The sequence below is a fragment of the Enhydra lutris genome, unplaced genomic scaffold (assembly GCF_002288905.1).
Source record: "Enhydra lutris kenyoni isolate GAN:26980312 unplaced genomic scaffold, ASM228890v2 scaffoldscaffold21, whole genome shotgun sequence".
Classification (NCBI taxonomy): domain Eukaryota; kingdom Metazoa; phylum Chordata; class Mammalia; order Carnivora; family Mustelidae; genus Enhydra; species Enhydra lutris.
In genome coordinates this window covers 36,777,667-36,849,755 of record NW_019154105.1, presented here as the reverse complement: position 1 = coordinate 36,849,755, position 72,089 = coordinate 36,777,667, and the positions used below count along the sequence as shown (strand labels likewise).

The following is a 72,089-nucleotide window of genomic DNA, read 5'->3' as shown; positions in this document are numbered from 1 at the left end:
CCACCAAGCTGGGTATTATCAATCATTACCGATCTGATCAATAGAAGCTGTTATCTCCTAGGGTGCCTGGGTGATGGTTGGTTAAGTGTCAGGCTCTTATTCTCAGCCCAGATGTTGATCTGTGTCATGAGATCAAGCCCCGCATTGGGCTACACGCTGGGCATGAAGCCTACTTTAAAAAAAAAAAAAGAAAAAGAGAAGGGGTGTTATATTGTCATTGGCGCCATTGATTGTTAATGAGTTTGACCATCTTTCAAAAAATTTATTGACTAAATATATTTATTTTTGTCTGTGGATTGCCATTTTACAAACTCTGCAGATCAGAACTTCTTAGTCTGGGGTCCCAGGGCTCCTGATACATGATATGGCATTTTCTGCGTGTATTGGATGCATGCTACTCTCAGGATAAGGCCCAAGGAACATTAGGAACCACTGATCTTAAACTGTAGTTTGACAGGAGAATGCGGAAAGAAAGAAGCAGGGCTAGAAGGAAGGATGGGAAAGCAGTGAGGTTCCACGATTGGTTATATGCATGTATACACAAACACACATGCCACTTTTATTATCTTCCCGTGGTCTGTATGGCCCTTCTAGATAGCATTCCTTTGTTTGCATCCCCAGAAGACCCACCAGCCCCCAGGGGCCACTAGATCACCACGGATTGGGCCAATTCTTAATAATATCCGTATACATATCACAGAGGATGCTGACAACTCAAAGTGCATCTTTATTTATAGTTTGGTTCACACAAACTTAAGAAAACCTTATACATACAGGGCACCTGGGTAGTTCAGTTGTTTGAACATCTGATTCTTGATTTCAGTTCAGATCATGATCTTGGGGGTCGTGAGATCGAGCCTAGCAATGGGCTCCACACTGAGTGGGGTGTCTGCTTGAGATTCTCTCCTTCTCCCTCTGCCCCTTACGCCCCATTCCCTTCCTCTGTCTCTAAATGAATAAAAATAAAATCTTTTAAAAAATCCCTTATACATACAAGCCGTTACCAATTTATTTGAAAGTACAAAAAAAGCTATTAACTTCAATTTTATGCCTTAATTATTTCTCTAACCTACCCACAGCTTTTCATCCCTAGGACCATCACATCTCGTGTTGAGCTCTGCACCACCCTCCTACCTGATACCCCCATAGCCCTGGAATACTCCCTAATCTCATGCCTGCACTTCAGCCTGAGCTATCTTTTCATTTCAACCTCCCCCAGCTGACACCCCTCTCGCTGTTCCACTTTGCTCCTGGCTAAAGGGCCAACCCCTTAAGGCCCGCGTGCACCTGGAGCTGCTTGGTCTGCCCCGCCCACCCATTCGGCTAAGCCCCTCCTCCCCACTGGCTTGGCCGCACCAGACACTCAGCTCTGCCACGGCTTAAAAATCACTTCTCTGACCTCCCAGCCCAAGTCATGCGCTACGGTTTCAAGCTTTCAGAGCTTCCTGTGCTTCTTTTTTTTTTTTTTTTTTTCTCCTTAGCGGTTATCCCAAATTTGCAATTACACAGCTCATTAATGTCTCTTCCACTCTAGCAGATGAGCAACACGAAGACAGGAAAGAGCATCTGTTCTGTTCTCTGAAATCCAAGTGCTCGAAACGGCTGGCGGGGAGCAGGTGATTAATAAACGCCAGTGATGGGAGGAAGGGAAAGGATGCTATTAAAAACGGTGGTCCCTTATAGGACTTTATTTTCCCCCACACTTTCCTTCAGATGCGAGTACATGCAAATTATGTCCTGGAAACAGAAATTCGCTCTTCCAGGTCTTTCGCGTTATTTATCAGGAAGCTACTGTGAATGGACCAACCCTTTTCCAGGAGCTGGGAGGACACACAGTGAGCGAAATAAACGAATCCTCTCCTTCAGCTTACCTTATAGGAGGACCAAACAGGTAGTAAACATACCAGAGAAGTAAATGACCTAGCATATTTAGAACGTGTAAAGTGCTGTATGAAAACTCAAGCAGAGTCAGCTGGAGAGGACAGTCAAGTTGGGGAGACCAAAACAGAGGGGGATGTGAGCACTCTCGCGAAGTTTAAAATAAATTTGAGAAACGCCAAAGAAACAGATGGGGCGCCCCATCAGCCCCGTGCCCCAGTGCCCCTCCCGCCTGTGAAGAGAGCTCCGTGGAGCAGCCTGGAGGTTGGCTTGAGGTAGCGACCCCATGCCTCCATGTCTATCCTCAAGAACTTCCTACATTTCAGTGTTAGTCTTCCCCTCAGAACCCTCCCTTCCACCTCCGCAGAGCTGATGGATCCTTCTTCCAGGTTCCTATGCCCATTTGATCATCTCTGTGCTGTACCACTTATCTCTCTATCCTGAAACGCTCAATCTTCAGAGGCCTCTGCCCAGCAGAATACAGCAGTTCCTCAAGGGCAGGGACCCCTGTCCCTACATCTGATCCTTTCCAGCCCCTGGTAATATGGGAAGTGCTCAAAGTATTCCATGAATGAGAGGAGAAAAGAATTGATAAGGAATGAATGAAGAGAAACAGAGTAAGTGTACCCATAGGAATTAGAACCCCTTCAGTTCTCCTGAACTTCGTCAAATTCGTGAATGCTTCCCTTTAGCACTTGGGATCCCGGGAATATTTTAAAGGACAAGACATTCTTTAGAAGAAGTCAAAATATCTGGGTAGGTAGTCAGAAGGGCTAAAATTAACAAGTCAGGAAATGACAGATGCTGGGGAGGATGCAGAGAAAGGGGAGCCCTCCTACACTGTTGGTGGGAATGCAAGCTGGTGCAACCACTCTGGAAAACAGCATGGAGGGTCCTCAAAAAGTTGAAAATAGAGCTACCCTTACAACCCAGCAATTTACCCTAAAGATACAAACATAGTGATCCATAGGGGCACATGCACCCGAATGTTTATAGCAGCAATGTCTACAATAGCCAAACCATGGAAAGAACCTAGATGTCCATCAACAGATGAATGGATAAAGAAGATGTGGTATACATATATACAATGGAATACTATGCAGCCATCAAAAGAAATGAAATTTTGCCATTTGCGACGATGTGAATGGAACTAGAGGGTATTATGCTTAGTGAAATAAGTCAATCAGAGAAAGACAACAATCATATGATCTCCCTGATATGAGGAAGTGGAAATGCAACGTGGGGGTTTGGGGGTAGGATAAAAATAAATGAAATAAGATGGGATCAGGAGGGAGACAAACCATAAGAGACTCTTAATGTCACAAAACAAACTGAGGGGGACCCAGGGGTGAGGGGTAGGGAGAGGGTGGTGGGGTTATGGACATTGGGGAGGGTATGGGCTATGGTGAGTGCTGTGAAGTGTGTAAACCTGGCAATTCACAGATCTGTACCCTTGGGGCTAATAATTGATTATATGTTTATAAAAAGATTGAAAAATTAAAAATAAATAAATAAACTCATGCAGAACCTCCAGGCTTCTGAGAAAAGCAAGGAAAAAAAAATATATATATATGGGTAGGGATTCATTAGTGGGATACAAAATCGATTTAATAGGTCCTGAAAAGCATCTTTATAATTAACTAGAATGCATGAAAAAACAATAAAATTGAGAAACTATAAAATAAATAAATAAATAATAGAATACAGATAAAATAACAGAATGCACCAAAATAAATAAGGTTAAGTGGTTTTGCGACATGTGACTCGGTTCTCCCAGAATAGCCCCAGTTTATTCCTGGTGGATCAGCATAGTTATTACTTTTGTAAGTAATAATTTTCCTAATTTTTACAATAAATTAGGTGATCACTTTCATTATACATATGTATATTAGGGTTCTATTGATTTGTGATCACTGTGGACATGGATCAAAAACAGTTTCAAAATGGCTTTTCTGGAGAGGTTCAAAGTTCTGAAACTCTAAAGAAGCATCGCAAAGGAGAGAAGGCTAAGAAGAAGCAGAGGGAAGGAAAGAATACAGAAGCTCACCTGGGTACCTTCCTCATCCTCACACTATCCAGCTCAGGAGGCAGAACAATTCCGTTTCACAAAACAGAGAACTAAGGTTCCAGGGCTCAAAGACCCTGCCCAAGTTCATATGTCATCAAGTCTTAGTGCCAACGTTGAATTCTAGGTCAACCCATGGATGGGGGGGTGGGGCACGGTGGGCAGGTAAAAAGCATTTTGTTCTACACATAGGAAAGGGAAAATTGGTTTTGGTTTGTTTGTTGGGTTTTTTATTTTTTTCCCCACTTCTTGGAGACCACATTTGTAGCCGCATAAAAATTTAGGAAGGGGATAAAGGAGTACATATTCCATGCTAGTATTATAAGTTTTATAATTTAATACACATACTTTTATTTCAGAAGTATTTGCATTTGGAACTACTTAATATTTTGACTCAGATAGAAGTTCTTAATTATGGACTGAAAAAGTGGATAAATGTTTAGGAGTGATGAAATAAGCCTTGCTAGGCAAAAGCACAGAAGATGAGCAGTTCACTGTAGAGTGGTACATTATTAGCAAAGAGTGCAGGATCTGGAGATGGACAATATGGGTCCAAATCCCAATAGCTATGGGACTGTGGATAGGTTTTGAGGTTTCTCTCTGCTTTAATTTACTCATTTATAAAATGCACACAACAATAGTATCAAGCTCATAGGGTTCTTATAAATTAAACAAGAGAATTCATATACGGCTCTGAACCTGCTCCCTGGAGTGTGGTAAATGTTCAGAAATGCCAGCTGTTAAAAAGATGAAAGTCAAGACTATGGAAGTTAATGATGCTCCCTTTTTACTTTTTACTTCCCATTGGCATACACCCCCCTTCAGAGGTCTTTCTCTAGATTTTCGACATTTCTGAAATAACCCCCCACCACTATGTATTGTTTCTCTTAGAGATTGTTGGACTCAATTTGTTAGTATTTTGCTAAGGATTCCTGTGCCTATGTTCCTGGGCCATATTGGTTTCATGTTGTTTCATTTTTTCTCTCTTGTAACTCACTCTCAGATTTTCATATTAAGGTGATGCTGGCCTCATGAAATGAGTTTGAAAGTATTCCATTCTCCCATTTCCTGAAACAGTTTATGAAATGTTGGCATGTTTCTTAAATATTTGATAGAATTCACAAGTGAAACCTTCTGGTCCTAAAGTTTTCTTTGTGGAAAATTTTTAAATTTACACATTTAATTTCTTTATGCAATACATGGCTTCTTTGGGTTTTCTACTTCTTCTGCAGTCATATTTGGCAAATTGTGTCTTCTAAGGAATTTGCCCATTGATCTAAGTTGTTGCATTTATTGACAACAAACTTTTCATAATATTCATTTATTATCCTTGTAATATTAGTAGCATCTGTAGTATGTAACTGATATTGATCATTTGTGTCTTCTCCTTTTTTTCCTTAATGTATCAGGCGAGGGGTTTATAAGTTTTGTTGAAATTCTCCAACTAGCCTTTGGTCTCGGTGATTTTCTCTATTATTTTTGTTTTATATGTCATTGACTTCTGCTTTTATCTTTGATATTTTCTCCCTTCTATTTTTTTTTTAAGTTTAATTTGTTCTTCTTTTACCTTTTTTAAAAATTTTTTAAATTTAAATTCAATTAGGCATCATATATTCTTTTCTTGCTTTTTTAGATAGATTCTTATTGATTTTAGACCTTTCTTGTTTTCTAATATTAACATATAATGCTGTACATTTCCTTTGAGACACTGTTTCAACTACATCTCATAAATTTTGATGTGTTTTCCTTTTCATTCAGTTAAAAATATTTTTTAAATTCCCTTGTGATTTCTTCTCTGGCCCATGTGTTGTTTAGAAGTATGCTATTTGATTCCTAAATATTGGGAGGTTTCCCAAATAGCTGTTATTGATTTCTAATTTAAATTCACTGTGGTCAGAGGACAGACCCTATGATTTAAATATTTTTAAATTTGTTAAAACTTGTTCCATGACTAACATATGGTCTCTCTTGATTAATGTTCCAGGTGAACTTTTTAAAAAAACGCATAATTCTGCTGTTGTGGGTAGAGTATTCTATGAATGTCAATTAGGTACAGTTGATTGATGTTATCATTCAAGTCTTCAATATCCTTGCTGATTTTGCCTTCTTTCTTTATTGACTATAAGTGGAAAGTGTTGAATACTCCAACTGTCACTGCGGATTTTTAAATTTCCTTTCAGTTCAGGTTTGGTTTTTTTTGTTTTTGTTTTTTTATTTTCATATATACTTTTATCTAGTCTTCACAAAATACCCATGAAATATTGGTGTGACTATTTTTATTTTACAAGGGAGTAAACTTTTATTCACAGATTAAATGATTTTCCCAAATCCACCCAACTGATTCACTTCAGAGAATTTAAGTGCTTCCCAGAACCCTGACTTATTTTACAGGTTTTGCTTCATGTATTTTCAAGCTCTATTACATTTATTATCACCCCCCAATAAACTGCATACTTTCCCATTATTCCTAGTATATTCTTTTTATACTGCATGCTTTATCTGATACTAATATAGCCACTCCAGCTTTCTTATAATTTATGTTTGTACAGTATATCTTTTTCCTTCCTCTTAGTTTTAACCTATCCTGTCCATATATTTGAAGTGGTTTGTTCCTACACAGCATATAATAGCATCTTAATTTTTTATCTAGTCTGTCAATCTCTGACTTTTAATTGGAGTCTTCAGACCATTTACATTTAGTATAATTATCAATATGGTTAAGTTTAAGTCTACCATTTACTATCAGTTTTCATTTTGTCTCATCTTTTCTTGTTACTTTTTCTTTTCCTACTTCTTTTATGTTAATTGGTACTGCTTAATATTCCACTTTATCTCCACTGTTGAGGAGATATATTTTATTATTTTATTTCAGTGATTGCTCTACACTTTACAATATGCATCTTAACTCATAATTTACATTCAAATAGTATTATGCCAGTTCATATATAACATAAAATCCTTAATACTCTAGACTTCCACTGCTCTCATTCTGTCCTTCAATCTATTGTCATACATAATGTTTCTATGCATTTGATAAATCTCAAAAATACATTGTTATTATTTTTGCTTTATGTGGTTATTAGCTTTTGAAGAAATTTTAAAATGAGGAAACAAATCTTTTCTATTGTTCACTATTTACCATTTCTGGTATTCTAAGTTTCCATCTGTTGTCATTTTGCTTTTGCCTAAATAATTTTGTTTAAGTTTTCTCTTAGTATATATATGCTGGCAACAAAGTTCCTCAAATTTTGTTTGTCTGATAATGTTTTTACTTATGTATTTATTTATTTGAGAGTGAGAGTGTGTGTGTTTGTGTATGAACAAGGGGAAGGGCAGAGGGAGATAGGAGAGAGAATCTCAAGCAGACTCCTTGCTGAGTTTAGAGCTGGATGTGAGGCTTGATCTCATGACTCTGAGATCATGACCTCAGCTGAAACCAAGAGTCAGACACTCAACCAATGAGCCACCCAGGCACCCTTATTTCACTTTTGTTTTTGAAGGCTATTTCCATCAGTATTGAATTCCAAGTTGAGTTTTTTCTTTCAGCACTCTAACGGTGTTATTTGATTGTCTTCTGGCTTGCTAAATTTCTGAGGTGAAGTCTATAATCATTTTTATGTCTATTTCTCTGTACTTAATGTGTTTTTTTTTTTCTCTGACTGCCTTTAAGATTTTCTTTTCAACACTGGTTTTCAGATATTTGATTATTGTGTGACTTGGTTTTTTTTTCATGAGTTTTTAAGCTGCTTGGATTTATGAAATATAATTTCCACTGAATTTTGAAGTGTTTAGGGTATTATTTCTTCAAATATTTTTCTGTCCTCTCTTCTTTCCTTTCCCAATTATGGTAGATCATTTGATATTTTCTCACCAATCACTAAGCCTCTTTTCATCTATTTTCTTTAAGTCTTTTTTCTCTCTGTGGTTTATCTTGGATCAATTTAATTGCTACATTTACAGGTTGACTAATCTTTTCTTCTGCAGTGCCTAATATGATGTTAATCTTATCCACTGAAATCTTCAATCCAGATATTACACTTTTTTAAATCTCTAGAAGTCATAATTGGTTCTTTTTTATGTTCTTCATTTTTCTTCTGATAATTTTTTCCTTTAAATACTTATACATAATAATAAAATCTGTCTTAACATCATGTCTGCTAATTCCATTATTTTGTCATTGCTAGGTCTGTTTCCCTTAACTGATTGTTTTTCTTGTTGTAGTTTTTTTTCTTGCTTTAAGCATGTCCAGTGATTTTTTTGTTTAATGCTGACATTGTTATTGTTACATAATTAAGTATCTGTATTGTGTTGTCTTCCTTGTAAGAGCATTGGGCAGTGAAGTTAATTGTTCCATCAGTTTGATTCCTTTGAGACCTGTCTTTAAGCTTTACTAGAGAGGGGTGAGAGCTGTGCTATCCAATGTGCTATCAAGTGCTATGGTAGTCACTAACTGTATGTGGCTATTAAAATGTGACTAATCTGAATTAAGATGTGCTTTAGGTATAGAATACACAACAAATTTTGAAGATTTATTTTGAGAAAAAACACAAACTTCTTCATTAATAATTTTTATATTGACTACATGTTGAATTGATAATAGTTTGGATTTATAGAATTAAGTAAAATATGTTATTAAGTTTACCTATTTGTTTCTCCTTTGTAATGTGGTTACCAGACATTTAAAACCACATATGTGGCTTGCATTATATTTCTATTGAACAGTGCTGCTCTAGAGCAGAGGTCAGCAAACCACAGCTCACAGGTTGGCCACTTGTTTTTTGCTAATAAAGTTTTACTGGAACACAGCCACACCCATTCACTTATGTATTTTCTATGGTTGCTTTCACACTACAAGGGCAGATTTGAGTAGTTGTGATGAAGACCTTATGACCCACAACCCAAAAATGATTGTGTTCTCTAAATTTAAGAAAAGTTTCCAACCCCTGTTCTAGAGTATCTCACTCAAAGGATAGTTCAGAACTATTCCTAACATATGATAATGTTAGGGTATCCTCTGAATGTTCCAAGGATGAACAAGGATTCTCTCCTTTGGCTAACCAAACTTTCTCCCAGTTTGTGTGTGCCCTGAGATTAATTCAGCTTACAACTCACCAGTCTTTTCTATCCAAACTTGTGGAGTGTCATTCTATACACTTGTGTCTTGGTACTCAGCAAAGATTCAAAAGATTCCTGTACATATTTCTGGAGCAATTTTTCTGCATAGCCTCCTCTTTCCCAGAACTCTGCCCCACTACTTCTAGCCATCTCAGCCTCCTTAAACTCTGGCCTTCATTTTATCAACTCAGCAAGACTATCGGGATCCATTTGGGTCCCTGTTCCTGACTCTACAGTCTAGAAAGTTCTTCTAGGCAGAAAGCCAGGGGAATTACTGAGTTCACTTGTTTCTCTTCTTTCAGTAATCATAATCCTATGCAGACTATTGCTCAATGTCTGAAAAACATTGTTTCATATTTTATCCAGCTTTCTAATTATTTATGGTGGGCATTTAAGTCTGGTCTTTGTTACTCCATCATGCTTGGAAAGAGAAATCCCCTCTACTTGCCTTTGGTTAGGTGGAACTTTTTAGATAGTGTACTCTGAGTTTTCAGACTTTCCAAAGGAAGTTTGTTGGATTTGTCTGACTTGTGTGGAGATAGAGAAGTAAGCGTATGTTTGCCTAAATACTTGATGAAATGCAGTATTATTGCTGACTTGGGTTTTTTATGTCCAGGTTATGACAGAAAGGACAGAAATGACTTTATAGGAGAAGGTAAAAGCAGGCTAATCTTGATCTATGCATTTCTGAATTCATTTGTGCTTTTATTTCTTTTTAATTTTTTAAAGATTTTATTTATTTATTTGACAGACAGAAATCATAAGTAGGCAGAGAGAGAGAGAGAGAGGGGAAGCAGGCCTCCCACTGAGCAGAGAGCCCGATGTGGGGCTTGATCCCAGGACCCTGAGATCACAACCTGAGCCTAAGGCAGAAGCTTAACTCACTGAGCCACCCAGGTGCCCCTCATTTGTACTTTTATATCAGAGTTACATCGAGCATATTAGCAGGCCCATAAAGGATGTGCCTTGCCTCTTTTAAAAGCATATGAAAAGCTTAAGAAGTTATTACTATTAGCTCCAGATTTTATATTAACTTACACAGATAGATCTGCCCATCTCTAGGAGTTTATAGTTAAAAGAAAGAAATGGTCCCAAATAGAAACAGATGATAGATACAGGTAGAAAGGTAAAGAAAGAGAGATTCCAAAATGTTTGTTTTTTATATTAGTGGTAATTCTGTGTTAAGGGACGAAAATACTAAGTAGTTAACAAACAAACAAACAAAACTTCATTAATTTTCTTGCACCTGATTATAAAAATTTCAGAAAAATGTGAGGAAAGAATGCATTTGTTGAAAACAGGAATAGAAATGATAGTTTAGCCCAAGGGAAGGGAAGTGACTGGTCTGGGAAAGGCATAAGACTGAATATGTAAGTCAAAAATAGATTCAAGAATCAGAAGGTTAGGGACGCCTGGGTGGTTCAGTCAGTTAAGCATCCGACTGTTGATTTCAGCTCAGGTCATCATCTCAGCATTATGAGATCAAGCCCCAGGTTGGGCTGGCTCTCAGCGGAAAGTCTGCTTGAGATTCTGTCTCCCTATCCCTCTACCCCTACCCCACTCGAAAAGATAAAGCTTAAAAAAAAAAAAAAAAAAGAATCAGAAAGTTAAAGCAGTCAAAGGGGAAAAAAGAAGAGTGTGAAGATGAAAAAGAAAAAGATTCAGGGTGCAGTAGTGCCGGGCTCATAGCTGATGCTCGATGATGAAGGGATAGAATAGGTGGATGGATAGAATAGAAAAGAATAAATGCGATGGCTGAGGGCAGGATTTGATCTTGCTTTTGAGAAAGAGGGAATCTAATGAAGACAGAGGGAAATGAAGTGATGGGTTTTGTAGGATGGCAATTTGTAACTACTTCAAGGGCAAAAAAGTTTTCTTCTACCTAAGTCATGCTCAAAACCTCAGATCCAAGGTCACTTCCTTAAAGAGGTCTTCTCTGATCGCTAATCTGAATTAACTCACCTGTTGCTTTCTTCTCATGGCACCCTATTTTTCTCTTCATAATGCCAATCAATTTATTTTTTTTCAAGATTTTATTTATTTATTTGACAGAGATCACAAGTAGGCAGAGAGGCAGGCAGAGAGAGAGGAAGGGAAGTAGGCTCCCTGCTGAGCAGAGAGCCTGACGCGGGGCTCTATCCCAGGACCCGGGGATCATGACCTGAGTGGAAGGCAGAGGCTTTAACACACTGAGCCACCCAGGCACCCCTGTCAATCAATTTATGAGCAAGTGTTTTGCGGTATTTGTTTAATGTCTGTTCTTCCACTAGACCATAGATTCCACGAGGGAGAGAACTATGTTCTGCCTTTGTTGCTAACCCTCTGTGTCTTCCAAACCCAGCATGAAACCTGGCACATAGTAAGCTCTCAATATTTATTGATGTATTGATTGATTAAATGCACAAATAAATGCATGAATCCATGAGTAAATGAGGTTGGACCATGTGGACATGCAGACCAGTGAGGTCTCTGCAGCCTCGGGAGGACAGAAGCCTCATTCATCCAAGGAGTGCATATAGTACAGTATAAAATGCCTGGGTATTGGGGGGCGCCTGGGTGGCTCAGTGGGTTAAGCCGCTGCCTTCGGCTCAGGTCATGATCTCAGGGTCCTGGGATCAAGTCCCGCATCAGGCTCTCTGCTCAGCAGGGAGCCTGCTTCTCTCTCTCTCTCTCTCTCTCTCTCTCTGCCTGCCTCTCTGTCTACTTGTGATCTCTCTCTGTCGAATAAATAAATAAAAATCTTTTAAAAAAAATGCCTGGGTATTGGACTCAGAAAGTGTAAATTTAATACCTGCCTCTGCTATTTACTCACTGAGTAAACTAGGGCAAGATAATTTACCCAAACTTCTGTTTTCTGATCTCTTAAATGAGGATGATATACCTCACGTGGTTGTTAGGAAGACTGAATGAAGAAAATTTCAGAACTTTTCAAAGGCTTTCTCCTGAGACCCAACCACCCCCCACCGCCCCCCACCCCACCCCCTGCCCAGCCCCAGCCCTCGGAAGGAGAAGGGCAGGTTCACATCTCTCTTGAGCTAAAGGCACAACTCCAAACAAAAGCCACTCCTTTTAAATGAGTTTCTTCTTGAAAGTTCATGCAAATGTTGCATTTTGGACTCTAATATATACCTATATTGTTTCAATATTTATTTGTTTTAAAGATTTTATTTATTTATTTGTCAGAGAGAGAGCAGGAGCAGGGAGAGCTACAGGCAGAACAGGCAGAGCAGGCAGAGGGAGAAGCAGGCTCCCCGCTGAGCAAGGAGCCGCATGTGGGGCTCGATCCCAGGACCCTGGGATCACGACCTGAGCCGAAGGCAGACACTTAACTGAATGAACCATCCAGGCATCCCTGTTTTAATATTTAAATTACATTTTAAACTATCCACTGGTTATCTTAAGTTAAAAAAAAAAAAGTACTTTTTCCCTGTAAAATAACTGCATAAAAATTGGTGCTCATAAAAAATGCGTATTATCCTTTGGTTTTCCATATTTATGAACCATGAGGATTTCTGTGAAATTGTCTGTCGTACGACAGTACATCCTCCATAAGTTTGCTGAATCTGAATCTGTCCACCAGAGGAGCATCACGATGGAAACAGGCAAACCAGATAAAATGAGGATTCCTCTCATAGGAGTAGTGCCAAGGCAAGCTTCCTAGTCTGGAGATGAATGAAAAGGTATGGGTCAGAAGTGACCTGGAGCTTTACTTGAATCTAACTAATCCAAAGGAAGTGATCATTGCTATAAAAAATGTAGCATTTATTTAATAGATAGTTATATATTTACTCTAAGTAACTGTGGTTATTTGTAATAATGTGTTACTATACATACTACTCATAAAATAATATATGGGATTATTTATAGAGAAAAAATATACTTAATTATCAAATATTACTTTTATCTTTTTTTTTCTGAGACCCTAATGTTAAAAAATAAAAAGAAAAAGAACTTCCCTCTTTACATTAACATTCAGAAATTGCTTCTGACTCTGAATCAGCCACAAATATATAGCCTCCACATTCAGCCACGGCTCAATTTTCCTTTCCATGGCCTTGACCAATGAAAACATTAAGCACAGTGCCGCTCAAGCAAACACCCCTAAGAACTAACGTGGTCCGCCCTCAGTTTCCTCATTGTAAAATCTGGGGAACAATACTTACCTCCGGGGCTGGTTACAGCATTAAATGCGATGAGGGACATGAGCGTGCCTGGAACTGTGCCTAGCACACAGAGACCAAGACCACCCACGTTCTAGAGTTGATTCACTGCTCTGACATCAATGCCCACTTGTTATGGGCTGAACTGTGTCCTTCCCAAAATGCGTATGTTCAAGTCCTTACACCCAGCGCCTCAGAATGTGACCGTATTTGCAGCTAGGGTCTTTCCAAAGTAATTAAGTTAAAATGAGGGTGGGCCCTAACCCAGTGTGACTGGTGCCATTATAAGAAGAGGAAATTTGGATACAAACAAGTATAGAGAGAAGACAATGTAAGACACAAGGAGACATGGCCACAAACCAGGGAGATAGACCTAGGATAGATCCTTCCCTCATGGTCCTAACAAGGAACCAGTCTGGCTGACCGCTTGATCTCAGGTTTCTAGTCTCTGTATCTGTGAGGAAATAAGTTCTGTTGTTTAAGACAGTTTGTGGCAGTCCCAGCAAACTAAGATACCACTAGAATACAAGCTCCATGAGGACAGAGATGTTTCTTTTTGTTCTATGGTGTACCCCCAAGTACCCCTAATAAGTAATTGTTGAAATATTACATAAATGTTCAGTCTTGTACTTGGCACGAGAGTCAGCAAATATTTTACAACTGAATAAATTATGTTATTTTCCAAATACCAAATCAGGATATAATCTGAGGAAAACAAAGTTACGTAAATGTATTTACATAAGCGTTGCAAAACTTTAAATATTGAATCACACTTAGCAGATACCTTAATTGAACAGGGCAAAATGTCCTGATACTCAAGCTGGTCTTGGAAAATCCAACTTTTCAACTGTTTGACGTCTCCACTCCTTGGCCTAAATTTAAGCACTGTCCCGTCTAGCTCTCACTGGTCTTTCAAACCTGTTCCCCAAGTCCACAAGCCTCCCCCACCTTGTTGGAACCACAGTGGCCTGGGCCTCTTCTGGCTACCTCATGTTTCTAGGCTCAGCGTCTCTCACAGGAAGCTTTTCCAGACCCTCTGAAGCCACAGTGATACCACACTCATTTTGGACTACCATTCAGAAAATATATCACTTACTTCCTCATGCCAGTAGTTATCTTGGTGTGAAGATATGTGTCTGGTTTCCATTTTGGACTAAGGTCTCTGAGGACAGGAACCTTGAAAAATACTCAATTCCACCCCTATCTAAGTAGGGGTCAGCAAATATTGTAAATAGATTTTGAATTAAATCACTGGAAAACAGCGTATCAGTGTTCACACCTAACCACAGCCCTGACAGTACGAGGTGCCAGAGAAAGCATTGGAAAATCCAACTCTCTTTTATCTACTTGGGCACAAATCCTCCCACAAGTGGGAAATAGGGAATAGTAATGACATTGTTAGTCTGATGTCACGGCCCCAAAAAGTATAGCACGACCATTGCCGACCAATCTAATAAACATCCACCATGCCCTATATTTGAATAATGCTGGTTTAATTAACATTGAGAGTTTCCTTTCCAAGGAATTCTTACTCTCTTTTCTCTGGGTATGTTTTTGATCAAATAGCCTCTTACCTCAGATAACCAAATCAGCAGCAGGATGCGGGAATTCGTTTGGTCTCTGCCTCTGTGGGCTTCAGCAAACAGCTAGAGCATGTTTGTACAATCACAGGTAAAAGAAATACTGTACAGAATTAATTACTTTTTGTGTTGTTGTTGTTTTTCACAGTCAGTGATTTTTCTGATTCCCTTGATAACAATACGTGAGCCACTATAAGGAAGTCTTTTTTCTTGATTTAAGGCAAAACCTTTAGGAAAAATGTAATATTCCTCAAGTTGCTTTTTGACCACTTGATCTCATCTTCATAGGACCTTTGCAAATCCTATTATGTTTCTTTTCATTTAATTGGATCCAAGCAACAATGATAAATGAAGATAATTGGAGAAGGAGGGCCTTAACCTCACGCATAAGCATGGATGTCGCCATCTTTGATTATTTTCATGGCCATTCCTTGTTTAATCCCTAGTCTAATTTTCTCTCCATTTTTATGTGTTATAAAGAGGACATTTTGAATGGAATTTTAACTACAATATTTTAAATATAACATTTAATTATAATATTTTTCCTAAAAAGTTAGGCTCTAATAAATACTGTCTTGAATAAAGCTTACATTTTCAGGAACAACTCAGAGATACTAAAGCAAGTAATATGTAATAAGGTATAAAACATAAAAATACAAATTGATACTATATAAATCAGAGTAGCGACATCCTTATATAGATACTTAAGTTCTAATGAGAAAACAAGTTATTTAAATTGTAAAGTCATTTAGCTCTTGGGATAATACAAAACTGTCTGTTAAGTATAAAGAATTGTAACAGGAGCTATAAAAAGATAAAACCCTTACCCTAATTAGCTTACAAACAACTTATTGGAGGTCAAGCTAACTAAAAATATAAATTGCACAGAGAAGCTGAAGGGGGGGTAGATAATTCTAGAGTATAAAAACAATTTTTAAAACTCTTTTGGAATATTTCTTTCTTAGATTCAAAAGGAAAATCTGAGTTAGACTCATTTAAAAAAATAATACAAGAAACATTTTCTTTAAAATAAGCTGAACAAATATTGCTTTCCTTTCCTAGTTTTTAAAGACTATGGAATAGAAAGACTGTTATCCAGACTTGAAATAACATAATCAACAGTGTTATTAGGGCAGGCATCAGACATAGCAATCACTGTGTCTGAATTAGACAATACATCTTCATCAGGTCATCAGTACCAAATGGTCTAAGATTAAATTAGCTGGGTTTTTTGTTTGTTTGCTTGTTTGTTTTTAAAGCTCTAAGTGTACTTTTGCTTGAAGTACAGAAGAAAGTAAAGGAAACTACATTAGGAAACGTGACAGATGTTGTCATCCAAATGGCACTATTCATTTCTTAGAACCATCATCTAATCAGAATCACAAAGTCCTGAGGACTAGACTTTTGGCAAAGTACTTTCAAAGGCAACAGAACAGGGAACACCTTGAGAAATTTGGGGGGTGGCAAGAAGGGGAAGCAAACTAAGATTCTACCAAAATCATCTCTCCTGGGACATGGTAATAAACCCTCACGGAGACCTTTCCTGTCTCCTCCTGAATCTTCTTGGGATCTTAAGATGCCCTTGTCTTTTCAGCACTAAGTGAAAGAAAGCGAATTGTATTTGAGAAATTCGCCAAATAAGCAAACATGGAAAGGAGAGAAAATGTGTGTATCTGGAGGAAATCTTAACCTTTCAGACATTTACAAATTATTAGGAGAAAGGGTATTAAAAATACATCATGGTCCATTTCTGCTCTTTTGAGTCTCTATTTTTCTTATCTTCAGTGGAGAAAAAGAAACTGATTAGATAAATTACTGTGTAGCAAAAGTTGTATTCAATGAGTTTAAAAGCGTTTTCCTCCTTTTTTTAGAAAATGAATTTTCTCTCCTGTGAAGATACCACTACTAGGCAGAACCATATATTCAGGGGGGTACTGGTGACTTTTTCATGCTGGTATTCTAAAAAAACAAAACAAAACAAAACAAAACAAAAACTTTTTTAGTGTTTCTCTAAACCTGCAAGACTTAAGAGAGGCCGGATTCCATAGCGTTTAATAGCTAATAGAGCCATTTGCAATAATACTGAGTAAAATCGAAATGTAAGTGCAAATAGTTCATATAAAATTATGGACAGGCCAAAATATTCTTTAAAATTTAATAAGCTAAAAATTATCCCAATGTGAGTATAAACACAATATACATTGTAGATTTTTTTGTTCCTATCAAAACAGAGTAATTTTAAATAGGCAAAACTCACCAAAAAAGACCCTGTCCATCCATTCAAAGTTTCCCATATTTTCTCTTAGGCTCTCTACTCTTCCAAATTTTCTGGAAGTACAGCGTCTTCAAGACAAGGTGGGGAAGACACACATTGGAATGTCCATGGCACACATTTTAAAATTATTCACAGGAGAAGCAATCATAAGTCAGTGAACACAAAATGAATCTACGGCAGGCCTCCTGTGGTATGGAGAACACTGACAAGACAGAAATTTAAAATTTACTACCTGAGGGAAGCAAAACATGGCTAAAAGCTGAGCGGGGGTGGGGGTGGGGCGGGGGACAGAGTCAGGGAGACAAACAGGATGCTGGGAGGTGAGAAATAAGGGTGGGGAGTAGTGGGCGATCTCAAGAGGAACTGACAAGGTCTGTTGCTTATAGTTACCCAGAAAACTTTAAGAACAGTAACAAACAGATGTAACTTAGGAAGAAATCCGAGAGAAGCTAGAACCCCAATAGCCGAGGCGCGGTCCTCGCCCCTGGATCGATGATGGTGCTTTGGGAAGCTGAACTGAGCCTTGCACACAGTCAGGCCCCGCGCAGCCCGCGGACTCTTGTGTTTCCCGCTGAATCGACAGATCCCGGCGACAGACCCAGGGACAGGGTGAGTGGACCTTGTGCTCCAGGAAGTACGCTTCTACCTTTTGAGAAATAGGAACTTGGGCTCTACTCAGTCCAACGTGCTGGGCTTTCTATTTTTGTTTTTGTTTTTAATATTTACTCCTTGGAGTGGTTTTTAAAATAAATACAGATTATTCTGAGGATGAATTCCAGTTCCAAGAACCCGCACAGGTCTGGCGATTCCAGCAGCCATGAACAAGTTAGAGTCACTAAAAGGAGATGTTCACCCTCTCCCACAGCCCTCCCCTGCGAGGGCCCTTCCCTTCTCACTCCACCCTGCTTCAAAATTCACAAGCACACAAACACACCTTTGGGTCCAGGGTGCTTTCAAGGACCCCACCCACAAAATTGTGCTTTGAGGGCCCACATTTAATCATACACAACGTGCACATTTCTTTCTCGACTTTTTTTATTTTTATTTTTTTAAAGATTTTATGTATTCATTTGACAGAGAGAGCGAGGGAGCACAAGCAGGCAGAGTAGCAGAGGGAGAGGGAGAAGCAGGCTCCCCACTGAGCAGGGAGCCCAATTCGGGGCTCCATCCCAGGACCCTGGAATCATGATTGTCGGGATCATGACCCCAGCCGAAGGCAGTCACCTAACCAACAGGGCCACCCAGGCATCCCTCTGGGCTCTTTTTAAAAGCATACCTTCTTCCTCTTCCTCTTCCTCCTCCCCTTCTTCTTCTTCTTCTTCTTCTTCTTCTTCTTCTTCTTCTTCCTCTTCCTCCTCCTCCCCTTCTTCTTCTTCTTCTTCTTCTTCTTCTTCTTCTTCTATCACAAAAGTAGTATATGCTCATTAAAGAAAAAAAAACCCGAAAAGTATTCAAAGGCAAAGAAAAAAAATCACCCTACTCCTATAACTTCCATAGGACCATTATTACGACTTTAATATTGTCTTCAGGTAGCAAATCTTTTTGAATGACGAAGGTGATAAAGAACTCTCTATCATTCATAGGATCCTACCATCTGTTGACTGTTTCCCAGAACATATCAGCAAAGCTTCTAAAGTATTTGTAAGTCGGGTCTCACTGGCTGGCTGGCCTGAAAGGCTAAGGAACGAAAGGCCAAAAGTCTTCTTCCCCCGGCAAGTACCAGTGAAACATGTGTGCTTTGCCATGGAGGTAAGCACTTCAGTCTTCAGGGTTTGGGGTATCGGTTTACAGCACACTTGGAATAAGCAGAAAAAGGAAGGTGGCCAGGCCGCTTCCCTAGAACAGAATTCACACACCCTCTCTGTGCTAGCTTAGTCACTCCTGAACCCACCACAGACCTATGGGAAAGGTTCCACCCATACTTAGCTCAACTAACTTAAACCCAGGACTTCAGTGTCGATAATTTTTCCATGAGAGGGGAGGGCAGCAAACATAAGGAATCAGGCTCATTCTGAAATCAGCTGAAAAATGGCAAGTGGTTTCTCTTACTTTGTGGGTTCCCCCATTCATTACGCACTGTGCTCCCAGCATAGGAGAAATCTAGGTAGTCCCCAAATTCGAAATAAGTCACATTCTACATCTTTATATGCGTAGGTCATTGATTTGGAAATTACCATTCATTTCCCTTTCAAATAGTATAGTGATGTATTCCCTTTGAAATGATATAATAAATTGTATTTGAGATCCCTGACAAGTCCTCTCCTCCCTGCAAAGGGGGATTCGAACTCTCAATGAAGCAGAAATAGTACATTTGCAATAAAAAGTACAAAACTATTGACATATTTTATTAGCAAAATAACCAATAAACAACCCCATATGAATGATTATTTTTAACTCAAATAATCATGATGCAGGGAAAGCAAATTTAATCATAGATAAAGGAGGCTGTGTCTTAACTGTTCTCTCCTGGTTGCTGTTGGTCACCAGGTCCTTGAAGTCTTTTTCTCATGAAAGCAAGATGTGGCCTGATAGCCTGGGTTTTGCTCTTGACCCCAAGTCCAGCCACAGTTCTGAGTAATTTTTAGGCTCCATGAACTTGCTCAGTACCCCTGTCATTTTTTCCCTTGGTCTCACCACCTCTTCTAGTCTCCCACATTCAGAGGTACACCCTGAGCCTTGTCATCTCTGGTGCTGTGCTATCTTTAAATGTTAAGGCCACATGTCCCCACTCTCCGACTGCTCATCTCCTAACCTTTCAGGTCATTCACTACATTATTCCCAATATGCCCTCTCCCCGATGTGTTTGAAATGTCCAGTTCGCTGATCCTTTGGCCATCTCTCCAGTGTCCCCTTCTGTTTTAGCTCTTCAACTTAGATTCCAGGATCCAACATTTCAACTGTTTTGTACCACTGTCCTTCAGTTGCATTGCCTTGCCAGACATAATCCACGACAGTTCCAATTGTACTAGAAAGGTTGAGTTCCATCTGTCCTAGAAATGTTGAGAGCTCCTGGAGGGGGTCAGGTAGGGGAAGGGGAAAGATCATACATTCAGTTTCATGTTTATTATAACTCTTGGTCACCTAACTCTACCTCAATACTTCCTGGCAAACCAAAATTGAGTGAATGGATGGGTTGATGGATAATATTGGTGGAATCTGGGAGAAACCAAAGAGAATCTCTGGGCCCTTTCTAATGCTTTTGAGATAGATGACCCTTAGTCTAGCATTTCTAATTTTATTTCAAAAACATATGGCTTTGCAAATCTAAGAACAAAGTTGGAGGCATCAGGATCCCTGATTTCAAACTATTGAAAGTTTGAACATTGCACAAAACATTGCACAAAGTTATGGCAATCACAGTATCATGGTTCTGGCATAAAAACAGACACATAGAGCAATAGGACAGAATGGAAAACCCAGAAATAAACCCATACATATACGGCCAACTAATATTTGACAAAGGAGCCAAGAATACTCAGTGGAGAAAGGATAGTCTCTTTAATAAAAACAATATTGGGAGATGCCTGGGTGGCCCAGTGGGTTAAGCCTCTACCTTTGTCTCAGATCACAGTCTCAGGGTCCTGGGATCGAGCCCCAAGTCAGGCTCTCTGCTCAGCAGAGAGCCCTCTCTCTCTGCCTGCCTGTCTGCCTACTTGTGATCTCTCTCTCTGTCAAATATAAATAAAATCTTAAAAAAAAAAAAACCAACGATATTAGGAAAACTGGATATTCACATGCAAAAGAATGAAATTGGACCCCATATCTTAATACCATTTACAAAAATAACTCAAAATGGATTCAAAACTTAAACATAATACCAGAAACTGTTAAATGACTAGAAGAAAACATGGGAGAAAACCTCCTTGACCTTGGTCTTGGCAACAGTTTTTTGGATATGACACCAAAAGCACAAACAACGAAAGCAAAAATCAACGAATGGGACTACATCAAACTAGAAAGCTTCTTCCCAGCAAAAGAAACAATCAGCAAAATGGAAGGGCAATCTACACTATGGGAGAAGAAATTTGCAAATTATCTACCAATGAGGGGTTGATATCCAAAATGTATTAGGAACTCATACAACTCAGTAACAAAACCCAACAAACTATCTGATTAAAAAATGGATAAAGGACTTGACTCGAATAAACATTTTTCCAAAGAAGACATCCAAATGGCCAAGAGGTATGCGAAAAGTGCTCAACATCACTCATCATCAGAGAAATGCAAATCAAAACCACAATATTATATCCCCCCACACCTGTTAAAATGGCTGTTATAAAAAAGACGAGAGACAAGTATTGGTGAGGGTGTAAAGAAAAGGGAGGCCTTCAGCATTGTTGAGGGGAATGTAAATTGGTATAACTACTGTGGAAAACAGAATGGCAGTTCCATCAAAATTCATAGTAGGACCATAGGATCCAGCAATCCCACTTCTGGGTAGATATCCGAAGGAAATGAAATCACTATCTCAAAGAGATAGCTGCATTCTCACGTTCATTGCAGCATAATTTATGATAGCCAATATATTGAAACAAGTACTGATGGATGAATGGATTAAAAAAATGTCTCTCTCTCATTCTCACTCTCGCACAGTATATACACACACACACACACACACACACAGATACACACACACGCACACACACACACACACACACACACACACCCACACACATTAAAAAAGAAGGAAATCCTACCTTTTGCACAGATGGACCTTGAGGGCATTATGCTAAGTGAAATAAGTCAGACAGAGAAAGACAAATACTGTATGATCTCACTTACACGTGGAATCGAAAAAAGCTAAAACTCATAGAAACAGGCGGTAGAACAGTGGTTTCCAGGGGTTAGGGGGGGAATGGGGAGATGTCAGTCAAAGGGCACAAATTTCCAGCTAGCAAATGAAAAGGATCTAGGGATCTAATGTACAGCATGGTAAATATAATGAACAATATCGTGTTATGTCCTTGAGAGTTGTTAAGAGGGTAAGTTTATGTATGTCATCACCACACACACATACATGAGGGGATGGAAATGTTAACTAACCTTATTGTGGCAATCATTTGCAATATATAGGTGTCTCTAACCACCATGTCATACACCTTAAACTTACCTATGCTATAGGCCAATAATATCTCAATAAAGCTAGCAGGAAAAAAAAAAAAGAAAAAACTATATGGCTTTGTTATCCTTTAAGGTAGATATTATCTGTGTTGTTCGTAATTTCTTAAACACATGACACTTTTCTACCTTTGTAATATGCATTGTCAAATGAAAAAGAGAAACTTTCGGGGTGCCTGGGTGGCTCAGTGGGTTAAAGCTTTTGCCTTCGGCTCAGGTCATGATCCCAGGGTCCTGGGATCGAGCCCCACATTGGGCTCTCTGCTTGGCAGGGAGCCTGCTTTCTCCTCTCTCTCTCTCTGCCTGCCTTCTCTGCCTACTTGTGATCTCTGTCTGTCAAATAAATAAATAAAATCTTTAAAAAAAAAAAAAAAGAGAGAGAAACTTTCCTGTGGGAAGGAATGGAAAAGCTCTAAAGTAGAGTGGGAGAAGAAGGAATCTTAGGAATATGTCATTGCATAGCAGAAAGAGATCTCCTGAAATGGAGCTAACTATGATATGAGCCACAGAACAGAAAATGGTGGTGTGCAGTAGTTTGGGTCCACACAGCTCTGAATCAGTTTCAACATACTGTTACTCTTTAGTTGTCAGCCATTAATCAACAATTACTTTTGGAACACCTTCTATTTACCAGACCCTGACGACTAATGATGAATAAAGAGCTCTCCGTATGGAAATCTGAAACCTTGGTTTCCTCTCATGTTTACAAGATGGCTGCCACAGCTTCAAGAATCACATTCTCACATAACTCCCAAAGCAGGTCTGGGGGTTTATCCTTGCAAGAGTTTCCTTCACTCAGCATGAAAAACAAGCCCCAGCACACTTCCCTACCTGTCCTACTGGCCAGAACTATGTCATCTACCTACTACTCTCTGGCCAGTCACTGGCAAAAGAGACCAAGACTGCCGTAACTGATTGGGAGCAGAAAGGCTGGGGCCAGGGATGGGTATCCTTCCCCCAGTATGTGCTGCCCCAAACCTAAACTAGACAGACCTACTGTCCTCAAAGAACAAGAGTAAAGCAGCTAGAACAAGGACCAAGACTGAGATATATCGTTTATGGGGATGGTCTTGAACAACCGAGCAAGTGCGGGCACTGTGCTAATGTTAAGGATAAAAAGAAGACCCAGGTGCCACTTTGACCATGTCAGTCTACTGCTCGAAGACATTCAGGGAGAGAGAAGTCCCTCCTTTTCACTATCTCAAAGGTATATACAGCTCATGGCTACTGCCACCTTAACCCTCACCAATTCTTCTCTCATTTGTTTAGTCTTTGAATGACTTCTTCCCAATTCATAGCTGACACTTGTTCATTTTACAAATATACATTGAGCACCTGGGCCACAAGGATACAATTTTGCTAAAAAGACAATGTCCGTGTCCTCACAGAGTTTCTTATTTCAGAGTCATGGAAAGAGAGTTAAATAACCAGTTATAAGAAAGAGTTACAAGAGGTGGAGCGTGAGTGCTATCAGAGCACCAAGAAGGAGCACCTCCACTCATTCAAAGGTGGGGTGAGGGATGGTGGTAAGACAAGAACCATTTTGTTGAAAACGTCATGTAAGTCAATAATTAAAGGATGGAAACAATGTGCAGAAATGAGAGTGGAAGTCAGGAGTTGGGGGAGAAAGCAAGGAGGCTAGTCCACCTAGTAAAATCAGCATGTGCAAAGGGCCAGAGGTGGGGAGAGTGAGTCGGAGGGGAAAAAGTTGAGCGTTGCTGGAGGGCAGAGTAGGGTGGGGGGTAATAGAAGGAGATGGGTCTATAAAGATAGATGGAGGCCAGGTCAGCACAGGTAGTAAACTCTTGGACTTTATCCGATGGGAATGTAATGAAGACATTGACACATTCGGGTTTGCATTTTAGAAAAAGTATTCTCATTGTTCCCTTGCTCCAATCCCTTTCCCACACTTGAGCCCGCCCCCCCCCCCACTACAAACAAGATGACCAACAAGACACTGTGGCAGTGGGCTGGACCAGAAGAGTGGTCAAAGAATGGGTAGGGATTGAAGAGGTCTAAGATTCAGTGAATGACAGTGCTCTGACTAGCCAGGGCAAGGGAGGAGACAAAGACGACTCCAGGCATTTCTGGTGTGGTAGATACCTGGATGGATGGTGGTGTCCTCCCCTGGATCCTTCATTTTGGTACAAGCTGTGTTTCAGCTGTTCCCACAGGGCACTGAACACAGTGTGTTCATTAATTAAACTTTTTTAGGACTTTTCTCCTCCTTCCCCCACCTTCCATATCAAAGCCACTCCCTGCTTATCTTGGATCACACTTTTCTCAGACCTATTTCAAGTTTCTCCTTTGGGTCCACACCCACATGAACAATGTAAAGAACACGGGTTTCTGTGCTTTAGGTTTTCACCTCTAGTGTCCTCTGAGCAAAGCCTATGGTTTTGGAGCCCCCATTATGGAGCCAGACCCGGAAATGCAATACGATTTCATCAGTCATCACTAATACGGTCTTTCAGCTAATACACATCTAAGCCATCCAATGAAACATTTGAAGTCAGTGATCAATGAATTGCAATTAGTAATTGACACAAATCCAACTTATTTTCCTGCATCTGTCCTTTTCTCGTTAACAGAAACTTCTCATCCCTTTTACATTTAAAGCTTAATCTTATGGAACAGAGAGATGGCACAGGAACCAGTGTCAGAGCTGGCTGTTCTCCACGTGGTCTTTTATGTTATGGGCATTTTTTTTATAACGTGTAATTTCACTACTTGAGGTTACCCGGTACTAATTTTATAATACTGCGTAGCTACATGATGGGGCTCGGTATATACTGTATATCTCGGTTTTAAGTAGTACCATGCCTGGATGAGGCATCAAAGTGAGAATGGTGAACTTAAAGGGCCTTTAAAACATCTTGAAGCAATAACAAGCCATACACTGAAGCAGGGCGTTTTTAAACATTACGCAGGACTAAAACAATTGAACCAATTTGTCCTTTGTTCTTTTTATTACATTCTCTATTACATTAATACTGTTTAAAAGAAATTCAAAAAAGCATTAAACTCGGGGGCTATGCTATACCAAGTTCTCCCAGGGGCCTGGCTAGGACCGCAAGCGCGTTTCCGCCGCCCCGCACCGAGCACGCTCGCGCTCGGTCCCGGGGAAGCGACAAAAAAAAAAAAAAAAAAAAAAAAAAAAAAAAAAAAAAGAGGTCGCCGGGCCGAGCGCTCTGCTGGCCCGAAGTCCTCCCTCCGGGCAGGAGGAGCCCGACCGAAGTTTGCCAACTTTTCAGGCAGGCCCGGCTGAGCAAATGCCGCTGCTACCAGTTGCCTTTTCGCTCCAGTGGCAGGCCCGGCCCGTGGGAAGTTTGCCTCCGGGGGTCCCAGGACCTTCAAAGAAGCCCGGAGCGGGGGAGGGGACGGCGGGGAAGCGCCCCCCACGCCCAACCCGGGCCGCCCCTCCGCGGGGAGGGCGACGAGGGGACCCAGCGTCCCGGGCACAAAGGAAGATCGCTCTTAACACTGCTTCGAATGACCTTGGAAACTCGGGAGCGTTTTAGGGTTTAAGTCCTCCCCACTGCCCTCCCCTTTCCCGCCGCTCTTCTGCCCCGAATCCGCCCCGGTCCTCCCGCTCTTTCACCGCCTCTGCCTTTTCCTGCTTTTTCTTTAAGAGAGTTGCACGCACTCGGCCCAGGAGGGGCCGCGCTGGCCGCGGGGCCCAGCCCTTCCCGCCGCGCCCGGGGCCGCCCTTCCCGCGGGAGCCGGCTGATTGATGGCCCGGCCGCCCGGGTCCCCCGCCTCGGCCGGCCCGCGCGCCGGGCTGTGTGTTTTGGAAGCGGCGCAGCGGGCTGCAGCCCTGTGACGCCCGGAGCGGGCAGCGCCGCCCTTCCTTCCCCCCGGGCTGGGGCGGCGGCGCGGCGGCGGGTCCCAAGCGGGCGGGGGACTGGAGGGGACCGGGGGTACAGGGAGGGGGCGCGGGCGGGGACCCCGGAGCTGGGGCGGGTGCGCGGGGCCGGGACGGGCAGGGCGGGGGGTGGGGGGGCGGAGGGCGAAGGGCGGAGGCTCCGGGGCGGGGGCCGCGCGGCGCACGCCCAGCCCCTCGGCCGCCCAGCGCCTTGCCGGACAGGTTGGGCCGGCGGGGCGGCGCCCGGCTCCGGGGAATAATGAGTGTCTGTCAGGCCGTCCCCGGGTGACTGGGCGGGGCGGGGCGGAGGCGGCGCGGGAGGCGGGGGTGGCGGGGGAAGGGCGCAGGGCGGGGTGCGTGTTTGCGCGAGTGACTCGGCCGACCCCTCCGGCGGCTGCCTCCACCCAAGTGGGTGGGGACCCGCCCAGCCCGGGCGGCCGCGGCGGCTCCCTCTCCCCTCCCTGACCCTCCCACCCCGGGTCCCAGCCTCTACTTACCCCGCCAGCCCCGGGAGGCTCGCAGAGCGAGCGGCGCCGGCGTCATGTGACTGCCCGGAGTTGGTGCCAGGAGCCAGAGGGGAGCCAGGAGCGGAGCCGCGCGGAGCCGGGGCCCGAGCCGGAGCGCAGCGCGAGCGCCCGCCGCACGCGCGCCCGTCCCCGTTCCTGTCCCCGTGCCCTGCGCCGCCACCGCCACCGCCGCCCCGGCTGGCGCGCTGACATTACTGCATTCGCGGGGTTCAAGGCGGCTCGGAGCCGGGCCTTTATTTCTCGTCTGCAGCGCTCAGCACCGCGCCTCGAAAAGTAAGTCCCTTTCCCTCACCTTCCCTCGCCCCGACTCCTGCTGTCGCCCTTTTTGACTCGTCCAGTCTCATTTCTTTTTATCCCGGAGGGGGGTCGCGCAGTTAATGGGCCGGGGGGTGCAGCGCGGGGGTGGGGGCGCCTATGGGCTTGGGAAAGTGCAACAGCTCTTGGAAGCCGGGGGTGGGGGCGGAAGGGGAGGCGACGGGGAGGGGGGAACCCCGGGTTCGGCGGTTGAAAGTGTGGGATTCGGGGAAGCCACCGTGCGGATCCCGCGGTGCGGGGGACCGAGACCCGCGGCACCCGCCGCGGCCCGGGAGAGGCCGCGGGCGGGGGCTCACCTGTGTGGTCCCACGGCTGCCGCCCGCCCTCCCGCCCGCTCGCGATTCCCTCCAGAGCCCCAGAAATCTCAGTGCTCTCCGCGTGTGGCAACGTTGTTTGGAGAAAGGTAGCGAGGAGGCCGCGCACTCCTGCTCCTCCCCCTCCGGGTCCCCCACCCCCCGCTCCCGCGCCCTCCCCTCTCCGCCCCCCGCCGCCCCCCTCTTCGGACGGGGCGCGCGACCGCTCGCCCGCCGGAGCAAACTTGGAGCAGCCTCCCGGGCCCTCTGGGAAGAAACTTGGGGCCGTTGGGACTGAAGGCAGCATCCCATCCTCGCTCCTGGAGCCCAGGAGCTGCCAGGGCGTCTGGATCCTCAGGGGCAGGAGAAAAGAGCTGGCCGGGTTTGGAGAGTCCTCCTCAGGGCACACCGAGAACCTGCCGCAGTGCCTGGAGCAAGAATTGCAGCGAGGCTGGAGGCGGAGATCGCCTTCGGCAAGTGTCTGCAGCGTTAGGGACTCGAGCCGTTTGGGGACTTAAGAGACTGACCCCTGGACCTGGACCCTTGGGACTTAATGCATTTCAGAGTGGCTTTCTTGGAGATGGCAGATAATACTTGGAATTGTCATATCCACTTTGGCAGATACCAGGGAGAATCTTCCTCGTTACATTTCACAGCTGTATACAGTGATAATAGATGGAGAATCTGTGTGAGCTGGACTTATTTTTAAGAAGTCAGGTGAAACGGAAACTGGACATTGCTCACCCTGTATTGCACTAAAATAAACATTTTGCACTGAATTTTTTATTAGCTCAATGCATTTTTCCACTAATACCACCCAGGATACTTTAAATATATCAGTTATATTCTCACAAGAGTCTGGTATTTGAGGAGAAGTATGTAGTGGTATTCTGACTTCATTTACATTTAGTGTATAATTATTAGCAAAATGGAGTAGAATAGACAGTTGTTCATTATAGGTTTTTCCACTGAGCAATTTTGCACCTTTTTTTTTATAGTGCTTTCTGTATGAATTTGAGCAGCATTTTTATAAGAAATCCATCTGGATGATAATCTGCCACTGGAGGAAAGACTTGCTTTTAGGGGAAAACCAATCTGATAATATTAACATCTCCAAAATGTTGAGAGTTAGTGTTAGAAAGAACGGACAGATGAGTTTCTTCTGGCTCCAAGCATGGAATATGTTGACCTTAACTCATTAACAGAGACCTGAAATGAGATGTTTGGTGAATTTCAACTCTCTAGGGAAACTGTCTCCAGTTTTCCAGTCAGTGGGGTTTGCATCCGAAGTATTAGAAGAAAAAGAGCTCAATGTACTATTTAAGTTCAATAAAGATACACTTCAAGGAACACTTGGCTTTCATGAAGGGGAATGCAGGTATAAAAATCTTATAGCAACAAAGAAAAGTAACTGCTAAGACCACAAAATCTTGTCAGATATAAAACATGCTATTGTTTTTTTCACTGCAAAGTTTCTAAATTAAAACCCAATTTTCTGGTTGCTATGGGCACAGTAATGCCTTTTTTTTTTTTTTTTTTTTTTACCTGTAGTTTTGTCTACACACATTTTGTTCAATCTCTGATCGTGGAAACCCGAGTTGAACAATCCTGACCAACTAACCAAAAAAAGAGACCTAATGGGGGGGAAGACTATGAATGGTTTTTACTACCTTAAATATACTTAAGGGAAAATAGATGTTTTCAGATATCTTGTAAAAATTGATATTCTGGTCTCCAGATTGTATGACACTCTTGGGTTAAATGAAATGTCAGGAACAGAGTGACATTCTCCAAAGGTGAATTTCTTTAGATGTGTGGACAGGGAGAACAGATGTGCAGCTGGGTGCGGATAGGTTTCTAACTATGCAGTTGAAAAAGATGGTGAAATTGTGGGGGCGACTCTAGGTGACCCACACTCTGTGTCTAGGAATATAGTTTTGTATAGTGAAGGGACACACGGAACTGGTCCAGTTGTCGGTTATATGGACTAACCCAGTGTCCTCTGAATTCTTACCAAAGCTTTCTCTGCCTTCTCAGGATGCTGAGGCTGAGCAGTGATCATTACCCTAACCCCCAATCTGATCGAGGCTAGAGACCAGCCATTGGGATGGGGGAGAAAGAGACAAAAGAAATGGGAAAGGAGGCTGGTGTTAATTAGGAAGGGTCTCTGCTGCCTGCATGTGATAAAATTACATGTTCACTTACGGTGTTTACTGTATGTGGAAGCTCCTATTTGTAAATAGGGCAGGTCCCCAGTATAAAGCTGGTGTTATTATTCACACCCATGGAACAAACACCTCCACCCCCCTGTTGTCTTAAAAAACTCCAGCTGCTCATGAATATAGGGTCAGGGAGGGCCGGCTCAATGTTTCTCTGCTCGCTCTCCAGCACAGCCAGCAGAGCTGTTTCCTGTTCTTTGTTTCAAGGCTGGGGTTTGCGTCATACATTCCAAGTGGCATATGTGTGCTCTTTCCTGTTTCAGGCTGTTTTCTGGTTGATCAGTAGCCGGGACCAGGCCGTGGTCCCTGCCCCTAAACTCCCGATCTCCACCCAGGGAGTTATCCTGTCTCTACACACTTGTGATTGCCTAAGAGGCCTGTGTTATGTCATAACGAGGAGTCAGTTAACCTTTTTACATATACCCTTTGCTCCAGTGTGTTTCTGTGAGTGAATAAATACTTGCACCTTCTTAAATTCATCATCGCCAAAGTGTGACTCTGAGAAATGCGCGTGAGGTTGGCCAGAAGGCTAAACGGAGGTTGCATATTGATGGTTTTCCATTCTTGTGTCGAGGTGGGCAGGGTGTTTGTTTGGAGATAGGCATTTGGCCCTGAAGCTGTCATTTTTGGAGGATTTTGGAGGATTGCCACCTTACAGTCACCCAGACCTAGCATTATCTGCAGGCTGTGGCCCACCCTTGGCCACACCCTTGTTCCCCAGTCGCAGTGGAGCTCCAGACAGGAGGCCCCACTGAATGGAGGGAGAGTTGAAGCATTCCTGGCCCACTGGGCTGATTGGAAAATCTCGCCTAGGTTTTTAAGGAAGAGATCTTTATTTAGGAAAAGTATAGAAGCTAGAAACATAAGCTACATTTGAGGGAATCAGCCCCAGGGTCATCTATTTTAAAGACAAAGATGGGAGTGCTAGGATAATTTTCCTAAGGACCACGCTGTATTCTGCATCTGATTTCTGACCTGTTCTAAGAATAAAAAGCCCCAAGAAAAGGAGAACTGGAAATAAGAAATTCATTTTAATGACAGTCTGGAAAATTTTAATCTTATATTCTGAAAACAGAAGGAGACTTCTCTTGTTTTTATTGTCTTACAACACCAACTTTTTCATAATCCCCATTTTTGCGGGGAGGGTATATTCTCTCAGTTGTGGGCTAACATTTCTAGGTTAACTATTTGGTTCTTCAGAAACTAAGTTTTTAAAGAAATAAGTTGGACAAGAAACTTCTGGCAAGTTTCTTTTTAAACTTATTTTTGGATTTTTGTTAAAATCCAAAGGAATTATCTACAGTGTTCTCTAATGGAATTAATTCAGAGTTGCCACGGCAGCAAATCAGACCCTCTCCTCCCCAAAATTGATGATAATAGTACTTTGGTTTTTAACTTCACATTCCACCACATTCTTTATGGGTAAAGGGAAGTACATAGTATGATATTAAGAAAATTACTAGAATCAAATAGAAGGTTACTGATAACCTTTGCAAAAAGATGGGCCTCTTGGAAGTTTCAATAGGATTTGTTCTTTCTCCTTTGGGAGAAGCAAACTTGAAATACTAAGCTGACTTACAGCGCAGGGGACCTTTAAACTAAAATTTGTAAGTAACCCAAATTTGAAGCAACTTTCTCAGTTTTAGTTCCAAAGCTGTTAACAATCCTACTAGCTTTTGTAGACAGAATCTTTGTTTAGCTTATTCCAAGTTACCTTTCCTCCCCATTTGGGGGGAGAGGGAGGTAGGCTAATACATGTCAGGGTCTTATGTATTTTATCAGGAAAAAAGAAAAACTTCAAACCTTTAAAAGCTAAGCTGAACAATTTGGAAAAATTATACCAGTCTGATAATTACTAAAATTATAAAAGGAAAAAAAATGGGAATAATTGTTTCATCTCTTGACTATGTAAATTATTATTCCTAACTTAATCCCATTTTATTTCTCCCCTCCCCCTTTACATACTTGTCTTAATATTTCCAAGTCAACCTTTCTGCTACAGTGAACAGCTTTCTTAGGTGGTATTTCTTACTTTTTTTCATACCAGTTGTGTTTAAGAAAAAAAACTAAATAAATATAAGCAATCTTATCCTTGAAAGACTAGGAATTACATTATTCTGGAAATTGGGTTTCTTTCTGTAATGCTTCGCAGTCATTGGTTCTAACTTCAAAAAAAAAAAAAACCTAGATTCATAAAGCACTTGATACTCTGGTTTGGTAATGTGTAATGTTCTAGTCTGAATTCATCTCGGAGAGAGTTACAAGAGGATTGTGGTGGTTTTTGGTATTCTCATTTTCAAGCCTCATCTGTCCCTTTCTTGGACCCTGGTTCTCATCCGAAGCAGTAAGCCAGAGTTTGAGACAGGAAACCAGACAGCAGTCTGCCCTGATAAGGGAGAGCATTGTCTAAAGGAGGCAGCCCTGTGTTTCCCCCCATTAGCTCTCCTTCCTTGAAATTTGGTAGTAATGAGAAAGAGACACAGTGCTGTAGACACAGTTCTGCACCAGAACTAGGACTGTTTTCTCCCAAAGCAAAAATACCCTTTTAATTGGATCTGTACTTTTTCTAGAATGTCACCGTAGTTCAATGAAACATTAAAAAAAAATTAAAATTAGTATATTTTGTATGCCTAGTCAGGGTTTTTAGTAGTCAAGTTCATTTTCTAGCAGAACAGGTTCGTGGAGCTTTTTGAAACTCCTTCCATTGTGTTGGCCGGCTGAATACATTATCATTGCCTCCATCCAGTTATTAAGGGGAGCTGGAGACCAAACGTGGCAAGTTAAGCGGCCCTTATTCGCATGCATTCTGATCAAAGCTGGGTCTAGCCCCTACCCTGACTCTTAGGAAGGGGGTGCTTCCTGAGGCAGTCAGTCCCCTGACCAGAGGATACTGAAGAGAGCCCAGCTTAGCCTGGAACCTGCTTGAGGTGGTTGGCGGTGACTGGAAGGCCTGGCGATCTCCAGGGATGGCCTGGGGCTAGTCTCAGTCCGGATCAGTGGAGTTTTGCCAAAGCTAGACATAAGAGACCAAGTGGACATTGAGGTCAGCGCATTCTACCCTGGAGAGCGACCTGTGAATGAACTGTGGGTTTTTTCTCCTCTGGCCTGTACACCTTCTGTCTGCTAACTACCGTGCTCGAGTTCAATCACTGAAATCCACTCCTTTATCTCTTCTTGCGCTTTTATACCCTGATACCTTCCAAAGCCTTGTGCCCCAAAACTACTTTCCTTAGCAAGTTCAAGTTCCTGTTCCGCTCCGTCCTCCGAACAAGGAGTTTTTCTCTCCCGAGCCTCCCAAAGCGTTCACACTTCCTTTGTGTTTTGGGTTTTAGAAGATGGTTCTCAGGCTAGCTTCACCGGCCTCTGGGCAGGGTTTCCTTGTGTGACACCTGCTGCACAATCCTTGTGAGGCCCTTGCCCTGCTTTTTATCCTCACGTGTAAGAAGGGTAGTTTGACGTCCAATCATTTATTCATCTCCCAAGTATTTATTGAGCACCTACTCATTAGAGCTAATCTCAAATCATGTGCAGTCATTATTACTAGTTAGGCCCCGGGATGGAGTAGGTCCCGGGTGATCAACCTGAAAAGGCATTTGGAAATCTTAATGACCCTCCGGAACCTCCCCAGGGCACTGCCTAACACGGACCAGCAGGCATGGTACCCGTCCTATCCCCTCTGTACCCGGGGACTGATCCCAGTTTGAGAGGACTTGGCCACAGCACCGAGCAGAGCGCGAGCCCTGGGTCCGCGGGGAGACACGTTTCTGTTCTTGGCCGCAGCTCCAACCAGCCCTGTGAATTTGGGCAAGTCATTTCACCTCTGTTCCTCCATTTCCTCATTTCTAAAATGGGGATGAGGACCTGACCCTTCCACCTTCGTACAGTTACTAGGAGGATTTCCGTATTGACTTGGTTAGAGCTGCCAGGCTTTTTCTGAGCAGTTTTATGGACCAGTCACAGGTACATTGGCTGGGAAGAATAATAGCCTAATTTGGGGCCTTCAGAATGTGTCTTTTGATCTCGCGTCCAAGCCTGCACACCCAGAGACAGGGTAGGCAGCGGGGGCCAGTTGGGAGGAGGTGAAGTTGCCGCCACTGTAAATACTGTGTCCCTGCCTTCCGCGTCCCCTGTGGACAGATGTGTTTGCAGAAGCGTCCGCCCACTATGGCCACTTGTGGTGTAATGTTGTCCTCTGGCTGGGAAGGGAGTAGAGGAGGGCGCCGGGTCCACCAGTTTCGAAGTCCTCCTACTTCAGGTTCAAAAACCCGGCTGTCCAGCTGAGCAGCTAGCTGTGTGATCTTGGGCAGATTGCTTTACCTCTCTGTTCCGTAGTTCTCCTAAGTAATAGGAAAGTAGTGTCCACGCACCTGATAGGCATTCAGGTCCACGTGAAGAACGGCACCTGGGTCATGAAGGTGGTGACAATCAGCAGAAAACCTGTGACATCACTTAGACCCTTGCTTTCCTGGGTCAGTACCCGTGTCCTTAAAACAAGAATACCTACCGTTGCACACTCTTTTCTCATGCAAAACTTCCTCCTCTTTCGCTCTTTTATTCTGCCCCCCCCTCCTCCTCCTAGGTTTTAAAACAGGGTGAGAGCTTGACACTAGATTTGTTCAGAAGATCTCTGGGTAGCAAATACAAAATTCTTGGAGGATGATACTCACAAGGTCTCTGGAGGACCCTTAACAGGCAAGGTTAAGGTTAGGAGCAGTAACTTTTTTTTAAGGAAGTTTAGTTTAACAAGTTTCAGGTTAGGCCTCCTCATCCAAATTACTTGTTTAGGGAAGATTTCAAGTGTCTTCAGAGGTAGAAGGAAAAGGAGAGACTCCGGCGGTCCTAGGATGGGCTGCGAGCTCTTGGAGCCCCTCCTGCGTGCCAGAAAACATCATCTAGTAAGCAGGGCTGTCCTTGGGGGAGCTAGGAGGGGGCCTGCTCCGCTCCCCTAAGGAAACAGAAGGCGCTTGCGTCCTACTGGTGCTCCCAGTCCGGTTGGTGGTCTCGAGACAAACCCTCTCCAGGGCCCTGCCCATCTAGGAGAGACAAACCCTCTCCAGGGCCCTGCCCGTCTAGGTGAGAACGGTGGCCTGGGATCAGCCCAGGCACAATCAGCAGGCTGCACAGGGCAGAGAGGGCCTTGAGCTGGTCTTTGAAGAATTAGGAGGATTTAGATAAGCCGGAAGGGGATGGGGCATTCCACGCTGGTTGCCCAGCATCAGGGCCAAAATTGAACAAAGGCATGGGGGTGGGGGGAATGGGGCAGCCAGCGCAAAGGGCCCTGTGAGCTGGGGGGGAGCGGGGCGGGGGGGGGGGGGGGGGGGGGGGGGGGGGGGGGGGGGGGGGTATCACCCGGTTGGAAACGGGGTGCAGAGCATGGGCAGTTGAACACGTTCTGCAAGCCCTGGGGATCCCTGTGGAGGAAGGCTTGTGAGCTTGAGCAAGACAGAGGAGAAGAGGGCTTGGAGCCATGTCAGTGGCCAGGAGTTCAGGATGAATTGGAGGGACCAAGGGGGCTGAGGGCAGAACCCAGTCACACAGTCGGACGGGGGGCACTGAGGGCCTGGCCCCCAGTGACAGTAGCAGGAATGGAAAGAAAAGTTGGGGAGGAAGACTTGAGAGATGACCTCTAGGTTTCCATGGTGAAGGACCAAAAGTAAGGCAAGTGGGGACTGAGAGGGGGGCAGGCTTTACGAGGTAGGTGCAGGGAAGGAGAAGGAGGATTTGGGTTGGGGACATGTTGAATGAATTCTCTCCCATAGCTGGGGCTCGAAATGCTTTCCTCTTTCCCTTTTGTGTGCTTTTGAAGGGAGGGGGCGGTGTTAGCTGATGTTTTTATACCGGGAGGTCTGGTGGTGCTGTGAGGTCTAAACTTCTCGCGGAGAATCCTCAGGAGCCAGGGGAGTGACCACCACCACCCTAACGATTCTTTCTGGTTATTTTTAAGGTTCCAGCCATCCCTGCTCGGGCCGGAATTTCCAGGAACTGGCTGCTGACCGGAGCCAATTCCACGTCCCTCCCTGCCTCCCACTCCCTCCAGGGTGGGGCCCATGGGCGGAGGCCCCTTGGGGTCGAACCGGGCGGGTCTCCAGTGATAGGGCCCTAGCCCCGAGGCGGACTAGGCCCTGTGGCCTCACGCAGCCCTTCTGGATTTGATTATATAACGCTCCTCCGAAGAGAATCCTGAGGGCTGTGGCCAGCCTTGTAGGATATGTACACAGCAGGATTATTACACAGTATGGGCGTAGGTTTTTGTTGTTTTTTTTTTTTTTTTCCAGTTGATCTTGGGTTCTTGGGTTGGTAGCCCTTAAAACTAAAACACCAGAACGTCAGAGAGCCTAAAGAAGGAAAACAAGTGTGTAAACTTAGGAGGCAAAATGATTTGTATTTGCGAACATTTTTCTTTAAAGAAAAAGTGCAGAATGCCACTAGCTGGCCGGCATTGAACGTGAGAGTTTACCTGAAGGGTTTGGGTTTGGGTTTCCCCGCCCCCCACCCCTGCTGAGCCCTGGGCCTCTCTGGTCTGCAACTGTGTAGGGATTTACCTGGTGGTTACCTTTGCACCTGTCCCTATTTACATGCAAAATCAATTGCCTCACTTGGTCTTTTCCGAAGTACAGGGTGTGGACAGAGTCTTATCTGAAGCCATGTCCTGTTTGGACAAGTTGGACTCGCCTTGGCGGCTCTCCACAGGGTGGAGCAGATGGGTGGAGGCAGAAAGTAAAATTGGGTGGCTTGTTAGCAGAGAGAGGAGAGAGGGCGGGCTGTTTGCTCGCCGGATCCTTATATTTAACGTAAAACTAAATAATTAACTTCTTGCCCATTTACAAAACATTTTTGTGCAAAATGGCTAATCTGATTTGTGAGGGGGCAAAGATTTAGAACTACTGCGTGACATTTTTCTCCTCTCAAACCAATGCTAAGAGACGAAGGTAAGGTGAAAAATCCTTCCGTGATGGGAAAACTGGGGCTCACTTCCAGATAGAGGCTGGCATCTGGCTGTTCTGACAGGAGCCCCCAGCCTAAACATGCTTCCCCCACCCCCTACCCCACCCCCACATCTGTTGCCTGGCTCCCTGAATTTCTGGCCAGGCCAGCTGCCATGAAATACTTGACTCTTCGGGAGCTCGTAAAGAAGTGGAGAAAGAAGTGTTTCTTTTGAAACGCAGTTCGGTTGCAGGGATGTGGCCTGCTTGCCCTATCCCTGGTCCTTCTCTGGACCCATGAAAATACACGCGCGCGCGCGCACACACACACACACACACGATTATTATTATTATTTTTTTTTTTTTAAGTTTTTCTGTTCTCCTGCTGCAGTTCCTTTGGGGAGTAAAGAGTGGGGGAAGGCAGTGCACTTCCTCTGTTAACATCTAAACCCTTGGGAAAATTGAGGGCGCTTGCAGATCGTGTCTTGCTTTGGTCATCATACTGTTTCTCTCCTCGCACCTTGCTGAGGTCAGCTGGGAGACCGAGCTTGCTCCGAGGGTGGCAGGTCCTTTGGAGTCTGAGGATGAGGATTCGGGCTGGGTTGGGGAAGGAAAATGCAGGGACCCCTTGAGGATCTGAGGAGAGAGATGGAAAGTGCCCAGGAAGGGAGAATGGCAGAAGCAAATCCTGCTGTATCACAAAGTTCACTTCAGACACATTCTTTGTGTGTGTGTGTGTTCTAAGGAAGGGACAGTCATTTATAAGATTGTTTCTATAATAAAACTTGCTGTCGCTTCAAGACAAGCTACTTTTCAAAGGAGGTTTGTACCCTCATAAAGAGACTGTTGAGTAGGCCTTACGGTGGATAATGTGATTGTGACACAGAACTGTATTGCTTTTGAAACTTCATGTAAATGATTCACCAAAGCTTTTAAATACCTAAATCCCACGGTTTTTGCACTGTGGCAAAAAAAAAAAATCTGACCCATATTTTGACTTCTGAAAAGTCAGAAGTGTAAGTCGAGAGAGTGAAGGGAAGTGTGTCTTCCTTTTGGAGGAAAAACTCGGTCGTATCACCCTTCCCAGTAAAAGAACACAGAGAAGGTATTTGTTCCAGTTATGGAAAATTATTCTGGCAAGTTCAGTACAGCTAAGATGTAAATGTATTAATGATTGGAAGATAGTTGTTTGCAAACATTTGGGGCCTCCTCATCTCTGTGATAGCCCCATAAAACGGTTAACAGAATTCCTAGGCTTGCTTAAAATCCACTAGGTTTAAAGACCCTGAGGTTGGCAAACTCAAATTTACTGCTTGCTTCCTTAGCCTCTAATACCTGTTGTAGTGCGCCACCTGCTGGCTCCACTTAAGACTGCACGCAGTGTCGTGTAATAGATTTCCGACAGCGTTTGTGGTTTTTTTTTTTTTTTTTTTTAAGATTTTTATTTATTTATTTGACAGAGAGATCACAAGCAGGCAGAGAGGCAGGCAGAGAGAGAGGAGGAAGCAGGCTCCCTGCTGAGCAGAGAGCCCGATGTGGGGCTCGATCCCAGGACTCCGAGATCATGACCTGAGCCGAAGGCAGCGGCTTAAAACCCTCTGAGCCACCCAGGCGCCCCAGCATTTGTGTTTTATTGAGCATTCCTTTTCAAAGGATGGCAGTGTCCCCAGAGGATGAGTGGCCTGTATGTAACAAAAGTCATTAAGTTCTAATTCTTTCAGTACGTAAATTAATTCTCACTTGTGTAGAAGGCACCTTGGAGACATGGCAGTCCCTCTTTGATTCTAGACCAAAACCCAAAGACAAGGTCAGTAGCAGTAGCAAAGTGTTCTCTTTAGAGATGGGCACAGTAGTTGCAGAGTTTAGGGTTTGGTTTTTTTTTTTTTTTTTCCTGCAAATAACAGATGCCTGATTTGTGTTACTGTGTTCGATTCTCTTCCTAAATTTGGTTTCTATCTAGCTTACCTTTTCTCGTTCTTACTGAACATTTTAATTACGGAATTAATATATTTAAAAATTGGCACGCAGATGTGTGTAAAGCTGTCCCCCTTCCCAGCCCCTCCCAGAAAGGACTGTGTTAATAACAGCCGAGAGTGGACGGTTTTCTTTGCATGCCCTTCACATTCTCTTGTTCCGGATTCAATGACGACCACTGAAAGTATGATCAGTCATTTTAGAAGCAGACCAGGTTGGGAACAGAGTACTGTTCACCATGCGAAAGGACAGTGAGTGACTTTGGTTCTGTTGGTAGTGATACGTGACTTCTGCAGAGTCATTGACTGTCCAGCGATGGCTTGTTCAGGAGTTTTGAAAGGAGATACCCTAATTCTACCACTCCTTTTTCACTTACTAGCTGAAATACTTCTACAATAAAAACTAGCCCTCCCACAGTGATGGGATTAGTCTTGAGGTACCATTCTGAACACATAAGCATACCTTTATAATTATTTTTTAACACAAATAAATCAAGTGTCGTTGGAGCAGATGCTCCCTATTAGACTTGACTTTTCTTCTGCGATTTCAAGTCCTGTGAAGCATTCTCGTGCCCTTAGATTTAGATAAAACTTAAAAGAATGCAAGTGACTTAAATAATGTCTTTAAATGAGAAGAGATGTAGTAGGTTAATGTGTCATTCATTTCTAAGTGGATTTAGTAGTCCCTGCTGTGGTCATTAGGAAAAGTCGTTAAAGGCTTTATGAGCTAGGTGGTGGAGTTAGAATTTGAACCAGAGCCCATCCTAATTCCACTGTGCAGTCTTGCTGGTGGCAAAGGGTGTATGGTACGGTGGGGCACCCACCAGCCGGAAGCTATGTTTTGTTTTGTTTTAAGATTTTTATTTATCAGTGAGAGAGAGTTAGTGTGCCAGAGTGTTGTGCATGCAGGGGGAGTGGCGGACAGAGGGAGAAGCAGGCTTCCCCCTGGGGGACTCCATCCCAGGACTCTGGGATCATGACCTGAGCTGAAGGCAGATGCCAGGCCCCCCTGGTTATGAGTTTTTAAAGGGCGGAGGGGACTGACCTCTAAGGCTGGGTATGTTAGCACAGAGGCCAATACTTGATGTTGTTCCAGATGCTGGAACTGACAAATTTAGTGCTGTGAATACAGTACGCATCTCCAAAATTTGTATGCGTATTTGTGGATATAAACTATTTACAGGGCAAAGAGTTCTGCTTTGCTTTAAATTTCACAGCAAGCGTGCAGATCGCCTACTTGAGTCTGCAGCCCGGGGCTCTTTCATGATGCATCTATAGGACTGCTTCTATTTAGAAGGATTTGCGTCAAGACCCCCTCCAGTAGAGTGGATGAATCTAAGAGTAAATTCAGTTTAAAAGACTTGGGGGAGGGGTGGCCGTTACATTCCATTTAAAAGGCTTGGGGGGAGGGGTGGCTGGCCAAGGGTCAGAGCTGCTGGATTTCCCGACCTCACTGATGAAGCAGGAGATCTCCACATCCTTTGTTGACAGTGTGCTGGGCGGCACTGGGCAGCCGCTCTCAGAACCATATCCATCTCTGCAGCTGCGAGGCTGGGAACTGGTTAATAATAGATCCTAAGACACAAAAGGGGTTTTCATCCTTCATTCTGAAATCATCCATTTTTCACTGGCTGTTGGGGTTGGTTTTTCCTGGCATCCATAAGAGGGTATTAGCACCATTGATTGGAGCAGCCTGGTATCAAATTGTGTTCACAGATTATAATACCTACTGTGATGTAGGAAAATAAAATTCGAAGTCAGAGCCTTATGTGGAGTTAATGACGATTCTCACGTGTTGTCATGAGACCCAGAACAGTCTTTCTTCAATGGAGCAAGGACGCGCAAGGAGGACAGTATTATTTTTGTAATTGTACGTGAAGCTTTCCTAGTGTATGACCCACAGTGCGTGGATACAGCAAACCGCAGGACTGTGGTCCTGGAGGTACGGGCTGGGGAGGGGGGGTTCATACTGAAAAATAGGAGGGAACCTAGAACCAGAGACTTCGGCAGCTTTTCTGGGTAGAATGCAGTCTGGAACTTGCTCACTTTCCCACCCAAACCAGAGGGGTCCAGAAAAGACCTTGCCTTCAACCAAAGCTCCAAACCCTTAAGCCAAATTTGGATTGTAGGTGCCTGAAGCAGGTTGTTGAAGATCTGGGCAGTAGCTGGGCAGTGATTCCAAAGCCTATGAAACGCAGCTGATTGTTGAGCAGACTGGGTATTTTGGTGGGGAAGCAGTTGGCTTGTTGGAGAGAAGTGCCAGAAGTGAGCTAGTCCAGAACACAGAAAGAAAGGGAAGGAAAACACAAGCCTTAACAACAGAAGAAGAGAAAGCCAGACAGGATTAAGATGGACGTTTCCTTTACATTAGGCTGAAGATCAGCTCCTTTCCTAACAAAGAATGGGAATGAATACAAACTAATAGTCTTCATATATAAAAAGTGCTTAGAAAACAATGGGCAGCCTTGGGGGAGGGGTGCAAGAACCTCACATAGGGTCTAGAGAAGACACGCAAATGGTAAATAAACATGGGGGAAAATCCGACTTGAATAAGTAAATCAATTTAGAATAAAAATAGTTGGCCGTTTTGAAACTAACCAAAGTTTTGTTTTGTTTTGTTTTTTAATAAATGGTAATACACAGGGCAGGTGGACGTGTTGAGGAGGGGTTCTATTTTGTTCATGGAAATAGTATTTTCGCTGGATGATACCTCAGCTGCTTTGGAAAATGTACAGTGCTTCTCACCCAAGAATTCCCCTACATAAGATTTACCCTAAAGATGAATTACGGATATCCAGGAGGACCTAAGTACAGAGAGATTCACTGCCATCCATAATGGTGAAAATTTAGAAGCAACCTCGGTGCCCAGTTAAAAGGAAAACTTGAAGTAAACTGAAAACTTGAAGCAAACTTTTGGCACAGTGGCACACTGAATTCAATAGTAGGGAACCATACTTGCTGAAAAAGAAACATTTTCACAATCAGTTGTCACGTGAAATTATGGGTGTGCTATAATCATTTTAAAAGAGAGTTCGGAAGGATAAAAACTGAAGATGGGAACGGTGGTTGGTTCTAGGTTTTCTTTTTGCCTGTTTGTTTTTTCTTGATTTTTTCTGTAATGAACATAAGGAAAAACGTTTAACACTCATATATCATGTGAACTTCTGGTGAATTGCACAGCGATCTTAAGCCAGCTTGGCTGCCTAGAGGGGGCTGTGTACGTATTGTTCCAGAAATGTCAGGGTTTATGTATTTGAGTTAGAAATGCCAGTTGGCTCTCATTGACTTAGGACCATGGAATCTGGTTTTAATTCTATCAGATGGCATCTTTCATAGGTAAGGAAAATAAATTCCAGCCATTCTGGGGCCAGGGGAGAGGAAGGAGCTGAGAAGGGGTTTAAGGACTCTTACATTTTCTTTTTACTAGTTTATATTTAAAGTAACCTTGAGATTTATGTGGACGGCTTGTTTTGTTTTCTAGGCCAAACACCAGAGCACCCTAGAAAGCTGAACTAAAAGAATGCTCATGTTTGACCCAGTCCCTGTCAAGCAAGAGGCCATGGACCCCGTGTCGGTGGTAAGTTTTCCAAAATTGAGCCACATCTTCTCTTTTATTCCTAGTGCCAATAGCATGACTGTGTGTTGTGTTACTCCTTCAAGTTACTCATCACTGGATAGGCATTTGGTGAACAGACTTTGCCCAAAGCCTTGGTCAGTGAGTGGGGTGAACACCTTTTTAGCAGTGTGCGTCCTTTAATCAGCGGGGTCCATTACTCCATGCCCCCAAGATTGGATCAGCACAGAACTTGGGTCCTAGGTGAATCTGGCCATGACTGGAAGGAGGTTTACAAAAACTCCTGTTACTAGCTTTTTAGTTTGAGCTCTCAGGATTATTGGTTTGGGCCAAGAAAAAAAGGTCTGGCCAGACTGATTTTTAAAAATTAATGTGCATCTGGGGACTTCCAACCCCCGCCCCGCCCCCGCCAACCACCCCCAGGAACATTTAAAAAAAAAAAAAAAATCCCTGTATGCAGTGTTTATCATGGTTAGGAAGCAGTTTTCAGATGTACTTTTACAAGAAATCAGCACCAAGACAGTAATCCTGTGAGGTGTTTTTTTACTCCGGATCATCACCCCGATCATAATAGAAGAGTTTCTTTTTTTCTTTTCTTTTTTAAGATTTTATTTATTTATTTGACACAGAGAGAGGGAGAGCAGGGGAGGGAGAAGCAGGCCATCTGCTAAGCAGAGAGCCCAATGCGGGACTCGATCCCAGGACCCTTGGATCATGACCTGAGTCGAAGGCAGAGGCTCAACTGACTGAGCCACCCAGGGGCCCAGTAGAAGAGTTTCTTAAAAATGTTTGTGAATGTCTTTTTCTTTTTAATACTGGAAGAAAAAAGCATTCCATTTCGTCTTCTGTAGTGTTCAGCATCTCCTTCATGGAGCTGATGAAATAAAAAAGGAAACGGGGTGGGGGTGGGGGGAAGCCCTCAAGTCCTGCATCTAAAAACGTATTCAGAATAAAACGATTTGCTTAAAAAACCGATGACAGCAGCTATCCTGAGCTGTTCCCGGGGTGAGATGGTTGAGAAGGTAGTGAAAGAGAACATGGCCTTGAGGGGGGGCGGATTCCTTTGCGCTTGGAGGAGTCTGGCTGGGAGGGAGTCTGCTTGTCTTTCTCAGCACCAGTGTGTGAAGCCAGCCCCCCGGGATGCTTCTGGGCCACAGGCGGCTGGGTGTGAGACAGGGGCTTGTTGAGGTCCAGCACTGGTACCGTGGAAGTGGGACGGGGTGGTAACGGGTGGTAACGGAAAGGGGGCAGGGACTTACAGGCAGGGAGTGGTTTGGACTCCCGGCCATTGGTTGGGCCAATAGGAAATAACAAGGCAAGGCTCCCACTCTGTCTTGCTCTTTTCTTCCACGGGCTTGGAAAATAGTCACAAGGGGGAAAACTTGGCCCGAGTTGTGTATCCGAAGGTTGGTAATGACACGCTTGCAAAATTAGATCATCCTTATGCGTCGGCCGCGGAGGCTCCTGCCAAAAATGTTTATACAAGACACAGGGGTCACTCGGAGGCCCTTGGAGCTGAGTTGCCATGGGTAGGACTGAGCCTGTGAAGTGTTTACTGCTGTGGACAGTGAAAAGTGAGGTCTGAGTGGCTTTAAGGAAATAACATTTACATTCTGATGTGATAACTGGATAAGCAAGTGTCTGAATACGCAGTCACTGAGCAATAAGAACTTCATTAATCAAAAAACTGAATTGACTTCTGATGTTACTTGGTCCTTTTACCGTATTCATCAGCCCCTTACCCCAAATTATTGCGTGATCACATTGGAGGAAAATTGAGGTATAAAATTTCCCTATTAATGATATCCTTGAAATATGAATAGGTTTTTAGTACTGGAGAATATGATTAATTTTATAAATGATGCAGAACCATCTTTGATGCATTTTAATATTCAGTATACTTCCAATGCCTTTAATCAAGCATGAAAATACAGCTGAAGAGCCAATTTAAAGCTCAAATGAAGATCGGCATTGCCAAGTTGGTAAGATATAATTTAAGAGCAAGCAAATGCACTTGACTGAAAAAAAAAAGGAAGTGAAATGAATTTGAAGTAACATTTATACTTACAGTGCTGTTAACTTAAATAAATACATGAAGTTAAAACATATAGAAGTGTCTTTGCAATTAATGGTCTTTTTCTCTTTCATACTCCAGTTCTCAATTTCAGCTAACACTTAGAAAATTTAATTAGATCATTTCACCAAAAGTTAGAATCAGTCCCCACAAGGAAATGTCTTTCTCTTAATTCAGCAAAACCTGAGTTAACTGAAACATTTGTGGGGGGGGGTTGTGATTTATTTTACTTAACAAAACTAAATAAAAAGCCTTTGTTTTCCACTCTTGAATATTTAGATTTTATCTTTCCTGCCTCCCTAGGTGGAGTGTGCTAAACCTAATTTACTATTGCTTTATTCCTTTTTTTTTTTTAATACCACCCTTGACCTAAAGGTTGGTTACTTACTTGGTATTTTGCTGTAGTTTAGAGAAAATAAGGAAGTGTCCTTTCTCGCTTAGGGAAATGCAAGCCTTCGGTACCCTCCCCTGCTTAAACCTTGAGCTTTGAGGCAAACAGGATGGCTTTGAACCACCCTAGGAAAATGTGCAAGAATGTGGGGCAGAGTAGACCACGGCCCCCTCCCCTGGGTGTGGATCTCTGCCACCTCCTATCAGTGTGATGTTGGCAAACCACCCATGGCTCCCTGAGCCTCTTTCCTTTCTGTTAAATTGGAGATGATCATATGTACGCGAAGAAACAGCCTGTGAATACAAAATGCACATGTGAAGAGTGACTTTCACCAGTATATCGTCAAAGAAAGCTGGAGATTAAGGAATTGAATTCAGGAAGTGAGAAACCAAAGTTTTTCAAAGTAATCTTATTTTATTCCTAAGGAAAGATAACTTTGGGGGGGGGAGTGTATTCTCCCCGCCACCCATTTCTTGTAATGAAAATTACCCTCTAACAGACTCCTTACAGGTTGAGAAGTACTTAAAATCAGTAGGACCTCTGTTCTGTTCTCACAGAAACTTTCATGACTCTTCTGAGCCTGGCAGAAAGAGCACTTTCTACTTTTGTTTGCATAGAAGGGTATGACATCGGCTGTTTCCAGAGTGTGTGTTTATAAACGCACCACGCCTTCCTGCACTGGGAACCCCACCCTTGGTATGAAGATTCCTTTGACTTGCCTTGGCCCTGTCACGGATGCTCACTCTTTTTTTCATATTAAAGAGCAGTGAATTAGAGACCCTACTGCCCGTGTTTCGTGCAATCACTCCATCCGCTTCAGCTGCTGTCTGGTGATGGAAAACTCACCAAAACTCTTCCCAATAAAACAAACGATTGAAATGCTCACTTAAGGGATGCATGGGTGGCTCAGTCGGTTGGGCCCCTGCCTGCAGCTCAGGTCGAGATCTCAGGGTCCTGGGATCGAGTCCCACGTGGGGCGCCTGCTTCATGCTCTGCCTACCACTCCCCCTGCTTGTGCTCACGCGCGCTTCGCGCGCGCTCTCTCTCTCACAAATAAAATCTTTTAAAAAAATGTTCATTTAAGTACAAAGTGGTAGCTTTGGAATATCATCCAAACACGGTGCCTTCTTCCCTGTCACAATTAAAATCCTCCGGGTGTTCAAGAATCCAAAGAATGGGTGCTATCTTTAGTCTGGACAGTGGTAAAAACCCGCTCACTGTGCACTGATTCACTTCACTCGTTCATCCCGTGTTTATCGATGAAAGCCAGACCCTCATCTCCCGTTCTGGTAAGAGGAGGCAGTCTGCAAATAAATGTGACATAGATGTCTGTCACAACGGGGGAGAACTTTCTGGAAAGTTAACAGCCCATTCCCACCCCCAGTGAGGGCTGAAAGATTGGAGAGACCCTTGCTGGAGTCTGTCTTCAGGCTGCTCTGTTCAGGATAGAAGGCCTCCCCGAGTGAGCGCTGTGCACAGCGGGGCTGGGTGGCCATCGGGGGCCGGAGGAGTGCTGGCTGCTTCATCAACATTTGAGTCTGGTTTGGATTTGGGGCTCCTCCAGCGCCTGTTTGCACTGCTTTGCTAGGAGATAGGAAAGGTCTGGAACAGAGACGAGGCTCCTATTACCGTGGTGTCCACAGAAGGCACACACCCGGAGCGAACCCTGTCCTGTGGATTTCCGCACGGTTGCTGGCTGATGTAGTAGCTCGTGTGCTCCACCAAGACAGTGGAAGCAGACGCATCTCACAGAAGGCTCTGGTAACCACTGCTGTTGGGTTTTCTGGTGAGACCGTGTGAGGAGCCGCGTTTCTTCATCCTTTTACAAGGCGGTCAGACTGTAAAGAGTTAATTGTGTACTCTGTTGTGTGTCCAAACGTGTCTCCCTACTTTTAGCCCTGTAGCCTTGCATATACTGCAGGTCGGGCCAGGGGATGGTGGGGGCGGTAGGGGGGCGCGGGGCAGCCACTGGGGAGCAGAGTCAGCAGGAATGTGCATGTTTATAAAACTTGGCTTGATGTGTGGCTTTCTCTTTCTTTATGGCTCGAGAAACCCGAGATGATTATTAAATTTGCAAATCTCCCAGGTTCTAAATTCCTACTTTTCCTTAAATTCACCCCACAGTTAGAAAAATCCAGCAGAGACAGCAGTAAAAGTGTGTCCTCATTCTGCTTTCTATTTAGCTGCCAATAACTTGGCATTAAAATCTAGGTCATAGGGAGGTCTTTGAAGAATAGGGCTGAAAATAAAGGAGAAGTACATTTTGGTGAGTAGAAAAAAATGCTACCTCCCATTTCCTAACTTTTTGTTTCTAGTACCATGACTTTTGCCCTTTTGAGAATCCTATGAAGTGAGTTAACCTTTAGAACTATGAGAAATCTTTCTACCCCTGTATTTAATGACTTCTTCAAACCTTTGTTGTACATACTAGGAATTTTTTTTTTTAAGCAAAGCACTGCCTCATAACTTTATGTATTTTAATATTTAAATGTAAATGTATTTATATAGTATTAATATAGCTGTATGTTTTGGGCCTCTCACCCTGTGGTCTACTTACATGTACCTGGTTCTAAAGAAAGGTAAAAATAGTCTTTTCCTCTGATTCTTGATATATAACTCAAAGCTGTTTTCCCAAAAGAACAATTTATAGGGGGCGCTTGAGTGGCTCAGTCAGTTAAGCATCCGTCCTCTTACTCATCAGGTTCCCTGCTCAGCATGGAGTGTCTTAGAGATTGTCTCCCTCTCCCTCCCCTTCTGCCCACACTCCTGCCTCACACTGCTCCCCCTCCCCTGTGCACACGGGCTCTGTCTCTCTCAAATAAATTAAATCTTTTATAAATCACCATTTATATATTTTGTATTTCCTTATTTATATCCTTCACGTCCTTGTTTTTTAAACAGTATTATTAGTGAAAAATTCTTCCCCCACCTTTAAATTGTTTCTGAATGGCTTACCAAATTTTAATGCTAAAAATTGGTATTTTTATTCTACTCTGTATCTCTTTGTCATTTAGAGCCATGCTGTTCAAAAAGGCTCTGTGCCCGTAGGGCTGCTCCCCAGAAACTCAGAATCTGTATTTTGACAAGATGGGTCAGGTGCATTCATGCAGAGCGAGGTTCGAGAAGCCCTGATTGGGGGGATCAGACCCATTACAGTGCTCCTACTGGTCTAGAAAGAGAAGGGACTTCTGGTACCACAGTGTGGGTAAAGCTCCCAACATAGCTTACTGAATCCAGTTACAATTTTAAATTGTTTAAAATTTAGAATGTGGGTTTTCAGTCATCTTGACAAATTTTGCCCTATCCCCATGGCACCTTCGATTCTAATATTTAGTAATTTTTCCTGCCCTCTTTTGTTGACATGCTTTTATTAACATAATAAATTTATTTTGAAGAGGATGTATCACTACTGTACAAAAAAGTTTTTTCTTATGCAATTTAAATAAACACGTAACTATTTTAAAGCACTGTGTATTTTTTGTGTACTATCTAGAAGTATCTTTGGTGCCCCCAGAGAGGTGTGTACCTACTACAGAAATCACAGTTCTAGGAGATGATGGGCGTTGACAGGGATAAAGAAAGGACAAAAGAACAAAACAGGGGCGCCTGGGTGGCTCAGTGGGTTAAGTCTCTGCCTTAGGCTCAGGTCATGATCCCAAGGTCCTGGGATTGAGCCCTGCATCGGGCTCTCTGCTCAGCGGGGAGCCTGCTTCCCCATCTCTCTCTCTGCCTGCCTCTCTGCCTACTTGTGATCTGTCAAATAAATAAATAAAATCTTAAAAAAAAAAAATAACAAAACACACAATCTTAACAATGAGAAAGTGACTTCAAAAGCAGATGAAGATAAATATTGCCTGGTCCCACACCGCCCAGATACTCCCTGATCTTAGGCCTGCTATGCCCAGAGAAGGGAGTTTTTGCAACAACACTAGGGTGCTTAGCCCTGTGGAGGTTTTACCTAGTGGAGGCCCAGAGAAGAAAGGGTGTGATATCCGTGGTAATCCCAGTAAAAACCACCGCTGTCCCACAATCGTTTATAACTCACAGTAGTGGTCACTGGGGGACTGTGGCAACCCAGAAGTTTATCATGCCTTTAAGCTCTTTAATGATAAGGCCCCATTGGTGGGTTTTCTTGGCTGTCTTATGAGCTAGTATTGTCTCAGGATGAGCGCTGCATTGGATTTGAGAGCTGGAAGGGAGGAATAGTATGTTACCACTTTCAGTATATTCAGATAGATCGCTTCTTGGCCTTCTGGCTAAGATCAAGTCTAAAGAATTCAAATACGAGTAGTTTCCTGCACAGGGACTTGAAATGGTCATCACTGAACGTTTCAGTTTCCCTGAAATACCTAAGAGTAAAGAAAATAACTTCTGTTGAGTGTACTTTTTTAAAAAGCATCCTACAGCAAAGATTTTTTTTTTTCCCAATGATGACTAAGGAATAGAAGTCATTCTAGTGAATTCCAGGGCCAAGGACCATACCCATAGTGTGTAGTGGTTATGATTGGTTTGTATTTAAAACTGGTAGTAGTCCATTATTCTGATAGTACAAGAGAGGAAGGTATTTTAAAGGGAGGCTCAGCCGTTTAGGTGTCTGACTTCGGCTCAGGTCATGATCGCAGGATTCTGGGATCGAGCCCCAAGTTGGTCTCCCTGCTCCGTAGGAGCCTGCTTCTCCCTCTCCCATGCTTGTCTGGCTCACTCTCTGTCAAATAAAATCTTTAAAATAAATAAATAGAACAGAATAGAGATAAAGTAGGTCAGTTGTCACCTCTTAGGTTTGGAGGAAGCACCAGGCCTGGGTCAGTGTGCAAGTTGCTTCAAGCACCTTGTGTCCTTAACTGGAGTCCCATTAGCTGTCTCACAGTTCTGTGTCATGCGCAAACTTGGACATCAAGTCACCTTCTATGGTTTCATTCAAACTGTGACTAAGACCATCGAACAAGCTGGGGTCAAGGACGTAATTGTGCGTGGGTGGGCTTCGGGGTGTGGAGGCGGGTGGGATACTGACCTGGTTGCGGGAAACTGAGGCGTCTCCTGGGACGTAGGGCTTTTAGTGCTAAAACCAGACCGTCAGGGGCAAACCAGGACTGTTGGTCAGGTGACCCTCGGCAGGGGTTGGTCAGCCGCTGAAGCCACCCCCCAAACCTACTGCCCTGCAGCCCTGGTTCTCCGTATTATACACCAGCGTATGGTGAGAAGGACAGACGTCCTCCTCTGGAGGGGAGTGACAGCATTTCCTGCAGACTGAGGAGCCATGTCAGCAAAGCTGTCGGGGGGGGGGGGGGGGGGCTCGTTGGCTTGGCTGGCTGTTGGTGAACCCCAACACCGACTCCCACCAACCAAGGCCCATAATAAGTCTTCTGTTTATGACCTGTTCTAGAATTTTTGCCTGGTATCAACCTGAACCTCAACCTTAACGTCTGACGGGGAATTCAGTTAGAATTTTTCGTGAGACACAGTTATCCCATTAACCTTAACCTTTATTACACCAGCCCCCTCATGGCATTGTTTAGGGTCAGGAGCCGTCTGACCGTACCCTGCTTATTGAGCCCACCTAATTGAGCGTGCCTTGGAGGACCTCTCCAGTTTCATTCCCATTTCCAAAGCGAATGCACCTGTGTCGCGGCTTAGACGCTTCTGTGTTTCCTTCCCGACAGTCCTACCCATCCAGTTACATGGAGTCAATGAAGCCCAACAAGTACGGCGTCATCTACTCCACCCCGTTGCCGGATAAGTTCTTCCAGACCCCGGAGGGCCTGTCGCACGGGATGCAAATGGAGCCGGTGGACCTGACCGTGAACAAGCGCAGCTCGCCGCCCTCCGCGGGCAGTTCTCCTTCGTCGCTGAAGTTCCAGCCCTCGCACCGGAGAGCCTCGCCCGGCCTGAGCATGCCTTCCTCCAGCCCGCCCATGAAGAAGTACTCGCCGCCTCCCCCGGGCGTGCAGCCCTTCGGTGTGCCGCTGTCCATGCCCCCGGTCATGGCCGCCGCCCTGTCCCGCCACGGCATCCGCAGCCCCGGGATACTGCCCGTCATCCAGCCCGTCGTGGTGCAGCCGGTCCCCTTCATGTACACCAGCCACCTCCAGCAGCCGCTCATGGTCTCCTTGTCGGAGGACATGGAGAACTCAAACAGCAGCATGCAAGGTAAAGGCCACCGCGACTGCGCGGCTGCTTGGGGTCTGCACCGGGGGCGGGACCAAGAGCTCTTTTGCTCTTGGAGGAGCTAGTCCCCCTTAGGGTCCGCCTGCCTGAGGCATTTCCTTTCTGATGTCCTTTGCGGGGGGTGTCTCTTTTTTTTTTTATTTTAAGTGTTGCCACTGGAAGAGCTCCCAGGAACCAGGCTGTTTAATGCCACGAAATGGTTACGCCACTGCGTAATTGTCAACTTCAGGATACTAAAAATCCTGACTTTGTATTCTGCTTTATTGAATGCGACCTGGTTCCGTTAAAACGGCATTTAATAAATGCCTTTGATCACGGTGATAAGTAATGGTTACTAAAAGCCAGCTCATTCACTGGCTGGTCGCAGGCAACAGACTGTGGGGTTAAAAGGAGATTTCCTAGAATCCCAAGGAAGACCCATTTGGGGCTGATGTGCTCAAAGGCCAGCTTCTGACTCTTGCTGCTTGCTGGTGGAATAATGGTTGGGGGGGAAACGAGATCTCCCCCATCCCCCAGATTTGCTTTCTGCTGTAATTTTTGCCAGCCAATAGATACTCCACACATCCTTGTCGTAGATAGAAGCTGTGCAGTAAACTTCTAAAAACTGAAATTGGTCGATTGTACATGAGTGACTTTTCTATTTTTATTTTTTAGTACCTGTAATTGAATCATATGAGAAGCCTATATTACAGAAAAAAATTAAAATAGAACCTGGGATTGAACCACAGAGGACAGATTATTATCCTGAAGAAATGTCACCCCCTTTAATGAACTCAGTGTCCCCCCCGCAAGCACTGTTGCAAGAGTAAGTATGTTCAGGTCTGCCGGACATTCACGTGGCAGTGCGATTCTTGGGACCTGGGTTGGAAGCACGCGCTTCCAGCTCGTGCTGTGTGGATTGCCAGGAACGCCTTGCAGCCACTGGGAAGGATGGGAAATCTCTCCAAAGGCAGTGTGTTCTGCTGTATGGACTGCATCCTGACATTATCGTCAAGTCAGCAACAGATTGAGCACTTGTGATTGCCACTTGTCACAACAGTTGTTTTTATCTTGATGTTTTGGGGGTCTTGGGTTTTTTTTTTTGTTTGTTTGTTTTAACCCTCCTAGACTATACATAGTTTTCCCATAATCTTTATTCCAATATGGATTGAATTTTGATATTCTGGATATTCTACACGAGGTTGGATCGTGAAAACTTGAAAAGACACACCTCGTCCTTCCAGTTGTCACCTCTAATACTGTTTCTGTGGTGGGGAATGTCTTCAGTCAGAATTTTCAGGCCACCTGTGAGCCCGAGGAAGTCATTCCAAGAAAGACCTGTAGACAGTGGTGGCAACAGAAAGTTTCTGTGTAGCTCGGAGAAGTTCAGTGTTGGAATAACCCATTATTCTCTGGTCTCTGGTCTTCATCACATCTGCCCTTAGAATGTTCAGCATGGTTTAGAACTGCCATCCAGGAGGAAGGTTTCTGTATCAACTACATCCAAGCCCCGAACAGTGGTTTGTTTTAGGTTTAACTTGTGATGGGTGTCATACACAAGTTAAATAGCATTATTAATGGGATTTGCTACAGTAGATAGCCTTGTCTTGCCTTCTACTGGAGGCTGTGTTTGTAGGAGCTCGGAAGGTGACCTTTGGGTCAAGCATCTTGGATCCCAGCTCTGCTCTCCACCATATGTATAACCTTGGCCTAGTCAATCTTGCTGCCTCCGTTTCCTCTCTGTTTTCATTACTGATTGTGATTATTTTCCTTGTAATTGTCTTGTGGTGTGGCACTTTCAAGGTTGACTACAATGGCCGGCTTCCTGGTACAAGGCAGTAGTCTTCCTTCCCTCTAGGCCCCTTCCATCCTCTTTCTCCTGTAGTACTTTTTTCCAACTTGAAACAGTGTTCTACACTCCTTTCTATTTCGTCTTTTCCCATCTCTCTTACCCAAGGCGTTCTGCAACAGTGTGTGAATTCTCCAGCTTTCCAACAGCTATTTTCTTGAACTTAAAATCTACATTTCTAGTTCTGTCCACATCTAACCGAGGCAGGCACCCCTTCATAGTAGGTCATGTTCAAAGTCCTGTTCAGTGCCCATTGCAACAAGTCATAGTTGGTTATTTTGGGGGGAGGGGTTGTCCTTTGCTCCCTGAGAAATGGAGAAGAGAATGAATCCTACAAGCAGCCACATCAGCAGGGAGAGAGTGTCTGGTGAATTTGGATTAATACTACCTTTCACAGTTCACAGTTGCATCATGCTTACCCCACCCCCGGCGAGACTTTCCCATGTGTTTCCAAAGGAATTATTGCATTGCAGCACAACAAGCATGTGGGAGTCAGAACAAATGGAGACGGCTGAGCCAAGACATTAGATAATTTGCCTAGAATCACACTGAACAGCAGCAGGGTCCGGCCTCCATCCCCCTGCCACCTGATGAGGGCTCTTCCTATCTAACCAGTGCCCCCCCACTCCTGCTCTCGGGTGGAAGGAGACACAGAAAGACCAGCCAAAATAGACATACCTTGCAGGCCGAGTTCCCTCCTCTTTTATGGTGCCAGGTGTCTCTGGCAAGGTGACTGGCTACATGACTTGCACTTGTCATTGTTCTTGCCCACGTGGTGAGTAAGATGGTATATAGCCAAGTGCCCGCAGAGAGAGGGAGGGATGACCCCCGGACTGAAAAGGGGTGATTCCAAAGTCAAGGTTACTGTGAATTGCAACGTAAACCATAACAGAAGAAGAAGATTTGAAAGCAGTATTTTGCGCTCTAAATGCTGCTGAAAAGAACATACTTTCTGCTTACTTTGAGTGATGTCCTTTTGATGATCTCAAGCTCGGTGGCTTTTAATGATTAATAAGTAATATGCTTATTTTAATGCTGACCTAAGAATGCATTTTGCTCCTCAAAAAATTCAACAGATTAGCCACAACTGGGACATGTAGTCTTTAAGTAATTCTCTCACAGATGTGATTAAGTAATGTCTTGGAATGTGCCCAGTAGCAGCCCACATAGGAAGCCAGCTAGCCAGGAAAGAATCGATGGAAACCAAGCGCCTAGTGCCATTGCAGTGAGGCGGTCCCGATAATTCTCTTTCCGGAAACTCTTCCTGTCCAAAGGTGGACTTTAAGATACAGCTTTGAAATCCATTTGCTTGCACAGAAGAGTTAACAGCTTTAGGATGATTTTTAAAGGCACTTGAATGTCTATCAGATTCCTTCTCTCTTCTCTTTTTTTTATATTTACATATATGAAATGTATTTAGAACCAAGAACTTGAGGATCAGATCTCACCATTGAATTGTGTCTGTGAATTACAGCAACCCTTGGTTGTAGTGATCCCAGACAGCCTCTCTGAAAATGAGCAGCGGAGAGTCCAAAAAGGGGGCAGTCTTGAGACACCGGCCTCTAGCTGCCACCTGCGCCAGCATCCGGCCCTCTAGAGATGGGGCCACCACCCGCTCTCAGAATGATGCTACCTTTCAAGGTAGACATTGGCTCGAGCAGGGATTTCCTTTCCTGGTGTTGGGAGATCCCCCAAAAAACTCCTCATGAAATTAAACCACTGTAGAGGCCAAGTTTGCAAATGAGTTTCTTCTGAACTTCAAAACATTAATCGCGACCATTTAGTAGATTCACATCTGGAACTGATGTTACCCTTCAGTCCTCTGTGTATGTTACTCAACTTTCTGACACCATATTATTACCAGCATCCCCACTGTATAGAGGACATGGAGGCACAGAGAGGGTTGGTCCCTTGCGCAGGGTCCCAGGGACTATGAGTGACAGAGCTGGGATTTGATGTTGGAGCACACACAGCCTTCTTTTAACGAACCTTTATATGCAAAACGAGCTGGGGAAAGCAGTCAGAACTACCGCACGGATACTATGAGACAAGATTTCCAACCCATAAAATCTAATAATTGGGAGAGATTTCTAAAATCACCTGGGATACTCCCCCCAGTATCCCCGCGGCAGAGGAGATCTATTTTAACCATTCAGTTTTTCCCCCAGCATTTTATTTCCTGAAGTTCTCTTAATGAAGATGAAACATTATAGTTGATGGCATTAAAGTTGAAAGTTAAAAATAAGCCGACAACTCTTTTCTTTCTCTAGGAGAATAATTAAATTACTAATTCCACTTTCTAAAAACCTGTATGTGTCCCCAGATCTGTCACTCTTCTATTTTCTGTTTGTCCATACATATAATTGAAGTCCTTGCGCCCCTCCCCCGCAGTGTTGATTTTTCCACCTAAACCTGCCTATTCATTCTTCTGTATTGACCCCACTAAACATTAAGGTAGGGGTAAAGTGAGACTCAAAACTGCCAGTTTTCTTTGCTAATAATAGAAGTGAAAAATAAATAGTCACTTAAAATCAATGCACCTTTTATTCTTTTCCTAGTTACTTAGTGGGCCTGGAAGAGCTCCTGATAGGGCACATGTATTGAGATTTTTACCAAGATCAAAACAAGTTTCATTTCAGGGGCTCCCTTTTGATTTTGATGATGAAATTTTATTACCCTTTTTTCTCTCCCAAGCGTGTGTGTGTGCCTTCATCAGATTCCTTTTCTTCTCCTCATCCACACTTGTACAGAAAAATTCGGATATTATTTGGACCATTTAAAGAACTTTAGATCCCAGTTTAAGAGACAAGTCCTTTATTACCTGTTACCATTGGAGGCCAGTTCCACAAGCTTGCGATGATGTATCAAGTAATCAGTCGTTAGGAAAGCTAATGAACCGATTAGAATTTTTTAATTACTGACATTAATCAGCGGAGGAAGCCCCGGAAAGCTTTATAGACATTTCCCCAGATCTTTCCCCATCTGCCTCTTCCCTCCTTCCGAAAAAGGGAAAGTTTAGAGCAGTGGTGGTTGACCTGATTGGTTTTCAGAGCCCCCCAGGAAAGGTGTGCGGATGCAGGAAGGGGTGTGGGCAAGTAGGCAGAAGGCAGGAAGACGTCAGGTGCCCCTGAGAACTGGCACTGCACCAGAATCCTCCCTCACGCAGGAATGACAGCAACAGGAAAGGTCTGAGGTTTTGAAAACAGCAGTGCCTTTCTTTATTCATTTTGGAAGAGCCAGAATTTGAAACTCAGACATGGATTGGTGATCTTTAAGAGAAGATCATTGCCAGTTTCGGAAAGGATAAAATGTAGATAACGAGCAGGATTGCGCGAGCTTTAGGAATTTGACCTGTGTTCTTCCCTACACTAAATGACCCATCAGGGCAAGCCGTGGAAGGACGCTGGAACCCTACTCAGCTTCGCTCTCGTACCACGAGATTGTGTAAATAGGCGAATCTGTACTGAGGGAAAGCCTCTCCTAGCACCTGCGTCTCCCTCTAGCGTAGCACCTAACCCTTCTTACTGTCATTACTTATCTACATGTCTGTCTCCCCCTAGAGTGTGAGCTCCTCGAGGGCAGGAACCCTGTTTTTATTCATCTTTGTGTCCCGGTGCCAAGCACAGTGCCTGGCTCATGGTAGGTGCTCACTCCATGTTTGTTGAATGACTATAGAAGTGCTTCTTGGGTTGATCAGCTAATTTCTTTTTGTTGTTGTTGTCGTTGGGTTTTTTTTGTTTTGTTTTGTTTGGTTGGTTGGTTTTGCCTAGTGGTGTTAATGCCTTTGGTAGTAGACTGAAGGAAAGGAGAGAGGCTTTCCACTGGATATTTCACACTGCACGTTGGCTTTCCTAGGAATCACCCGTCGGTCATAGTGCAACCGGGAAAGAGACCGTTACCTGTGGAATCTCCGGACACCCAGAGGAAGCGGAGGATACACAGATGTGACTACGACGGGTGCAACAAGGTGTACACTAAAAGCTCTCACTTGAAAGCGCACAGAAGAACACACACAGGTATCAGAAACGCCACACGCTCTCCATCTTTCCCTCATGAGAGAGAGTGAAATGGAATGTTAGGAATGTTCTAGCTTTCAGAGGTGTTGATAAGGATGTGGTTCAGCCATCTTGAAAGGGAGCAGAGCTGTCTCCAGTCTCTTCTGCCAGTTGTGAAAAACGCACTTTTTCGGTCAAGATGTATTTTCGTAATGAGTTAGAATGGATGCAAGGTTATCACCATGACAGGGTTGCTCCCAGTCCCGTGGAGTTGTGTGCTCTGTGTTCCAGGGAGCTGGGGGGGGAAGGGGGGGTGGGAGTGTTCTTAGCCCTGGGCTGATTTCATCAAGGATGTGGCCTTTGTAGGCACCATCCTTTAATAAATGTGGTACATCACCAGATTCACAACGGCAGCAAACAACAAACCAAAACCACCACAGTTCTTTATGCAGAACAAATACAGAAAAGGAAAGATAATTTGGGTGACTTTTGTCTTCTAAAACGGAGGGAACTTCTGTGCTCTCCCCTGCCCTGTTTGTTCTGGGGTATTACCTCTTCTGCCCAGGATTGAACACAGAGCATGCCACCAGATCTTCCAGAAGTGATTACACGGGTGAAGAAAACACAGCTGTTCTGTTCACTCTTGAACGTTTCATGAGCAGAGCAGCTTGAGGAACCCCCACAGGAATGGTGTCCACAGCCCACTTGTCAGTCAGTGTGGGAGATCCATGCTGACAGCGGGCCTCGTCTGCTCTAACCTCAGGCCCTTGGATGTGAAATTCTAGTATAACAGCCGTTGTCCCCTGGGCACATTTTCCTTCACTCAGGATGTCCGTTGTTTGTTTGCTGTTTGTTTGTTGTTGAGCCTTGGGAGTCACTCCTATTAGGAATGTTTACAACAAGGAAAATCTGGGATTTGAAAGAGAAAGGGGAAGGAGAGTGGCGGTATGGAGTGAAGTTACTCAGTAGTGATTCCCAGGGAGAGGGAAAGGCAGCTTGTGGACAGCTGAGTTCTTGGGTTTGGTCACAAGGTTCTTAAAGGGAACTTGGGGTGGGGGGGGTGCACCTTGCGTTTAGAGAAGCATCAGGTCTCAGATGCCAGGGAAACCAGTAAAAAAGCATTCCCAGGGCATTAATGCGACCTGAGAGGTGGATGTTAACCAACTTCAGCTTAAGATGAAAAAAGACATTGGTTATTTGAATAACAATTTAGATGTAGGAAAAACACCTCAGCGTTTACATTCTCTGAAGCAAAGCAGGTAAGACAATTCTGAAGAGCTCCTCGAAATACCAAGGCATGTCAATCCTTAAAATTTCTAGACAACAAGGGGGATAGTAAGTGGGAATTGATTTGTGAGGCCCATTTGCCCTTAGTGACTCATATTAAACATGTACGATGGCCACTAACAGCCTTTTTATTTGTAAGGGCCTTCATGCTGGCTCTCCCTGTGATTTCCCGCCAAGGGTCTTCTGTTCCTCACCTGTCAGCTACCGTTATCCCTTGGGAGGGGGTTGGAGACACCTCGCTGCTGACAGGCCGAGGAGGAACTACTGTATTTTTAGGATGTCTCAGCATTATACCTCGGCATAATTGCAGTTGACTCAAACAAAAGATGCTGAAATTCCTGTCAGTGTCTATCACGCTTCTTATTTTTAGGAAACTGTTAAAATAAGAAGGAAATCCCGTAAACTTTAGTTTGGACTTCTTATTAAGTGGAAAGCACTGTGTGCAACTAAGCACCACGGTAGCTTAAGACTTGAAGATAAATACAGATCACAAGTTGTTTCTCAAGTGATTCCTCCCTGCTATTTAGGGCAAAACCAAAATTACTTGCGAGCTCCTCCGAATGGATTTCAGTGGCTTTATGCTGTGAAAACTTTTAAAATCTTTTCTTTGTTGGGGGGGAGGGGTGCAGAGTGCTAGTTGAATAGTAAGAGAATTAAGCCACTTGTTTTCTTGTTTGGGAAGCAGATGGAGGGACATACCTTGGAAATAATATTTGCCCAGAGTTGTAGCTCAAAAATCTTTACTGTTTTTACTAATGAATAGCCTTTCACCCTCAAAAAAAAAAAAAAAAAGCTTTTCTGTTTTTCCTTTTTGCAGGAGAAAAACCCTACAAATGTACATGGGAAGGATGCACATGGAAGTTTGCTCGGTCTGATGAACTAACAAGACATTTCCGAAAACATACTGGAATCAAACCTTTCCAGTGTCCAGACTGTGACCGAAGCTTCTCCCGCTCTGACCACCTTGCCCTCCATAGGAAACGCCACATGCTAGTTTGAATGGCTCCGTCCCCTGCCTCAGCGTGGCTCCCCACTCTCCTGGCTCTCTCTCTGTCCTCCTTCCCATGATCTAACTCATTTTTTACATGTACATTTTAATTTGGATTCAGCTGGCCTGAATCTTGGAATTTATATCATTCAAACTTCCATATGGTCAGTAGTAGATGTTCTCTAATCCTCTCCTTACCACGGGTCAGACCTAAAGAATGTGAACACTTTTTTTTTTCTTTTTTTCTTTTTTTTTTTCCGGGGATGCTAAGCAAACCCTTCTTACAGATACGTTTAATGTAATGAGAACAAGGGAACATGTAAACTTAAAATAGCCAATTGTCGATTTCTCCATGTATTTCTCAAAAGAATGTCAAAGTAAATGTATTAGAAATACAGTATCCAGCCTGCAAGTCCTTGCCAGGGGACCTTGATACCTCTGTGCCCTGTGATCGTATTTTGTGCTTGCCAGCAAGAAGGAGGGCGGCCCCTCTCCCAGGTTAGCCAAACGTGCAGCCAGATTTCAGATAGGACTGTCCGTCCACCCTTCTTCCCTTCCGTTGCCCTTCACAAACCCTGCTTGTCAACTCAGATTTACCACGTCCTCTAAATTAAGTCCTTGACGCACTTCTGTGCCTGCAGCTAACAAGGTCTTTGCCACCCCCGGGGTTGAGCTGCAGTGCTGAGTTAGGCGGGTGATCTCTGTCAGTGAGGGGCGCAGCCTCGCAGGGAGTCAGAACGAAGAAGGGGCGTGGCGCAGGGGAGAGGCAGCAGGGTGGGCGAGGGAGGAAGCCGGCCCCTTCCTCCGGGGCTCGGGCTCTCCCGCTGAGCTTTCATCACTGGGTTAGCTGCACAGGGCATCCCCAGAGCCTCAGTCTCTCTACTCGACTGTGCAGAAGCATCCAGCAGAGCCGAAAAACTGATGGAGTGAGTCCTCCTTATCCCTGTCACCATTCCTCCGATGTCCTTAATGTGGGTCATCGAGCCTTGATTGTTGGGACACCATGAAAATATTTTGCCCAGTAATGGTAGGGAGGGAAAAAAGTCTTTTGAGGAAGAATATGGATGGCCTTTCTTTCACTCAACCTACTTGCAGCTTTTTTTTTTTCTTTGCAAACAGGAAAACGTTGAGTGTATTTGTATTCCCTATCAAATTAATCATATAGCTTTTATATGGAAAGTCTGCTGTGTGGACCATAGGGTGCCAAGTGGGCTGTCACTTGTGTTTGTGACGCATACTGTAAGTCAGCGTCTGCTGATCCTCTAGTGGACGCCTTCATTTTAAGACCCGAGTGACCCGATTTGTAAATACAGCTGGTTGGGAAGCGCACATACCTTCAGTCGGGGGACAGATTTCTGAAAAATACAGAAAATCCCAGTTCAGGGATTCATATCTTGAGAGCTCCATAATTCCCCAACATTTACTATTAAAGAGCTGGAAATCGATCACTCAAGTATCCCCTTAGAAGAAGCTGAAAATGACTCGTGTTTATGTCAAAGAGAAGTAGCGCGCCATTCTTTGGGGGGAAGTTTTATGTTTTGTGGGGGGTTTTTTCCTTTTTTTTTTTTTTTTTAATTTTTTCAAAAGCTGGCTTTTGAGCACCATAGTCTGAATGCCAATAAAAATAATTCACGCATAGAAAAGTCATTGGTCCTAAATTTGAAGAAAGTGGGCAACAGTGGGTGTGTGTCACCAAAACGCCTTCATCCCTCGATAAAGGACAGAAGAGAAGGGAGAAGAATCCTGAAGAGCCATCCCGGCCACAACTCAGGATCCAACACAACCTTAACTGGGAGGAATCCATTGTTCATCTGTTTCTAAGACATCAGTGAATGAGTGATTCTGGAGGCCTGCAAATGATGTGGGGAGCTTACTCTGATGGCTTTGTGTTAATAAAAAGTCAGTTGTAGGGACTATGCATCTAAGAGATCCCACTTACCAGCCCTCTGAACCAGCTGAAAGGAAATACAGTTGAGAAATGCAGAGTTACTTGTTACCTTCTTGGCACTTGGTTCTGATTTTTTTTTTCCTTTTCTTTTTCTTTTTCTTTTTTTTTTTTTTTTTTTTTGTAAGCACTGCGAAATTTGTTTAGAATATTAAAACCTCTTAATTGGGCTTTCTTTGTGTTTTTGCAACTATGACATGAATTGAGGGATAAAAATGGCTCTTGGGAAAGTAGGCATTGTCTGTACTGTAAATGCTGTCACTTTCATACCAAAGTGTGTATTTCTAGGAGGGGTTCTTCTGCAACACACTGAAGATCAAGTTGGAATGTGAGGAACTTTTTTGTTTTCATGGAGATGACCAGCGTGTGTGTGTGTGTGTGTGTGTGTTCCAACTTCTAGAGAAGGTAGGGGGAAAAGCAAGAAAGGGTAGAATTGATCATCTTGGAATAATTAGCTTTTGCGTGTGGGTCTGGTTGATAGAAAGCTTCGTAGGTTCTCATGAAATTCGGTGTGTTACGGCATATTTAAATTTTGTCAAAAGAGCAAGCAAGACCCTGCAAAGATTTTCCATTACTGTTCAGCTTACTTAGATTATGTTAACAAGTTCATTAACAAAGATCCATTTTTAAGTCTGAAAGAAAGGTAAGCCCCACTGTTCCCGTTGCTGGTCTGTATACTTCAGTTACCGATTGGCTCTTGACCAAATTTTCTTTTATATATATTTGTATTTTACTATGATAGTTGAGAAATTTAGTCTCTTAGATGTTTTTAGCTGTTACGGTGGAAGACCTCAAATACAAGATAGGATGCCCTTGAACGTGTGGATTTAATGATGTTCCAGGTCACCATCAGTGGTTTTAATTGCAATATTTTACATTGATGAGAATGAATTGTATACATGAAGTTAGCGTGGTATAAATCTTGTTAGGGAGTTTCTTTTGATTATTGTCCAAGGGTCATCTTGGGGAAATCAGAACAATTAAGGCTGAATGCATCATATTGTAGAGTTCCAAAATGGGAATCTACATCATAAATGGGCATTAACATTCTAAATCGTCCGGTAGGGAGAATGTGTTAGCAGCGTAACTAGGTCCAACCAAGGAAATGCTACATACACGGGAGTTTCAGGAGCCTTGGAACAGATTTCTAGGGGAACCATAGATGTAAATGTATATTTTATTAAAACACCCATCTGCACTATCAGTGTTGCACTAATGTGGGATTTGAAAGACTTTATTGCTGATACTGTATATCTGCACATCATTCCTCATTAGATTGTTTTAAAGACAATCTCAAAGATCTAAGGTTCTAAAATAATTTGGTTTGCAAATACACCATCATCTTGAAGGACTCACTGTTTTACATGAAGTTGCTCAGAGTTGTCTATTCTCTTCTGGGTCGAGGTTAACAATTTCTAAATGATCGCAAATTCACTTAATACATTTACAAAGCCATTTTACATGCATTAAACGAGGGCTACAACAATATTACGTTTTACAGATACTAGCACTTTTTTTTTTTTTGCTGTTATGTACTTAGTGTTAGAGGGTCAAAATAATCTTTCTGCTTAGCATCTCTTAAACCATACCTGCAAGTGTAGCAGGATTAGTACATTTACAGTACTTTAATACTTGTATAAACTATGCAGAAATTTTTAATAAAGTGTAATATATTTTATAAGCTAATAAGACTGAATGGGTAAAGGTTTTTAGCATGCATTAGTATACTTGCAAATACTGAAACATTTTGGTAATCTTTCTTACTAAAGATGTGAATGTTTAATGTACCTTCGCTGTTTCTACTCTGTAGTCCAATGGGAATTCAGTAATGACATTTTGTCATGTCAAACTGTGAACATAAATTTGTACTGTACAGTCCTCATATACTATATACAGTATGCAATATATGTATTATATACTTGTTAATAAAACCATCAGAATATTAAGTGTGATTGTGATTTCTATCTGTGCAGTGATCACTAGGAGCAGAGCTTGGCCATGGAACATGAAAGGGTTCTTAGAAATTGCAAAGCGAGTCACCCTTTGATAGGCAAATTTGATGGAGGGAAAGAAGAATAAATCTAGGGGCGCCTGGGTGGCTCAGTGGGTTAAAGCCTCTGCCTTAGGCTCAGGTCATGATCTCAGGATATTGGGATTGAGCTCCACATTGGGCTCTCTGCTCAGCAGGGCTCCTGCTTACAACCCGCCCCCCGCCCCGTCCCCTCCGCCTACTTGTGATCTCTGTCAAATAAAATCTTCAAAAAAAGAAGAAATCTAACTGGCATCTGCAAGGAGTAAGTTAACCTAGCCTTGAAGTCATGTCCCTGGGTTCTGGATAACAGCAGCAGGAAGTCGTCTACGCCACAAACCATAACCTTGGAGACAACCCCCCTCCCCCACCAAATCCACAACCTTACCTAGTGCATTCTTGGAATATTTTTTATGATACCCACCTCTTTCCCAAAAAGGATTTTTAGTGCCTTGAATTAAAAGAAATACAATGTCTAATACATACATATTTAAGTTTTTAAATAAGAGATTAGTATTCATAGCTTGGGGAGTGGGGAGTCAAACAGGACAGTTAACTGCATCAACTAATTCTGGATCAACTTTAAAGCCCTCAGTACACCATGTCCATGGACACTGCTATGTCCTTAGTAGCCTAGGAACAACAAATGGTTTCTGATGGGGACTTAAGAGTTCTTGTTTAAAGCAAAATGTAATCACCTCTTTACCCTCCCCCTAAATGTAATTGAAAGTAATGGGGCGCCTGGGTGGCTCAGTGGGTTAAGCCTCTGTTCAGGTCATGATCCCAGGGTCCTGGGATGGAGCCCCGCATCAGGCTCTCCGCTCAGCAGGGAGCCTGCTTCCCTTCCTCTCTCTCTCTGCCTGCCTCTCTGCCTACTTGTGATCTCTCTCTGTGTCAAATAAATTAAAAAAAAAAAAGTAAGATAGTGGCTTGTTAGGTCTCACCACAGCTACCTTCAGCCTGGACTTCGATTGTAGCATAACATAAAATACCATGGCTGGCCCTTGCTACATGATACCTGCACAGCTTGGAGAGGGGAAGAAGGTTTGGGAGGAGGCCGAACTCAAACCTTGAAGCACTCTCCAGGTTTCCCTGCTTTTACACTGAGATAGTTGACTGTAAACGCAAAAAGATACACATGACTGTTACATTGCAGTGGAACACTGGCTTGGATTGGTCCAGGTGATTGGCTATAATCTTCCAACCATATTTTGTGTATGAGTGACATGACATTTGCTGAGTTCAAAAACAGACCCGTCTTTCCAAGGAAGTACTATATGAGAGCTGGATTCTGCCTGGGTGAATGATCAGAATGGTGACAGATGCAAATTTTACAAGAAACCAAATTCTTGGAGAAATGGTTGGAGGAAGGATGTTAAGCATGTGGGCATGCACACACATGCGCGTGTGCATGTGTGGATGCACAAATCCATAATTGTCCAATATTTTAAGAGCTGTCAGGTTGAAGAAGAGATTAGGAGCCTTACTGGGGGCAAGTTAAATCAATTCTAGTGTGCCTAAAAGGAAAAAAGTGGCTCTGTTCAGGAAAGGACAAGTTGAGATGGTAGTAAAACACATAGAGAGGCAGAAGTTAAACTGTTAGAGACCAAAGTGACCTGTGTGTGCACAAAACAATTGTTCTTCAAGGGTACATTCATTTTAAGATGTGTAAACTGAACCTGTTACCTTTTCCTATTTCTGACCCAATCATAATTATGGTGGTTGGTAATTGTTCTGTATCCACAGTGACCTATAAATGAGAGTGATACATGCTACCAATTAGAATTCTTATTAAATGTATGACTTCGGCAGATGGCAGTTCTCACTAAATGTAGACATGTTTATTGCTTTGAGTACTTCTGCTCATTACGTCCCTCATTTTGCATTCCCTATGGGCATCCTGAGTGGTCTGGGTTAAAGACAGAAGACAGAAACTGGATCTTCAGGTTCCTAGACCATATCTCTGACGTTCTAGATCCAGTATATTAGTCAGGGTTCTCCAGAGAGAAAGAGAACCAGTAGAATATTATATACACAAGAAGACATTTGCTATGAGGAAATGGCTGACATGACTACGGAGGCTGGGAAGCCCCCATGATCTGCCATTTGCAAGCCAGAGACATGGAGAAACCGTGGTGTAATTCGAATCCAAAAACTTGAAAACCCGAGAAGTCAATGGTATGGACCCTAGTTCGAGGGCAGCAGATCAATGTCCCAGTTTAAGCACACAGCAGGAAGGAAAACAAGCCAATTCCGTCTTCTTCCACCTTTTTGTTCAATTCAGGCCCTCAATGATGACCACCCACATGGGGAGGCAATCTACTTGACTGAGACCATAGGTTCAAAAATGTTAGTGTCATCCAGAAACACCATCCCAGACACACTCAGAAATCATGTTTAGTCTGCACGCTCTGTAGCCCAGTCAAGTTGACATATAAGGAACCATTACTCTCGGGAACTCCATCAGGCTCAGAACTCAGCCTCTAAAGAACTCAAAGAGGAGGCTTTTGATGACCTTCAAGGCTTGCCCGTCTACTCCAGATCACATATCCTGCAGAAAAGTCCAAGCTTTTGTCAGTTACATGCCTCTAAGGCTGGGCTCATGCAATCCCTCAAACAGACTAAAATCCCACCACACATTCAAACCAGCTTCTCCCACACCATCCTCAAGCCTCACCTTCCTGAAACTCGTGCAACATTGTGGGCCAACTATACTGAAATTATTATTATTTTTTTTTTTTAAGACGACTCCATGCTGGGCGTGGGGGAATCCAACACAGGGTTTGAACTCACAACCCTGGGATCTAGAGTCAAACACTCAACTGAATCGCCCAGGAAACACCTTAAATTAATTTAAAAAAAGAAAAACAATAACAACAACAAAGCAAAGCAAAACAAAGCAAAAAAAATATATAATAATTCCACCCTCCCTAATAGTCTCCCGTGCCCTTTTACAGTCAATCCTTACATAATCCCAGGCCTATTTTGCCTCCTTGTATACACTTGTCTTTTTCAGAATGGACTGCAGCCTTTTGAGTTTGACTTCTTTTGCTTAGCAGCATTCATTTGAGATTCGTCCGTGCTTTTACATGTATCAGTAGTTTGCTCCTCTTCATTATTTAATATGGATGTACCACAATAGCTCATACAACCTCCAGTGGAAGGATATTTGGATTATTACCAGTTTGAGGTAATTATAAATAAAACTGCTACAAATATTCACATAAAGATTTTTTGTGTTAACGTAAGTTTTCACTTCTTTTGGGCAAATGCTTAAGAGTGGGATTGCTAAATTTTGTGGTAGCTAATGTTTAGTTCTTAAAAAAAAAAAAAAGATTTTATTTCTTTTAGAGAGCACAAGCAGCAGGAGGAGCAGAAAGGAGAGAGAGAGGGAGAGAAGCAGACTCCCCACTGAGCGCAGAGCCCAATTCAGGGCTCAATCTCAAGACCCTGAGATCACAACCTGAGCCAAAATCAAGAGTCCAATGCTTAACCGACTGAGCCACCCGGGCACCCCAGTGATGTTTAGTTCTCTAACAAACTGTTCAGCTCTTTTCCAGAGTCACTGTACCACTTTGCATTTCAACCAGCAACATGTACTCCACAACCTTACCAGCTCTTGGCATGGTCAAGTGTTTTGTTTTGTTTTATCCATCCTAATGGTGGAACGTATCTCATTGTTCTTTTAATTTGTATTTCCCTCACGACTTATGATAAGCATCTTCTCATGGGCTTGCTTATTTGACAACTGCATATCTTACCTGATGGAGAGTCTATTCAAGTCTTTTACTCATTTTTTTTAAAGATTTGATTTATTTAATTGTCAGAGATTTAGAGAGAGAGAGAGCAAAAGAAGGGGGAACAGCATGCAGAGAGAAAAGCAGGCTCCCCAATGAGCAAAGAACGCGATGCGGGACTCAATCCCAAAACCCTTTACTCATTTTTCATTAGGTTGTTTTTTCCTTACGGCTGCATTTTGAGAAGTCTCTAAGTGTTATTTTGCTAGTATTTTCTCCCACTCTGTGACTTGTCTTTTCATTTTCTCAATAGTTTGTCTTTGAAAAGCAGATGTTCTTAATTTTGATGAATTTAACTTAACAATTTTTTTTCTTTTATGGATCATATATTTTATGTCCTAACTAAGAAACTTTTGCCTAGCCCAAAGTCACACACAAAAAAATTTTTTTTTATTTTGTTGCTTTAGGTTTTACATTTGACCCACTGGGGGTTAATTTTTGTATATAATATATGAGGTATGAGTCCAGGTCCAGTATTTTAAATATGAATGTCCAATGTTCCAGCACCACTTTTTTTTTTTTTTTTTTTTTGGGAAGGGGGAGGTGGTAGAGGGGCAGAGGGAGAGTGAGAGAGAATCTTAAGCATGCTCTACATCCAGCATGGAACCTGACACGGGGCTCGATCTCACAACCCTGAGATCATAACCTGAGCCAAAATCAAGAGTCAGATGCTTAACCGACTGAGCCACCCAGGCTCCCCTCCAGCACCACTTTATTTTTAAAGATAGATTTATTTCTTTACTTACTTACTTACTTATTTGAGAGGGAGAGAGAGAGAGCCTACATGAGCAGGGGGAGGGGCAGAGGGAGAGGGAAAGAGAATGGATCTCAACCAGACTCCCCACTGATCAAGGAGGCCATCTCAGGGCTTGATCTCAAGACCCCAAGATCATGACTTGAGCCTAAACCAAGTCAAGAGTCAGACACTTAACAGACTGAGATTACCCAGGTGCCCCATCCAACACCACTCTTGAGAAGACTACTCTTCTTCAAATTGACTGTGTAGTTTTGTCCAAAAAATCATCTAGCCATATACATATAGGTCAGTTTCTGAACTTGGTGTTTCACTATTTCTGTGTGTCCTTCCTTTCACCAATACCACATGATTTTGATTATAGTAAGCTGAAACTGAGACTTCCTATCTAAATCCCTGGATATGAGCAAATACCAAACACTTCTGGAAGAACATATTCTTAACCCATGACGCAGAGAAAGACTTACTTGGATTTACAAAACCAAACTAACAAAACACATGAGGAAACGTATCCTGGATGCAGGAGTTAGCTGTCCCTGCAAATGGCACAACACAAGGGATTCATGTGGTGGAACTGTCAGGAACAAACTATAAAATAAGTACGTTTAAAGACATAATAGAATTAATGAAACCCCTAAGAAAAGGGTCTCTCATTCTGGTTAAGGTATGAATGAGTGCCTTCCCCTCTATTCCTCCCACTAATTACAGCAGAAGACTCTAAAACAGGACTATTACGAAGCAACTCTCGGTAGACTTCGAAGGGTGAAGAGAAGATGGTAGACCAGCTAGAGAAGTTAGGACTTGAGGACAACCCAGCAGCAAATTCCTCAGAGGAGTTTTCTGTTTGTTTACCTGCCATAGAGACTGGTCTGGGAGCTAGAGCACCACACAACCTGGAACCACTACCAGGAAGAGACAGGAAACAACAACAAAAAGACCCAAGGAAAACCCACTCTCTTTCAACAAAGACCCAGGAAGAGGATGGAGCCTTTATGACCATGACTATCTGAGTGGAGGCAAATACCATAAAAGATGAAACACTCCCCCACTGCCACCATGCTGTGGAGTCTACAGGACGGAGCCCAGTCGCCATCCTTTACTAGGCGCTAAGTGGCTCCCCTTTCCCCAGGTACTGATGTAGTAGCAGTGGAGACAGTGGGGAGGAGCCCTGTTCCTAGTGCTCACCCAGCACTAAGCAGCAAAGAAGTAGCAACCCCTCCCCTTTCCAAGGAGAGAGTTGGGAGCCCATTATGGAGAGAAGAGAGCAGGTAAAAGAGACTCATCTCTGAGTGAGACCAGCATTTCACTGACCATAATCAACACAGTAAAAGCCTTGAGCATTAACTACCAAGGCAGACTGGCCTCTCACCAGTGCGCAGTGGGGCAGAACCAGAAAGAAGAGCATTGCAAAGGTCCAAAAATTAAATTAACATTTAAACCGCAGCCCACAAAAGTGGGCCAGGATGTGTGTCCTAAATCTAGAAGTGTTGACTGCCTGCTAAAATAGAAGACTTAAAGAAAAACCAGAGTCTCAAAACATAACACACAGAATTTCTAAAATACAGTCCAAAATTACTTGGCATGGCAAGAATCAGGAAAAATCTCATCTTGCATGAGAGGGGGAAAAATATCAACAGATATTTAAACCCAAAGGGTGTTGGGATTATCTGACAAAGATTTTAAAGGAACGATCATGAAAGTTCTCCAAAAGCAATTATGAATAGTCTCAAAACAAGTGGAAAACTAGAAAAAAATCTCAGCAAAGAAACAGAGAGTATTAAAAAAAGAGAATCAAATGAAGATTTAAAAATGAAAAATAGGGCGCCTGGGTGGCTCAGTGGGTTAAAGCCTCTGCCTTCGGTCCAGGTCATGATCTCAGAGTCCTGGGATGGAGCCCCTCATCGGGCTCTCTGCTCAGCAGGGAGTCTGCCTCCTCCTCTCTCTCTGCCTGCCTCTCTGCCTACTTGTGATCTCTGTCAAATAAATAAATAAATAAAATCTTTTTATAAAAATGAAAAATACAACAAAATAAAAATTAAAATATTCACTGGGTGGGGCACCTGGGTGGCTTAGTCAAACGTCTGACTCTTGATCTCAGCTCAGGTGTTGATCTTAGTTAAGGTCGCAAGTTCAAGCTCTGCATTGGGCTCCACACTGGGAGTGGCAACTACTTAAAAAAAATTACTTTTCACTGGATGAGCTCAATAGCAGAGAACACAGAAGAGAGAGTCAGTAGACTTCAAGATCTATCAATACAAATTATCTGAACAACATAGAAAAAATAAATTGAAAAAAAAAAAAAAAAGAACACAAGCTCTGGGACCTGTGAGAATTACGAAAGATTTAACATTCATATCCCTGGAGTGCTGCTGGAGAGAAGAAAGTCAGCGCTGAAGAAATATTTGAGAAAATAAGGTCTGAACCCTTCCCTCTCCCCAGTTTGTTGAAAGACAAAACAAACAAACAAACAATAAGCCACCACAGCAAAAACCCATCAGATTCAAGTAGCTGACTCAATTCCAAAACAAGGTCTTGGGATAAACCCAAAGAAATCTCCCGTCCCCAATACCCATCATGATCAAACTGCTGAAAATGAAAGACAAAGCAAACCAGTTTCAGGTTAGACAAAACGCGTGAAACGCAATATTAAATTTTTACACGGGCCACTAGATGGGTATGAAATACTGGAGTTGTAATGGTCTTACTTTTATAAAGACATTTAATACTATTTCACGAACTTTTCCAAAAATAAAATAACACGTCTCAGCCTCTCCGTCTGCCTCATCCTGGTTCCCCCAGTCTCATGCAAGACATACTCTGTATCATAGGATTCCTCATTAATCCACCTGCAAGCAAATCTCTGTCTGGGAGTGTCATTCCAGGGATCCTGGCCTGGCCAACTCGCCTGGTGGCGGAAAGAAGTGGCTCCTCTTTCACGTGGTGTTGTGTCACGTGGTGTTGTGGTGAGACAAGCAAATGGTGAGCTTGCTGATGGATATTGTTTTTTTTGTTTTTAAACAGTTTTTTTTTAATTTTTTTATTTATTTATTTGACAGAGAGAGAGATCACAAGTAGGCAGAGAGACAGAGAGGGGAGGGGAAGCAGGCTCCCTGCTGAGCAGAGAGCACGATGTGGGACTCGATCCCAGGACTCTGGGATCATGACCCGAGCCGAAGGCAGAGGCTTAACCCGCTGAGCCACCCAGGCGCCCGCTGATGGATATTGTTAAATGCACTCCCATATTATAGCTTAACTTAAATAGCTTCGGCTTTTTAATTTTTGATATTAAATGTATGATGTGGTCTTCGTTTGTATGAAGGTACCACAGACGTTTGGAGTGAGCCCACTCATTCTTCTTTATTTCTGTCCTATTTTCTAGGTTCTGTTATAAAGGAACACTATTGGTTTTATAAGATGATCTTGCGTCTGGCAAACAGGCTCGACTATCTTATTAGCTCTATTACTTAGCCTGCTGATCCTATTGACTCATTTTTTTAAATGAGGATAATTAAAATACCCCCAGTAGTAACTATCTACTTTTCCCCTTCAATCCTCATATCTCTTAGGCTTTCCTCCTGTCTGATGGCGTTGGATTATTTCTGCAACATTGTGTTAAGTGCAAGTAACCTCCTTGTCTTAGTGTGCTTTTTATGGAAATGCATCCAAAAATGTCTCCAATAAGCATGATTTCTGTTACAGGAATTTTTTTTTTTTAATCTGGGCAAAAGTTTAACAAGTGTTCTTTCTTCATCTATTTATACTCTCGTGGTTTTTCTCCTTTAGATCATTAAATGGCAAGTTACAGCAATAGATTGTGAAACCAATCTTGCATTTCTTGTATAAAGCCTGCTTGTACATGGGATATATAAATACGCATACTTTAATAAAATGTAAAATTTGTGTAGCTCATGTTTTATTTAGGATTTTGTATCTGCGACAATAAGTGAAACGAGCTTACAGTTGCCTGATCATAGTTGCTAGCTTCCTAAACCATGTGGAAATAAATGAAGACTAACTAGATTGGAACAAGCAAAGGCTACTATTTAGAGCTTAATATAGCAAGAGCATGAGCCACCATCACTTGGATTTTGACAGAGACACAAAGGCAGGCAGAAAAGTGGGAGAGTTTTATGGTGGATTTAAAAAAGAATGGCTTCACATATGCCTTGATTGGAGGCTGTTGACATAGGAAACCTGTGGGATGGCCAGGTATAAGCAGGATATTCTGTGTGATTGGTTATGGCTACACATTTGTCTTTCTCTGGTTGTCTCTAAGTTGAACATGGGGGCAAAAAAAATAGGGGAAGCTGTCAATTATTAATCAAGTCCTAGCTATTTGGGGCCAACGGTTATGGGATTTATTGTTTGGTTTCCTGGACTGTTTACTAGCGATAGTAGTCTGACTTTCTACAAATCTGACTTGCAGCTAGTAAGCTGGCTTCCTTGCCTGGTTATGATAAGTAATGGATTCATTTCCTGGGCTGCTTATTGCATATATGGGCCAGAGTACTATTTTTACCAATGATCTGGCCATTATTTGTTTGTATATTCAATCTCTCAGTGGAGTTGAATACCCTTTCCTCCTTTTTCAATTTTCTGGAATAACTAATAAAAGAAATTCTTGAAAGCTTGGTAAAATTCCTATGAATAACTGCTTGGGCCAAATCCTGGACAGGTAGGTCTTTGTTTTTAATAACTAATAAATAAGCAGGTTTTAAAATAATCATTACTCTATTTAAATTTTCTATTCTTTCTTCCACCAATTTTTCCCTTTCACATTTTTCCAGAAATGTATCTGGTTTTCCTAAGTCAAAATTTATTTGAAAACAGTTAGTCATAATAGCATTTCAAAATTCCTTTAATCTCTGTGTCTACAGCTATTTTCCTTTTTATTCTACCTTTTACATATCTCTGTCTTCTCTTTCCTTTTCTCGATCAGTCTTGCCAGAAGTCTAT

The 72,089-nt window shown here is 43.2% G+C and overlaps 1 protein-coding gene across 1 annotated transcript; it reads left to right on the top strand.

The window, feature by feature from the left end:
* The first annotated feature begins 26,657 nt into the window (after positions 1-26,657).
* On the top strand, positions 26,658-60,150 carry LOC111148992 (Kruppel like factor 3). Its single transcript, XM_022505857.1, has 6 exons — positions 26,658-26,856; positions 41,788-41,883; positions 50,006-50,492; positions 51,165-51,315; positions 56,194-56,354; positions 58,438-60,150. The coding sequence occupies exons 2-6, from the start codon at positions 41,827-41,829 to the stop codon at positions 58,617-58,619; spliced, it is 1,038 nt and encodes a 345-aa protein (XP_022361565.1). The 5' UTR covers positions 26,658-26,856; positions 41,788-41,826; the 3' UTR covers positions 58,620-60,150.
* The last annotated feature ends 11,939 nt before the right edge of the window (positions 60,151-72,089 follow it).

What these genes read in the sequence shown, in the direction of transcription:
- LOC111148992 (XM_022505857.1), top strand. Translation starts at nt 41,827, where the DNA reads ATGCTCATGTTTGACCCAGTCCCTGTCAAGCAAGAGGCCATGGACCCC. An exon ending in CTCAAACAGCAGCATGCAAG is followed by an intron (nt 50,493 to 51,164) that starts GTAAAGGCCACC and finishes TTTATTTTTTAG; the next exon opens with TACCTGTAATTGAATCATAT. An exon ending in GCACAGAAGAACACACACAG is followed by an intron (nt 56,355 to 58,437) that starts GTATCAGAAACG and finishes TCCTTTTTGCAG; the next exon opens with GAGAAAAACCCTACAAATGT.